The following is a 66368-nucleotide window of genomic DNA, read 5'->3' on the forward strand; positions in this document are numbered from 1 at the left end:
CTTTCTCTCCCCAGGATCATATCCTCATTGAGCTTTCTCAATCAGGCCTAAAGGGCTCAGATCCCACAAGCACAGAGGGAGAAGTGGTTTTGGTCGTCAATCCCAATTACACCCTTGAATAATGAACGGTCCGTATAGCGTTTTCTTTAGTTAATTTATTTTGGACTCTGCCCACCACCAGCTTATGTTGTATTTTTAGGGTAGGGTTATCCCAAAAACTTCATGTTTCATGAACAGGTTTCTGTTCTTTCATATTTGAACATTTAATGTTGGTTATTGTTCTTTGATAAAATAATAAAAACTGCTCCCCAAAATTGCATAGTATATTCCCCCAAAATTACAGTAGCATACATGCATGCACACGCACCCACATACATACTGATCCTTCACAATTTTGTGGCTTCAGTACATCACGTTTTTTTTATCATAAATATAAAAAAAAGTCCACAAAAATGTCAAAATGCACGCTGAAACTGTCAAGCGGGAGACAGGAGATGAAAATGGCGGAAGTCAGGGTGGCATTTTTTCGCCGTGGAAATGGGTGGGACTCCGCACGCACAGAAGAAAAAATAGCAAAATTTTATAGTAGGAGAATGACGCATCTAAAACAAAGTGTTGTGCCTTCTCTTCGGATTACATTACATACATTGTATCGCACACAGAAAGACCACTTTTCCAGCATTGTAAAGATTTTGAGATAGTGTTGAAAATGTATATATTAAATGCCCGCGTAATGTCAAAATTTCACGCTGAAACTCACATGCGAAAGACAGGAGATGAAAAATATTGGTGAATAATAGCAAAAGTCAGGGCGCCGTTTCTTTGGTGCTGAAATGGGTGTTATTCGAGGCTGGGTGCATATCCAGAAAAAGAATGGTGAGCCTAATAAAACAAAGGCTGAAAAACGCTACGTCGAGGAAGTTTCCTCGCATAATTCAATTGTCTTGACACTGTTTTGCTAAATTCAATGGCTCGGTCATCTGTCAATGTTGTCATCAACCTTCGGAGAGGCCCCGTGCAGCGTGTTGACGTCCTCTCGTCATGCCAGCTTCACGGCCGTATCTATTGCGTAAATTCATCATAATGCGGTTTCTTTTTTTTTTCCCTTTCTTTTAAGAGAATATATAATTCCTCAGACTCAGGGTCTTAGTCCACACGAGAATTTGTAATTCTGCACTGTAGGGTGTGTTCCAATTGAGGTCGCATCACACTCCTGACCTTCCTTGGAAAAGTTTATTCACAAGTAAGAGCGCTGGAGATTGAGAGGTCTATCGTCAAAGCTGTGGCCCGTGACTGAAAGAATGAAATTCTGGTTGAGTTTCAAAATGAGATTACTCCGCAGGGTGTCTTTTGGGAGACGGTGAGTAGCTCGGTCATCCAGTGTTGTAGTAGAGCCGCTGCACCTCCGCTTCAGAGTCAGATTAGGTTGATTGGGCATTCGATGAGGATGCCTTCTGGACACCTTACTGTTCTGGGTGCGTTCTAGAAGGGCTGGAGCACATGGGGCCTAGCCAGGACACACTGGGTAGAATATGCCTCCTGGTCGCCCTGGGAATCCTTCCAAAAGATCTGGATATAGTAGCTGGGAAGAGGGAAGTCCTTCCCTGGTTAAGTACTGCACCTGCGACCTGACATCGAATAAGCACGAGAAAATCGATGGATGGGACCCTGCACAGTTTTGACTGTTTGAATCATGTTTGGGTGTCCAATTTTTTATTATGATTTTTAAGTTTCCAAGGGCCTGTTTTAAAATAAAAATCATAGAAATCAAGGGTCAATGTGAAATCCTTGCAACTTTAATTTGCCTAATAGATGATCGGAATCAGGTGAAAACAAAATCACATTTTCAAATATTTCAAGTAATGACGCATTAATTTGGATTTGATGTTTTTGTTGCTCTCAAAGTTTCGATGTGATAAATCAATACCAGGTTTACATGTTCAAATGGATATGATGTATATAACTGTCAACAAAAGTCAATTACTTAGTTACGGGCTACAACAAGCTCCAGAGGAATAAGGATAATATACTCATTTACACTGCAGATAAAATCATAGTTTTCTACATTTGTTTCAGCATATCACATTTTGATAAAATGCTGATGGCCAAATGTATAGGATTTGCTTAACATTTACACCTGAGAAGTGCATTTTGGGCTACCTAGATTCTTCTGAGGACTTTACGTATGCAATGAAATTTCATTTGCTGGGGACGGATTGATGGTTTTATGACGCATTACGTATTGTTTTGACACTAACACTGCGGGAAGCAGTTGACAGACAACTTTATACACTGATGACCTATTGCAGGGGTGGCCAATCCGCGGCTCGCGAGCCGCATGCGGCTCTTTGCCCGGTTTCATGCGGCTCTTACGTCCATATCAAAGTTTGTATTTGTGTTTTATTTTTATTTGCGTGTGCGCTTCGCTTGAGTTCAATACGGTATTTTCGTCCAATGCGCATGTGCTCGGGATGAAAATACCTCAAAGTTTCCCAGTAGGAGCAAGGTCATTTAAGTAAACGTTTTTAACAGAGTGGGAGAGCTCCCGTGAACCAGAAGCGACAATGAACAGCGTCGCGCACACAAAAAATATCCCAAAGATCGAGCGTCGGCTGAAAAAGCCATACCCCCTGCGAGGCAGACCAAGGCGAGAGTGCTCAGCCGGGAGCAGCCAATAGGAGAGTGAGGCGTACACCACGTGGTGGGCGCGCTACTTAAAAGCCATTCATAATAAATGACAGCTCACAAGGAGTGAATGTTGCGCAAAAATAGGCTCTGATTTTATGCCAGAAGTCCCACTAAGTAACATGCATAGCAAAAGAAAAACGCTATTGTAAATTATTATATTTTTGTTTGTGGACTTGGTTGAACTGAGAGTTTGTCTGTGTGAGACAGTGCACACAATGTTCATTGTTGATAATGACTGGCCTGTGCTGTTAGTACTGTAGGAGTCAATTTATGTCATTACTATGCTGGTGTGTGACATTTACAATAAATCTGGCTGAGCAAAGGTATGTGTATGATGTGGCTCTTTGCGGTAACACAGTAAAAAATGTGGCTCTTTGCGGTACCACAGTAAAAAATGTGGCTCTTGGTCTCTGACTGGTTGGCCACCCCTGACCTATTGTATCTAATATAAGTGTGTCTGACTCGGGTTGGGTTGGGGCTGCGTTAACGTCAACTCGATTTCATGTGGGCTGGTCCTTTTTAGATATAATATTCAGATTTTTTTTAATAACTGGATTAAAAGAACTGGATACAAAAACCCTGAATATTCAGTTTTTATAGTTCTAAAATAATGTTGACTTAAGATTTTATTTTTGATTTTACAAAATTTTTGAACTAAAACTGAAAAAATGATTAAAAGATTACAATTATTGATTTACAAGGGAAAATCAGGAAATCTAATATACATCTAAACTCTTGATTTTAATTTTATCCTGAAACAGTCGGCACTCATGATTTACTTTCCTGGGCCACACAAAATGAGGTGGGCCAGATTTGGCCCCTGGGCCGCCACATTGACAAAGCGATCTAATAAAATCATTTACGTAGTTGTGTTCACATTTTCTTGCTCTGTATATGTCATGTAATTTAAAATGATTTTTGATACTTCAGACACTTTAAGTGAATGTCCGGTCCACTATGAAGTCACAAGGTCGAACTCAAGTAAAGCACACTAAGACAGAGATTTTGAAGCTCCTGGAGAAAGAGAGTACAGAGGTGTTGGGCCAGGCAACTCTGCTTCTACAATAACAATTTTAATTAGGCCAAGATTTTGTGACATACAAGTTCTCTATGACAAGGAACATACAAATTCCCTATTAAAAGATGCATGGCTCTATTACAAAGGTGCAGCCGGACAGTGACACTGATGATTGTGATATGGATCGAAGGTCTCTATGACATGACCGTGACACCGATTCAAGGTGATATCTTAAATGGAAACAATATTTGTTTACTTTTAAGATTATTTCACAGTGAACATCTGTCATAATGTCAAATGGGAAGTGAATGATGTTAATGACAAAAACAATGGACTGGTTTAAAGATATTTTTTAAAAAGTGTCTCCGGGGTTTTGCAATTCGTTTCTTAGTCACAATTTCTCCTGCTTTGAGGAATGCGTTCGCACGGAACAGAATACACTGCTGTGTTTAAGAACTGGTTCGCTAATAAAAATACGTTTTCCATGCATGTCGTCGCCATCTTTCACCGCAATATACTTCAAGCAATTAACGGGTCAATAACGCGATGCTCGCTTTGCACCTCTATCCTAGTAATGTAAATTGACAGATGCGCTATTTTACAAACAGTTTGGCGCCTCTGGGTCGATGCAGCTCTGTTACTGGTCACGTGACTTTCTTAAAGCGGTACGCGCACTGACACCGAGTTTGCCGAGGGAGCTTGATGCCCTCATCGCATCTGGGTCGCCCGACCCATCACTACTGCGAACCAATTAATATTAGGCAGCAGCCGGGAATATGCCCTCGGGCCGTAGTTTGCATGCCCCTAATCTAAGACACCTCCAGGTGCTGGCAGACGGGTAAGAAATGCATTCTAATAATAACTGTTTAACTTCTGAATATTGGCATCATTCAGACATTTACCGTGCGACACTGTCTCAAAAGTTAAACTACAATTGTATGTATAATGGCTAAGTGGTCATTATGATCTTCATTGTCCACTAGATGACGCACCCGTCTTTCTGTTAGGTATTTGCGCATGTGCAAAACATCGCATAACAACAAACATGGCAGCCTCCTGCACCGTCGTTAGTTCAGCTTACAAAGGTAAACTGTAGTTTGCATGTTTTAACTTATCTCTGCAACATCACTTTCAGACACGTATATTCATACATTTCTTCCTTTGGCTAATGAACAATATCAATTTTGTTCTCTATCCAATTGGAAACCCCTTTCTCTACTGATATAACTTTACAGACAGGATACATACTGCAAAATTAGAATGTACTAGGTTTTTAATTTAAATTTACAGCTAAAAAACAGCGTTCAAAAAAGAAATGAAATAACAGAAAACATAATAACCAAAACATTGACCACTGGTTTAACTAGACAAGATAAAGGAAAAGGTAAAGGAACACGGGGTTCAGTGTGTCCTCCGCCTTTGGCCCGGAGACAGCTGGGATTGGCTCCATTATCTTGGCCACCTTGCATTTTCATCACCACAAGAGCCAAATGTCCATTTTCATACCTGTCAACCTCGAACCATTTGTGATCTTACCAAATTTTGTTTTCGCCCTTACATATATGTATAAATACATGGAAAATCTTACCACTTTACTTTTTTGTAAAAAATCACGAACAACAAGTGAAAATGAAAGTAAACATAAACAAGGGAACAGGAAACGGAAATCACATGGTGAAAGTGTTACAAAACGAAATGTTTATCATGATCTTTTTTTTTTAGCCAATCAGAGGCGCCGGTACATATATCACTTGGCAGACATGCGTTTTTTAGCCAATCAGAGGCGCCGGTACATATATCACTTGGCAGACATGCGTTTCCGGGAAGAAACAATGGCGGATGGTGAAAAATGGCTAGAAAGTGCCTTAATTTATTTTTTTTTCTCAAAATCACCGTTTAGCGTACCATTTTCATGTGTACAGCGTACCAATATAAAAATGGGCTTTCAGTTGTACCAATTACGGCGAGAACGTACCAGTTGACAGGTATGCATTTTCAATGAAAAAAAAATGCTTTACATTGGTTAAAAGAATTTATTTATGGTCTATGGAAGAGAAATTGACTGAAAATATTTGATATTGCTAAAAATATGATGTGTTGCCAAATAAATAATATAATAATTGTACTGTCATTTATAAATTCTTCAAATGTGTTGCATGCTCCGGTATACCTACTATTTTATTTTTTTTAAATAAAAAAACTACCATTGGAACAGCGTCATGCTGACTCATTGTGAAAACTCAACATTTAGTAGCAATGTTGTTCAAGTTACTTTTAAAAAGTAAATACTAATTGTTACTTCTATGAAAAAGTAATCAAATTGCATTGTTACAATTAAGAAAGTTACTACATTACTTAACATAAGAAAAACAAAAAATATGAAACATTAATTGGCATGCTACCAATAGTACTTGAGTATAACACATAACTAGTTACTTTAAAAGTCACACTAGTAATGTAAAAAACAATACTAGTAATGCATAGTTGTTCGTTTCTTGCTCTTTATTCTACTAATGCGCAAAATTGTCATCAATTTACAATCAAGGATGTCAAATACATTCAAAATGACTTACAATAAAATTCATGTAAGGCATGTAAAGTCAAACATTTATAGGGAAGTGTCCTCCTTATTTTCCATTCACCAGGTACAGCTCTTGTTCCCCGTGGTCAGTGGTTTGTTACGAGTTTCCTTTCACCGATTCAGCCCCAGTGTTTGAGGTCGCAGACCACATCTTTTTGCAGTCCTGCAACAGAGGCACAGCAGAAGAACAAGGGCAGCAGTGGGGTGGCGGACAAAGAAAGTGATATCGAGGGTCCGGAGTACATTCCTCTTAAAAAGGCCAAGAATCCCATGATGAAAATTGGCTATGCATGGTAAGTTCATATACCAAGGAAGTCCATGTAACTGAGTCCTATTGTCATTTGATACCCAACTAAAAAACTCCCGCCCACTCACTGTACATGGTGGCTCTATTGTTTACCAGTTTCTGTTTTGCCCCAAAAACTACTAAGAAATGGTAACCCGATACGCCTAATTGATTATTTCATACATCCACCGTGAATATGTTAAATATATTGATGCATGTTTTTGAGATGTGGGAGGAAACCGGAGTACAGTCACACCTTGTGATACGAGCTTAATGCATTCCGGGGCTGAGTTTGTATTTTGATTTACTCGTATCTCAAATCAATGTTTCCCCTAGAAATGAACTAAATACATATTAATTTGTTCCCACCCTCTGGAAAAACATCAAAAACAGGATATTACAATGGAAAAAACATTTTTGTTGGTTATAATTCAACATCTACTAGCAGACTATAACTAGTGGTTAGGATGTTTAATCATAAAATGAGACATTATTCAATACAATGCAGAGTTAGCGGCTGGGAAAGAGATAGACTTCACGGATACGCTCGTAACCCAACAAACTTTAAATTTAACTTAAATGAACTTCAATTCGTAAACACACACAATTAAAGAAAGTTTTAATCTTACATTACACTAAATATAAACCTTGCGCAATAATCAAGGCAATGAGGTTAATATATTCCACAGTGGCTTTCGAGGCGAACGTTCTGCTTCTTCATACGTATTAATGATCCAGCTCAGTGCTTAATATCGATTGTCATCATATGCCTTTTCTTCGCAGTATCCGTCATTGCACTGGCTGGCTTTACACCCATTGTGTTTCCCTTAATTCTGCACTGACTAACGCAAAAAAACACGGATAAAATCCAACGCCCCGCTAAGTGCTTGTAGAGATTTTTGCACGAGGGAGATGCGGCGATAAAGACTGAACTGAAATCATAAGCAGCCACTCGCGTCTGCTCGTACCTCAAAATTTGTCTCGTATGTCAAGTGTTAGATTTGTCAATAATTATACTTTAGTATAATTATAAAACAATGCAGGCAGACATCTGATTCAATTATTGACATTTAATTAAATTGGCATTTCTGATGATCAACTTGCAAGTGAGAATACATTCCGACATCGTCTCTGCCACGAATAATTCTACCGTGCGGTAATTTCTCCTGCCACTTTAATGCCATAAATCAAAGCAATTACAAGGTTATTAATTAATCCAAATGTGAATGCTAAAACAACACCTGCAACAATCATAGCATATCAGGTATTCAATAATAACAATTAAGCATGTACTATTGACGGTCAATCATCACAAAATGGATGTGACTGGTAAAATTCTAGGCTCAAAATGCTTCAGCATTCCTCTCAAAGTAATCATCACCATGTAGTTACACACATTGGGCAGCCACCATGATAGCATTAGGCTGTGCTGGTAAAATAGATCGAGTGACAAATAAAGACAGGAATAGGTTTTTGGGACAAATGTATTGTATTATTCTACAATATGTATGCATTTATACACTGAACATCGTTAATTAGGACATGGCTATCAATTGGTGCTTAGATTGCTTTTGCTATGCTTCTGAATTGACCCACACCAAATCGCAAACTATTGTAGCTGAATACATGCTGGTGTGCTGTATTTATTGTATGTTGGGTGAGGTATTTCCTCTGGTAACATGGTTGTCCTTATCACACTGCTGCATGCATTTTCTCTCCCTTGCCTCCGACCAGGATGATTGGCCTCCCTACTGGTATTATTGGCTTCCTGCTGGCCAAGAGACAAGTGGACAAGAACCGTTTAAAGCAACTGAAAATTCGACAGAGGATGCGACGGTCAAATGAGGGAGATTACGAAGGAAGCCGCTACTGCCAAACTGCAGAGACTGTTAAACTTGATCAGTAATGCATTTAACCTCTTGTACTACTGTTCAAGATGGGATGTAAATAAGAGGGACTGTTCCTCCCTAAACATGGGAGTCACACTACTCAATCACTCTCTTACATTGTCATGCAGGGAAAAAAAACAGGAATAGAAAAATATACTGTGTAAATTAATTTTTGAGTGCAAAGAAAATTCTATGCTAATTTAACTACCATAGAATATTTGTGATACACAAAGCTCACAATGACACTACTATTTATTGTGTATGAAAAGCCAGAAAACAATTGTTTCCAGAACTTTTTTCACCTGAAACTTTAGTAGAGCAGTACTTTATATGTAAATTGACTAATTCGTTTCACCGTCCTAACACAACTACCAACTAAACTAAAAAAAATTGAGAAAATTGTAAAAAAAATATTTATCAATGCCCTTAAATGAATGAAGCATTTGAAAATGTGCCTTGCACCACTGAAATAGTTCCCCCACGGCCGTTATACCGGAAGACGTAATACCCGTGTTTGTCTGCCATATGGCGGGAAGAGTCCGATCCACAATGGTGGAAAGCCGTATACTTTGTAGTACATTTTAGACTTTCACGTGTGCCCTGTGTGCGTGTCTCTGTTTGACAATGTGCCGCGTTACATTCGTATGGGTATTAACCACTTAAGGGGAATTGCAATACTTAATAAAGGGGAGAATTTAGGTGGACAAGTATATAACAGAATCTTGAAACATGGATAGTGATTGTTATGAGACAGCCAATTGAATTGATTTGAAAGCTTTTATTGTCATTATATCAGATAGAATGAGTCATGAAATGAGAGCCCAGTAGAGGGTAGAGAGGGCTAAAGTGAGAATCAATGCATGCGCAACAATATTTTCAAAATAAAATAGCGGATGAGAAAATGCATTTACTTTTTGGGGGATTTCGTAACTTGGATCTTTTTCGTATCTCGAACCACTCATTTGCATATAAAAAAATCCTAACCTGAAAATGTCATACTTAGAGGCATGACTATAATAATCGAGAGTTCACCAACTTCAGCTCAGCCTACATTCGGATGGAGGTAGTCATTTGAACAGAGCTTCTTAATTCGATCAGAGTTCAAAACCTTAAGTGTTGAAATCAAGGTATGAAACGCAAATTTCAGTTTATGAACGAGACCAGTGGTCAGAGTAGTCCTCATGAGTCTTATTTTCATGTGATTTAAATATTAAGGTTATCTTAAAAACTAATGAAGAGCTTGATCAAATCAAAATTTTTACTTAATTTTACAAAGGTTGCTGTTATTGTAAAGATGTACAAAATCTGTAGTTATATTCTCCACACAAACATGCAAAAAAGCAATTGAGACCTCGGTGTTAAAAATTTTCATAGGATGTAACAAATAAATTTGATTTCAGAGCATTTTTGGTTGCTGAACAAAAATTTACCTTTGGTGAATGTGACAAAATATGATACATAATGTATTGGATCAAGGCAACATCGAAAAATGTGTGTTTACAAGTATATATTTATTTTAGGTCTTACATACAATAATACTTTGAGATACGAGCTTAATGTGTTCCGGGACAGAGCTTGTATGTCAATTCACTCAGATCTCACATCAATTTTCCCCATTTAAAATAACTAAAGATAAGAACACCTAAAAATAGGATACCATAACAGAAAAACATGTTTTTAATTGTTCAAATTCACATTCGGTTCGCGACACTTGTGACACTATGTAACATATACTTTTAATTTAACGTAAATGATCTTAAATTACTATACACTTAAAAAAATTTAATCTTATGTTGGCGAGCCAGCTCAGTCACGGTTACACAACTCATGTTTTTCTATTGTTTAAATGCTTTATATCGATTGTCGATTATAATCATACATTTTTTTTTTACCCCTCATTAAACCGGCTTGCTTCGGACCCAATGGTTTTTCACCTAATTCTGCACTGATTAATGCAAAAAATGCCAGTGCTCATAGATATCTTTACGCAACGAAGATCTGGCGAGAAAGACAGAGCGGTGCTGTTCTAATAAGCAGCCTGTCAAATACTTGGCCACCTGGCGGCCGCTTTGGAAACCATCTCATGTTCTCACATCTCTAATTAGTTTTGTTTCGCAGGGCAAAAATTTGCTTGGAATTTTTCGTATGTTGGAACATTTGTATGTCAAGGTATTACTGTCCATATCCAGAGCTGCCAACGTCTCCGGAATTTTCTGAGTTTACCTGTACAAGTAAGACAAACTCTGGGACTCCTGACAACCTCCCTCTGGAAACCCCAAAAAACGTGTCACTTTTTTTGAAGCAACCATTTCAGAGATGTATCAAATTTCCAATTTAAATGCCTGGAAATTCACACCATCGCGACAGTTTCTACGTCTTACTTCTGCATTTGATTCAACTGCACCGTAAACCGGATTAATTTGGTAACATGGGGGCATTTTGACTCATTTGAGAGTTAAATGTTCTGACAAATTATTCGTCTTGTGCGACTTCAGCGTAGCAATCGATTCGGAATTGCTATCGCTTTAACATTTTCATTTTTGTTTTTTTTCGTAAGGGAAGTATTGGCTAAACTACCAGTCTTTTGTTTTGAAACAAATCCTATCATTAGTTTGTTCATCAGTTGTTCTAAACTTCTAAAGTAAACAGGAGTACTACTCGGCACTGGTCATTCTTATCAATAAGCCGTCTCCAATAGGACCAACATTTGCACATTGCACAACTTGAAAGTGCGACTAAAGTGACACATGGTGGAATTACTGACTGTAAAATGCACGTAGAAGGACTGAAACACAAAGATAAGCTTACTTTATTCGAGTATAACGCACAAAACACTAAAGCAAAATTCGGGTGCACGTTATACAGGAATCCCGGTGAAACACTGCCATCCGCCAGTGAAAAAGTCCCCAACCATCCGTTATAATGGGAGACGTACAAACTGTCTCTAGCCACCAGAAGGGGTGCAAGAGCCCGTTCTATTGGCCGGTGCACACCGAATAACTCAAGAAGAATGGAATCCATTGTTTGGTGAGTCTGATGATGATGACAAATCAGACTTTTAAAATGTTTAAATATTATGACGATGTATTACACTAAGAATTTCTGTGAATAAATGTTTTGTCATGGCGATGTGTTCAGGATTTGCTATTTACCAGTACCCTTGGAATCCTTGGTGTGAGCTGCGAAAAAGAAAAAAAAATGTATACCAATTTTTAGTCACAAATTGTGTGCACTTTATCCTTGAGTAAATATGGTATTTTAATTATGCTGTACTTTTTCAATAGTTTGCAAAAACAATATTTCAAGTAGCGTAAAAGCATAAGAAGTTTGAATTAAATTGTCCTATGTATTTTTTTTTTACATTTTATATCGATTTTGCGTGAATCTCATTCACTCCGGAAAAACTCTAGAAATGATACCCCTGGAATGTGATGGGAGGTTGGCAGCTCTGCAAATGGTTGCCTTTACAAATGAAAGTGTAAGTATTGAATTGAAAATGGCTAATGTAGGCTGCAATTTTTCAGAAAGCTGCCATCATTGAAAATCGTTTGGTTACCCCTGTTCTATCTAATGGCGCAACCTCATTAATTACTGAGTGTAGTTTACAAAGGTTTTAAAAAAAGGGAAATCAACATGAATATTTACATATTTCTATAAATACATTTTCCATTTCCACAACATTAGTGGAAACATTCAATATACAATGCAAATTTTTAAGCCCTGGGCTTTTTTTTTTGTCCATGGGAAACATGTCGGTGCAAATTGCAGACGACGAGGGGAAATAAGTTGAATACTTTAAGATTTTATATTACAACTGGAGAAGACCGGCTGGCAAAAATGCACGTATCCCCAGAAAATATCTAGTAGTTAATGGATCTAACTATGTAACTATTCTGGTCAACCAACACCCATGAAAACACAGTTCAAAGTCCCGTAGAACAGTACAAGTAAAACCAAATCAACAACAGACATATTGGAGATTTTTGACCAGTAAAAGTGCATTTAGGTAAAATACATATAAATGTAGTCTGCTTTTACTCTAAGCCAGAAAGAATGGCAACATTTGGATACTGCAATACCTTTTTGTATAAATGTAGAAACAAATTTCTAGCCGATTGTCTGGCAGAGTGACAACATTTCAAGTTCAGCCTTTTACGTAACAGCAATTTAGTGCAGCATGATTAAGATGATCTACATTCTAAAGTTATATGGAGTGGTGTGGCAAGGCATAAAACAGCATGATATATACATTTTCTGGAGCTCTGTTGACATGACTGTTCATGTGCCCCAACAGTGTTATTTGCTTGAACCAAAAATTTGCAACAGGAAAAGGAAGATCTGCACAATGTCGACATAAAGGGAAAGCGCACCGAACACATATTCCTCTGAACTAATGGAGTACTTCCTGTTGCCAATGAGGAGTTGCGTGTCATAAGCCAGAAACTGCAAAGAGAAGACAAAACGGTTCCAGAATGTTTTGGTGCTCGTCTCCAAATGATATCAAAATACTCACCAAAGTGAATGCTATGGCTCCGATAGCAGCATAGAGCATGTGAAGCCAGTAGATCTGCAAGAGTGAAACCATTCAAATGACACCAAAATATATGTTGGTCCCAAGACTTTGTTTCACAGAAGTTACAACTTACATATTGGAACGACAGCACGATGCATGTGATGATTCCGGTCACAAAGACGACAATCCCGAGCACACAGAAGAAGCCCCGGCATTTGGTGAAGTCCACCTTGATGCACAATCAATGTGGTATTAAAGGGACAGACAGCTTTATCAAGTACATCCAAGTGGAAACTAGCCTTGCATGAAAGATGGTCCTTCCCGAATCATATATTCATCATACAGTATACTGTCTTGATAAACTCAAGCTTCTAACCACTTCTTTGACATATGATGAGCGAGCCAATCTAGAGAAAGAGGCAGGAGCTGCAAACGTGACCAAGAAGCAACTATCTATAACAGCGGTGTGCTAACCGGTCCTCAAGGGCCACTGTGGATTCAGGTTTTTGTTCCAACCGATCCAGCAGAGAAACTAGCCAATGAGATTTCTACAAAAAAAGGACCTGACTGCAATCCACTGATTGCACTTGTAGGAAACCAAGTTTGAGAAAAGGTGCCCTCTTTTTAGGTTGGAATAAAAACCCGCACAAACGCCCCTTTGTAGAATAATAGTTTGCCCACCCCTGATCTATAAGGTTGGAGTGCAAAGCGTTTTTGTGGTGAGGTTTTGACAACTAATAAACAAAATTAAATTATCAAAAAAAAGAGCAAAGTGACTCCAGAAAAGCTTTTTTTTATGGGAACCAGTGTTTTTGTTCTTCTGCGAACAGCTACTGTAGCAGGGGAAGAGATAGGTGAACTTCTCAAATTAGCAGTGAAATTTCCCCATTATGGAGGAACACAGAACATCAGTAAACTTTTTTTGATGGGAAATAATGATTTTGCACGAAAGGGAACAATCAATCTGGCCTGTCGGGTTCATTGAAAACAATCTTGTTCATTATATTATATATCATTTTATATCTATCTATATATATATATATATATATATATATATATATAAATATCTATATATGTATATATATAAATATCTATTGATGTATATATATATATATATATATATATATATATATATATATATATATATATATATATATATATATATATATATATATATATATATATATATATATATATATATATATATATATATATATATATATATATATATATATATATATATATTTCTATCCCTCTATTTCTATCTGTATATTTATACACACATATACATACATGTATACATATATATGTATATATATATATGTGTGTATATATATATATATATACGTACGTATTCACGTACACACGTACGTACACACGTACGTACACGCGTACGTACACGCGTACGTACACGCGTACGTACACGCGTACGTACACGCGTACGTACACGCGTACGTACACGCGTACGTACACGCGTACGTACACATATATATATATATATATATATATATATATATATATATATATATATATATATATATATATATATATATATATATATATATATATATATATATATATATATATATATATATATATATATATATATATATATATATATATATATATATATATATATATATATATATATATATATATATATATATATATATATATATATATATATATATATATATATATATATATATATATATATATATATATATATATATATATATATATATATATATATATATATATATATATATATATATATATATATATATATATATATATATATATATATATATATATATATATATATATATATATATATATATATATATATATATATATATATATATATATATATATATATATATATATATATATATATATATATATATATATATATATATATATATATATATATATATATATATATATATATATATATATATATATATATATATATATATATATATATATATATATATATATATATATATATATATATATATATATATATATATATATATATATATATATATATATATATATATATATATATATATATATATATATATATATATATATATATATATATATATATATATATATATATATATATATATATATATATATATATATATATATATATATATATATATATATATATATATATATATATATATATATATATATATATATATATATATATATATATATATATATATATATATATATATATATATATATATATATATATATATATATATATATATATATATATATATATATATATATATATATATATATATATATATATATATATATATATATATATATATATATATATATATATATATATATATATATATATATATATATATATATATATATATATATATATATATATATATATATATATATATATATATATATATATATATATATATATATATATATATATATATATATATATATATATATATATATATATATATATATATATATAATATATATATATATATATATATATATATATATATATATATATATATATATATATATATATATATATATATATATATATATATATATATATATATATATATATATATATATATATATATATATATATATATATATATATATATATATATATATATATATATATATATATATATATATATATATATATATATATATATATATATATATATATATATATATATATATATATATATATATATATATATATATATATATATATATATATATATATATATATATATATATATATATATATATATATATATATATATATATATATATATATATATATATATATATATATATATATATATATATATATATATATATATATATATAATATATATATATATATATATATATATATATATATCGCTACTTCGCGGTTCAGCTATCGCGGATTAAAAAAAATACAAATATTACATTGAAACAACATATTTTACAGTTTTTTTTGTTATAACATGAATTTCACTCTCTCTACCTGTATCCTATATGTTGTACTGTATACAGGGGGGTAATTTTTTTTAAAATAAAAAAATAAATAAAATAAATTAAATTCAAATTAAGCATTTTTGAAAGGGAATCCCTACTTCGCAGAAACTCATTATCGCGGGTGGTCCCGGTCCCCATTAACCGCGATAAGCGAGGGAACACATGCATATATATAAATATCTATATATGTGTATATGTATATATATATATATATATATATATATATATATATATATATATATATATATATATATATATATATATATATATATATATATATATATATATATATATATATATATATATATATATATATATATATATATATATATATATATATATATATATATATATATATATATATATATATATATATATATATATATATATATATATATATATATATATATATATATATATATATATATATATATATATATATATATATATATATATATATATATATATATATATATATATATATATATATATATATATATATATATATATATATATATATATATATATATATATATATATATATATATATATATATATATATATATATATATATATATATATATATATATATATATATATATATATATATATATATATATATATATTATATATATATATATATATATATATATATATATATATATATATATATATATATATATATATATATATATATATATATATATATATATATATATATATATATATATATATATATATATATATATATATATATATATATATATATATATATATATATATATATATATATATATATATATATATATATATATATATATATATATATATATATATATATATATATATATATATATATATATATATATATATATATATATATATATATATATATATATATATATATATATATATATATATATATATATATATATATATATATATATATATATATATATATATATATATATATATATATATATATATATATATATATATATATATATATATATATATATATATATATATATATATATATATATATATATATATATATATATATATATATATATATATATATATATATATATATATATATATATATATATATATATATATATATATATATATATATATATATATATATATATATATATATATATATATATATATATATATATATATATATATATATATATATATATATATATATATATATATATATATATATATATATATATATATATATATATATATATATATATATATATATATATATATATATATATATATATATATATATATATATATATATATATATATATATATATATATATATATATATATATATATATATATATATATATATATATATATATATATATATATATATATATATATATATATATATATATATATATATATATATATATATATATATATATATATATATATATATATATATATATATATATATATATATATATATATATATATATATATATATATATATATATATATATATATATATATATATATATATATATATATATATATATATATATATATATATATATATATATATATATATATATATATATATATATATATATATATATATATATATATATATATATATATATATATATATATATATATATATATATATATATATATATATATATATATATATATATATATATATATATATAAATATCTATATATGTATATATATAAATATCTATTGATGTATATATATATATATATATATGTATCTACCTTGGTCTGGAAGCAGAAGACTGTGACAGCAATGCAGACGACAACAGTGATGGACAATGCAAGAAACACTGCTGATGTGTCATAGTAACTGAAAGCACATTGAGCACTGTTATAGAACCACCACCACTATCATATCCTATCCATTTTCTTGACTTTTTATTTGTTCTTTACCTTGATATGGAACCAGCCATATATGAAAGAGCCAGGGTCTGAACAAATGAAAAAATACATTATTATTAGGGTTTCTATTTCTGGCACTGACAAATAACTGGAAGAAAAAAAATCAAGCATAAATCAATTCAGGGAGATGGCATGATAAACGGAGCAGAAAGAAAGTTCAAAAGCTATTCAAGCAAGAAAGGGGAAGGAAAAGGTGCTTGAATTATTTTTGACAAAAGCATGTCAAGACAGACCCAGAAAATCTTTTAAATTGTAGATAATTATCCGTCAGTAAAATCCTCTCTGTCTCGTTTGCGGAGACGCTGATGGTAACCAGATTTTTGCGGCAGTGTAAATAAGAATAGTTTAAATAGTGTTGCTTTCGGTATAGGGAACCTTTCAAAACCACCAAAGTAATTTTCCGATTTTTAATATAACGCTGCTACTTAACCACACTACATTGACGATTAACAATTATTTCCCTTTTCTCATATGGAAATTGAAGCAACAACACTTTTTTGGCCTGGCAAATTCTTCACTGATGTTGACATCCATTTATCGTTAAAAGCTTATATGATTTTTATTTCCCTTTTGGCTCAAATTAAATTAGGCGAGTACAGTAATCCCTCGATTATTGCTGTTAATGTCGACCAGACATGGCCGCGAGTAACGGAAAACAACGAAGTAGGGTCACCCCTATTTGAAAATATATATATATATTTTTTTACTTCAGCGCTGAGTTATAGTAGCAAGCGCCGATCAGGGGAGTGGCTTCCTCTTGCGAATTCCACCGTGGATTTTCCCTTTTTTAAGAAATTCCAAAAATAAATGTATTACAAAATATTCCCCCAGAAAAAATTCTGTAATGTAGTGAAGCCGCGATATTCGAGGGATGTACAGCTGCGTTGACTTTAAGTGTTACGTGACGTGGGAAAAAAAATCGAATGCTCTTTTCTCAACAACTGTCATAAGCAAAGGGAAGCGATGCATTCTTTCGTAGCCAAAACCAACAGACACAAAGAAAATGAGAGATTGTGTCATTGAGGGCTTTGTTCCAAAGTGTGCTGACTCAGTCCTGAGCTGTTGGCACACCCAAAAATCAACTTTCCCGAGTATAGCACCTTGCATAAAACGGCATATGTCTTATTACTAGTTGAAAATAGCATTAGCTTCCAACTCACAAAGATGGAGAGTAATATCATATTCCATGGAAACTTCCTCCTAAAGAGAGCGTGATATAACAAAATATATGCAGATTAATTTCAATGGGCAGTTTTTTTAGATTGTTATGCTTAAAATATTCACATTTACCGTGGGCCTTTGCAGCAAACCAAAACAAGGTGGGTGATAAAGTATACAGCACTGGAAAAATCAAGCATTAAAAGATTAGTACACTGTTCAGAAAGTTAGCCCTTGTTTTATTTCACATGAAATGTGTTTCAACTTACTATGATGCCCAGTAGACAGCCTGGTTCTGCTGTACAAAATTCCTGACCGGGTGCCTGATTTAAAAAATAATAATAAAAAAAAAATAAAAAAACATCAACCATGTAGGTTGCATACAGATCATAGATGGAAAGAATAACAACTGACACAATACTCACACAAAGGTGAAAACGGCCACTATGGCTGTTGTTACAAGGAGTTGCAGAGCCAGGATCATATACACCTGAACAATATAAATAAAACAGAACACGATAGTTGTGCAACTAAATAGTCAAGACACTGAACAACATTATTACCATGTACAATAAACAGGGATGTTTTAGGCATTTGAGTTGAACTTCTCAACACTACCTTTCTGATGAAAGCATGGCGAACACTCAGACTATCCCAGTCACTTCCCCTCGCAGCAAATTCGTCATCTGTCATTATAAGAGCAGCAATATGCAGTTAACCAGTAATGAAACAATTTACATTTACTTTAGTTTTGACATTGCCATTTCTTAGTGACACTACTGTGAAAACGTGACGACCAACAATCTTTGTGCTGCCTTACTTCCTAGAAATCAAATAATTTTGTAAAGTAAATTTGTTTTAGTTAGGGAACACTGCGGAAGAGAATAAGCATGACCCATTAAATGCAAGAATGATGTTAGAATCCTGAAACATTGTGGTAATAAATGAATGAATATGAATACTTTTTTGCAGCACAGGTGAGGTGAGTGGTTAGCGTGTAGGCCTCACAGTTCTGGGGCCAATGGTTTGATTCCATGTTGATCCTTACTGTGTGGTTTGTATATTCTCTTGGGTGGGTTTTCTCAGGATACATCCCAAAAACATACATGGTAGGTGGTTTGAACACTCTAAATTAGTGATTGACCAATATTGGTCTTTCTAATACTAATTATTAGTAAAGTAATACATTGAGATACGAGCTTAGTGTGTTCCGGGACCGAGCTTGTATGTTAATGTACTCGTATCTCAAATACATTTTTCTCAATATGAAATCACAAAATACAAATTAATCTCTTCCCACCCTCTGAAAAAAGCACCTAAAAATAGGATATAACAATTGAAAAATATGATTTTCATTTTAATTTGACGACCTATGCTCAAATCAACAAATACCTACAGTTAAGGTCAAATGTTTACATACACTTGTGAAGAACATATGGCTCTCTTGAGTTTTCAGTTATTCCTACAACTCTGTTTTTCTCTGATGGAGTGATTGGAAGAGATACTTCTTTGTCACAAAAACATTCATGAAGTTTGGTTCTTTTATGACTTTGTTATGGGTGAACAGAAAAAAAAGTAATCAAATCTGCTGGGTCAATAATATACATGCAACAGGACTAATATTTGGTAACATGTCCCTTGGCCATTTTCACTTCAATTAGGCACTTTTTGTAGCCATCCACAAGCTTTTGGTTGAATCTTTGACCACTCTTCTTGACAGAATTGATGCAGTTAAGTTAAATTTGATGGCTTTCTGACATGGACTTGTTTCTTCAACGTTGTCCACAAGTTCTCAATGGGGTTTAAGTTGGGACTTGGGCAAGGCCATTTGAAAATCTCAATTCTAGCCTGATTTAGCCATTCCATTACCACTTTTGATGTGTGTTTGGGGTCATTGTCCTGTTGGAACACCCAACTGCGCCCAAGACCCAATCTTTGGGCTGATGACTTTAGGTTATCTTGAAGAATTTGAAGGTAATCCTCCTTCATTATCCCATTTACTCTCAGTAGAGCACCAGTTCAATTGGCAGCAAAACAGCCCCACAGCATAATACTACCACCACCGTGCTTGACGGTAGACATGGTGTACTTGGGATTAAAGGCCTCACATTTTCTCTTCCAAACATATTGCAGGGCATTGTGGCCAAAAAGCTCGATTTATGTTTCGTCTGACCACAGGACTTTCCTCCAGAAGGTCTTATCTTTGTCCATGTGATCAGCAGCAAACTTAAGTCGAGCCTTAAGGTGCTGCTTTTGGAGCAAGGGCTTACTTCTTGCACGGCAGCCTCTCAGTTCATGGAGATGCAAAACACGCTTGACTGTGGACACTGACACCTGTGTTCAGGCAGCTTCTAATTCTATGCAGATCTGCTTTTTGGTGATTCACGGTTGAATCTTCACCCTCATGACCAATTTTTTTTCTCAGCAGCAGGTGATAGCTTCAGTTTTCTTCCTGATCGTGGCAGTGACAAAACAGTGCCATGCACTTTATACTTACATACAATTGTTTGCACTGTAGCTCTTGGGACCTGCAGCTGCTTTGAAATGGCTCCAAGTGACTTTCCTGACTTGTTCAAGTCAATGATTCGCTTTTTCTGATCGATGCTTAGCTCCTTTGGCTTTCCCATTGTAGCGTTTGCAACCAATTCGTCCTATTCAAATGGCTTCAGAGAAGTCACCCGCTGTAGTCACAATCACTCACAAGAAGTTAGGAGGCCATGCTATGAAGCTCATTCAAGGGTTAGGGTTTGGGACTTTCCCATTGTAGCGTTTGTGGGCGTTTGCATCCAATGAGCCCTATTTAAATGGCCTCAAAAAAGTCACCAGCTGTAGTCACTCATAATCACTCACTCAGAAGAACTTAAGAGGCCGTGAAGCTCATTTAACTGACAACTTTCTAAGTCACCAAAATGGCAAATTCGTGCTGCGGTATGTATATTTTTGACCCAGCAGTTTTGATCACTTTTTCTGTTAACACATAATAAAGTCATAAAAGAACCAAACCTTATGAATGTTTTTTTGTGACAAAGAAGTATCTGTTCCAATCCCCATCAGAGAAAATATAGTTGTAGAAATAACTGGAAACTCAAGAGAGCCATGTCATTATGTTGTTCACAAGTGTGTGTAAAATTTTGACCACAACTGTATCTAGTGGTTATGAACTGCAATAAAATGCGACATTATTGTGTTACTTTCGAGACAGACGGTAGCAGCTAACGACTGTGTGTGTGCGGAGGAGAGAGACTTGACGGGAAACCCTTTACTTCACTACACTTTTGTGACACTATGTAACGTAACATAAACTTTAAATTTAACTTAAATGAATTTAGTTTAGGAAACACATTTATTTAATGCTTAAATATGAAAACACATCTGGAAGCAGCACAACCAGGGTAAAAGCATTGAAAGGAAGCTGACAATCAATTTGGAATAAAGTATTCATGGACAAAATATAATTAACATCAGGTTGTGATTCAGATATCTTTGTTACGCCAGCAGAGAAGGCCTTGCAGGCCCTGACGGTCCAACCCTGATTAAACATCATAACCACTAGTTATTTGTTACTCTGTTAATAGATGGTTAATTAGAACAAATAAAAATGTTTTTCCATTCCAATATCCTGTTTTTTTGGAGTTTTTTTTCAGAGGGTTGTAACAAATTAATTAGTTTTTAGTTCATTTCTATGGGAAACATTGATTTGAGATACAAGTAAATCGACATACAAGCTCAGTCCCGGAACGCATTAAGCTCATATTTCAAGGTACCACTGTATATGCAAATGAGTGCCCCGAGATACGAAAAATATCCAAGTTACAAAATGCCCCAAAAGTAAATTCATTTCCTTATCCTCTTATTTTAGTTTTTTTTAATTGTCACGGATTGATTTGATTGTCATTGATTATCACGTTAGAACCGAGGCTGGGCAAACCGATCAGTCCTCGAGGGCCGCTGTGGGTCCGGGATCTTGTTCCAACTTATTCAACACAAATAGTTTTACCAATTAGGTTTCTGTAAAAACAAGAAGCACTTGATAGCAATACCCTCACTGCACTTCTAAGATACCAGATTGGTGGAAAGGTTTCCTCTTATAGGTTGGAACAAAAAATCCCGCCCCCACTTCACGGCCATTTCTGGAATAGTTTGCAAACAACACACCCACTCTCTGTTGCCGACCGTTAGCTTCCTCTTATTCCCCTGCGTTTTAACACGGATAGATTTTGTATGATTGTTATTCATTTTAATACATTAATAAATCATGTTCTTAACATTTTCTCTCATTTTTTATTTTCCTCACGTCTTTCATACAAAATTGGGATACTTTCACCAATTTTAAAGAGTTTAGTTGGTACTCGTTTTGAGGACCGTAGAACGAATTAGAGAATTTACAAATAAAGTAGTTATCTACTTGCTAAATTTTAGGAAAAAAGTTCTGGGAACAATTAATTTCACAAGTAGAGGTACGACTGCATATATGTACAAAAAAGTTATGTTCGGATAGCTTTCACTGGAAGTTAACGCTAAAATAGAAATATGCAAGAGTTGATAATCTTTTCTATTATGAAATTATTTGTTCAAAAATATGTGATCGAGAGGAACTAAGTCACAGTCCGAAAAATTTAACATATATCAGATTTAGAACCGCACACATTTGTTTTAATTCACTGCTTACCCACTTGAAAAGCTACAGTCTTACCAGAGCTCAAAACATCTGAAGGCATGGTAGGTGGCATGATGGGAGGCATGATGGGAGGCATTGGAGGCTGACCAGGATAGCCAGCTCCTGGGGGCCCAGCGGGATTTGGCTGTCCTGGGTATGGGCCAGGAGGATAACCCGGTGGCTGACCTAGGTAGAGAGGAGTGTTTGGACCAGTGGGGTAAGGAGCAGGAGGTTGTCCTGAATGAGGTCCAGCAAAATTTGGGAAGCCATATGCCGGGGGTGCTAAGTAATCACCACCCTGTGGTGCATATGGTGGGGCATGGGATTCATCATAACCTGGAGGGTAATCTGATCTGGACATTTTGCCTGAAAGAAAAAAGTGATTTGTTTTAAAACACATTGATGAAAGATCAAGTTTGAGTCTGACAAGTCTATTTATTGTGTGTTACAGTATTCTGTTGGTTTGTTCTAAAATGCACAATTCAGAAAGGGAACATAACCGCAAACAGAAAATGTTTTTTTTTAGATCAGAATAAAGGATTTTGGAAACCCTCCAAACTTTTGTCATATTGGGGAATCCATTCAATCTATCATTTTCTGGACCGCTTTATCCTCACCAGGGTCACGGAGGGTGCTGGAGCCTATCCCAGCTGACTTCGGGCCAGACGCGGTGGGCACCCTGTGGTCAGTCGATCGCAAGGCACAAGGAGACGGACAACCATGCACACTCACACCCATACCTAGGGGTAATTTATAATGTTCAATCAGCCTACCAAGCATGATTATGGAACGTAGGAGGAAATCAGAGTTCGCAGAAGAAACCCACGCAGTGAACGTGCAAACTCCACAGGTGCAGCGACTGGGATCTGTGTGCCTAAAGCTGCGAGGCCGACGCGCTAACCATTCAATCGCCAGGTTAAATTTAATCCAAAAATATAGATACAAATGTTTACTACTAAAAATAATAATAATGATATAATTATAACAGGGGCGGCCCGCGGGCTGAGTGATTAGAGCAGACATTGGCAAACTATGGCCCGCGGGCCAGATCCGGCCCACGAGGCGTTTTAATCCGACCCGCCGACGTTGTCCAAATAATGTTTATTTTATTTTAATTTTGTATTTTCCCCAAGATGGCGGCGTCACGCGGAAGCTAGTAGCAGTAACTTTGTCCACTCTTATTTGTTTTTTGTGTTTTACAGGCCCTCTATCTTTTTTAAAATGACATTTCAATATTTCTTAATACATTCCTTTTTACTTTACTTTGTACTTTATACTTTTTACTTTAATGATGAGTATGTTAATACTCTACTCCTTTTTTTCCTGTTTGTGTTTCATATATACTATTAACGAGTGCAGTTTTTTATATGTATTGTGTCTTGTACTGACCCCGCCCATCTGTCAAATTTTTAAAGTCAATGTGGCCCCCGGGCTGAAAAGTTTGGCCACCCCTGGGTTAGAGCGTCGGCTCCACAGTGGAAGTCCTGGGTTCAAATTCAGGTCGGTCTGCGTGAGTTTTCTCCGGGTACTCCAGCTTCCTCCCACATTCCAAAGACATGCATGGTCGGCTGATTGGACACTAAATTGCCTCTAAGTACGTGTGTGGCGTGAATGGTTGTTTGTCTCCCTGTGCCCTGCGATTGGCTGGCCATCAATTCAGGGTCTCCCTGGCCCGTAGTCAGCTGGGATAGGCTCCAACCGTAATGATGATGAAGCGGTTCAGAAAATGAGATGAGCTAATTATAACTGAGAACGGGCATCCACATCCAGCAGGTCTTTATTGTGTTGCTGTTAGATGACCAAAAATTGTCACTTTCTCTATTAAAGTTTTAAATATGATCACGATTCCTGATTAAGTTAGGTCAGTAGTGAAGATCTTGCTGGTTCTAAATCTTTTCGGTTGACGACCATTTTACTGGAAAGACGCACACATTCACACACCCGCATCAGGAGTACGCTTGTATTCCCTCTTAATGGGGCCATTCAGTATTTCAAATGCAAGTCCACATAGATCTCCACACGCTCACAGAAATGACGTATTAAAAATGAAATTCACAAACTTCATAAGCATCTTCCACGCAGTTTGTATTTTTTTTCCTCGTCAAACAAGTGGAAATGGAAAATTTGCTCTACCAAGTCCACTTTCAAAAAAGTTGTCGTAAAACAAAGACGACTAATAAGGAAGTTGAGATATAAACCTGAGCTAAAATACCCTCACGCAAACGGTCGCTGTGAAGCAGTACATTACTAAGTAATTTGGGGGAAAGAAAACAAAAGAACGACATACCAAGATTGTCCTACTGGTAGTTGGGAACTGGAAGTGGATCTTTCGTGTCGTAGAAAAGGGAATAGTAAGTGGGACTTTAGACTGGTTATTGGACCCCGAGAGACTCCGCGTTGTTGAAGAACATTTCCCGGAACATAGCCGAGAAAATGGGTGGAGTCCACTGGAATCTGTCTCCCACACCCGCGCCATGACGTGTAGCCTAGCTGTCTCGTTTGGATAGTGTGAATATGGGGACGGTATTATGTTTTGTGTCTCTCGAATAGCAATAAAAGGCAAAAAAATAAAGGACGCGTAGAAACTTTGTTCGTTCCTTTTTCTTCCGTAAACATGCATTGCGTTCATGAAAACCTGTTGTCACTGTATGAAGTCACATTACATCAGGCTCCTTTATCATTTTACATTTAAATGAAAAAAGAGTCTCTCAGTTTCAAGTCGTTTAGCAGTTGGCCAGTCCCTGCCGGATGAAGAGATATTTCATCAATGCGACCATGTCATAATATCTCTCCTGCATTTGTCAGGTTACGCCCATTTCTTCCACGACTTTTTCACTCAACAGTGGATTGGGTGTGTCCATAGCTGGCTCGTATAAGAATATTATTTAATCAGAGTTATATAATGTATTAAAATAAAGTGTAGTATAACAAATATAGTATATTACAACTGTTTTAACACGTAGTTAAACAACCCATCCCCGTCAAACTCGATTGGACGTCTCTCGTCGTCAATCTGAAAATGGATTTCATATTATTGAGGTGAACATTAATTACGTTAGCACGATAGTATTAAAACGAATAATTGTAATAATCTCACAATGACAGGAAGTGTTATTGTATTGAATTTAATTTGAATTAAATTGAATGTTTTTATTGTCATTATACAAGTATAAGTCTTGAGATTTAAAGCTTTCACTACTTAGTGGCGTGCACCGGCCTCACAGCTCTGGGGTCATGGGTTCAAACCCAGGGTCAGTACACCTATGTGGATTTTGCATGTTCTCCCCTGACCTGCGTTGGTTTCCTCGGGTACTCTGGTTACCTCCCACATTCCAAAAACATGCATGGTAGGCTGATTGGTCACTCTTAATTGCCAGTTGGTATGGGTTTGAATGTGAATGGTTGTCCGTTTCCTTGTACCCTGCGATCGGCTGGCTGCCAATTCAAGGTGTCCACCGCTTATGGCCTGGAGGCAGCTGAGATTGGTTCCAGCGCGAGCGTAATGAGGATAAACCGGTTCAGAAAATGAGATGAGAATACATTTCTATCCACTTCACAACTGTGTCTCACTTGTTTCTTGACACAAAAAAAAATCAATTTTATATTTTTGTTTGAAGCCTGAAATGTGGCGAATGTTTGAAAAGTTTAAGGGGGCCCGAATATTCCCCCAAGGTACTATATATGCCCGCTACGCATTGCATATATGTCAAACTTAAAACTAGGTTACACTTGTTTTACTTTCTTGTTATGCATTTGACACTTGAGGGAGTTTTGTGCCATGAGACTTTAAATGCTATTTGTTTGGAACGAATCATGACCATTCAGCCATTTCACATACATGTGTACACAGGAACTATATCTTCCTGTGTGAATTTATGTGAAATAATTGCATTCACAAACATTAACAGCACATTATACCAAATATTCTGAAGTAAGTGGCAGAATAGTGGCATTAGATTACAGTAAATTTTCAAATGTATGTAATTATCTCATTTTTCTCATCTCCTTTTCTAAACCGCTTGATCCTTATTAGGGTCGCGGGGGTACCAGAGCCTATCCAGCTGATCGCAGGGCACAAAGAGATGGACAACCATGGACACACACCCATACCTAGGGGCAGTTAAGAGTGTCCAATCATCCTACCAATATCAGAATATTTATTGTTAATATGTAGTCAGCTAATAATACATGTAGAATTTTTCTATAATGGATATTTAAGAGATACTTTAAAATGGCTCGAGGAAAGTTAAATACACTAGATACATTTTTTATTAAACATTTTTTCTCCACGAGATTTAGTGACAGACACACGACAAAAATCACATTTTCAAATCGCACCAGTATGATTTTTAAGATCTTAAAAGAACATTTCAGCTGAACTATTCATATTTTTGTAAACATCAGCATACTGTTTCATGACTGCATTGATGAACATATATGGCACTTAGGAGTTGCATTTAGTTGCTATCGACAAACTTTAGAACAAGTCTCTTGGTGAGGGTATAATTGGGCTGTGGCATTTGTTTGTGCGCAAGAAAGTCTCTTTTGCTGACTTCTCTGTTAACGCGTGTCAAAACAGTGAGTATATCTTCCTTTTCTTGGCTGCAAATAAAAAAACATCACACAGTATCACATAGAATCCCTTTGTAATATCACAATAACAATATTTAAAATCAACAAAAGCACATCAAGTAGTGAATTGTTTTTAGAGCTCTATCATTTTTGTATTAACATAAATGTCACGGTCTGACGTCAAGTACTGCATACATCAGTAAAATTATTTCAGTATGGAAGAAATTCACAATATAAAGTTTTGGGGACATTTATGGTGATTGTGTACAGAAAAGAGCTGTCAACTTATCCGGAATTTCCGGAGTTTATCTGGACAAACAACGCAAACTGTGATTTTTTCACAAGGGAAGTATTATTAAGGGTGATTAAATCATCAATCTTATTTTGAAACAAATCCTATCATTACCAAGATTGTTCTCGAGGAAGTAGGCGTAGAGAGCACTGGTAGGTATGCCCAGGTTATTCAATGAAATATCCCATGTTGAAGCCATCTCCAAAAGGACAAACACGTGCACATTGCACAACATTCATGTGCGACTACAGCTTGACACGGGAGAATTACTGACTGTAAAACACAGTTTATTTGACTATTTAGAGCAGGGGTGTCAATCATACGGCCCCCGGGCCGAATCCGGGCCGTCTGGTGGTTTGGTACGGCCGGGGAAGAAAGCTGCATTGTATAAAAAAAATATGAATTTTCTTTAATATTTGTAGTTTTTGTATTATCCGCTAGGGGGCGCAGTGTTTTAGTACGTGCAGACAACATGAATTGACATTTATTTATGTTCTTATGTTATTCTCTTGTTCATAATATAATGTTCATAATGTAAAAGGAAAATTCTGGTAATAAACATTTTGATAATTTACTCATTCTTTGCACTATTTATTAGTATTAGTGACTAATACAAAGGAAAGAAGTGGGCTTATTGTTAGTTATATGTAATTTTGCAATGAGTTTACTGGTCCGGCCCGCTTGATCCCAAATTAAGCTCTATTCAGCCCGCAGACCAAAGGGAGTTTGACACCCCTGATTTAGAGTGTTTTTGACGAGCATATGGGAAGTCAACTGCCTCCCCACTCGCCTGGGATTTTTTGACTAGATTCACCGTAAAGCTTGGAGTAGGGAGTCAGGGTATTTTTAAGGTCTGCTCATTTGAGCACAAGAACACGAAAGTCCGCTGGGTTGACCGCAGAAAATAGCGTGACAGCAAGAAATGAAACCGGTTAGTCAAGTGATCAGTGATACAAAAATGTGAATTTAGTGCACATACAAGTCACACCGATCGAAACTTTTAAGTGCCCTATAGGTGTGAAAATATGGTATTCAAGTTGGCCAGTTGCAAGTTGTTCTCCTCTTTGTAGCTTCTCTGAAGAGTGGCAACATGGGAGCTACCACTCAACTGTAAAATGAACTGAGAACAAAGATTTTTCAACATCATGTTTAAAGGAAAGGATAGAAAAAGGTATCTCAGAGATTTCAGCTGTCAGTTTCCACTGCAGTTCCCACAGACCAGCTTTACAGACCTACAACATAATCTTGCTGCAGATAGTGTCACTGTGCACCATTAAACTACCATATTTTCACAACTATTCGGCGCATCGTATTTTTAGCTGGTGTCAATAATGAGTGCTATTTCTGTATTTTACACACACAAAGGACACACCATTCTTTTAGACCAGGCATGGAGAAACTACGGCCCGCGGGCCACATGGGCTTTTTAATTCGGCCCGCCGACGTCGCCCATATAATGTTTTTTTTTTTTTTCCAGGATGGCGCAGTCACGCGGAAGCCAGTGGCAGTAGCTCTGTCCACTTATTTGTTTTTCGTGTTTTACAGCCCCTCTATCTTTTTTTAAATTACATTTTAATATTTCTTAATACATTCCTTTTTACTTTACTTTGTACTTTATACTTTTTACTTGTATGATGAGTGATGAGTATGTTAATACTCATATGTACTGTTAACGGATGCAGTTATGCATATCTTGTGCTGACCCGGCCCATCTGTCAAATTTTTAAAGTCAATGTGGCCCCAACGGTGCTTTCCATGCTTCGTCAAGGTGTATTGATGTGTATACAGGCCACAATCCATTGGGTGTATTGACAAAAGAACTACTACATATCCCGGCAATCACTGCGCAGTACTTTGTCTACGGAAAAATAGTAGAGTCGGTGTACCCTATCGACTGATTTATTTTATTTCATCGTGATAATAATTTTAGTATTGATCTGATATATAAAGCGCACTGGATTATAAGACACCCCGTCTATTTTGGAGAAAATTTAAGACTTTTATATGCGCTTTATAGTCGTGAAATTACGATATTTAGCACACTTAGCACAAATAGATGTTGGGAGAGTAATCCGACAAAAGCCTTTTCTGTGTACATGTCACAAACAGAGTTGCTTGAGGTATGCTGAAGCACATTTGTACAAGCTAGCTTCATTTTGGAATAGGCTGTTGTGGACTGATGAAATTATTTGGACATAAAAAGGGTAGAACACAGCATTTGAAGACAAACACTTGCTACCCACAGTGAAATTTGGTGGGGATTCCATCAATCTGTGGGGCTGTGTGACCAGTGTAGGAATTTGCCTATTTCTTTTTCATTACCTAACTATGGTGTATGCTTCATCCACTTTTCTCTCCATTGGTCGTTTTCTCTCATTCTTCCCAATTCTGATTGCGTAAAATCTCTTATTCAAAACAGCCCCGAACCCCCCGCCATTTATTAGCTTACTTATTACTTATCTATTTATGTCTAAAATGCCTTTCCTTTATCTGTATTCTCCCCCTCTTGATACTGTGACAACGAAATATCCCGAAAACGGGATGAATAGTTATACAATCCAATCCAATTTTACGATTTCCACATGTCAAGATAGTTATGACACACAAACCCAAGTACTGTGATCCTTCACCACTTTGTGGCCTCAACATTCCTCAGCACATCGTATTTATTTCTGATTACCGTATTCACTCCCATATAAGGTGCTTTTATCAGACAAAAGTAAATATGAACGAATCAAGGGTACGGCTTATATGCACATAAAAACAAGACCTGCTAAAAAACTAATTTGACGGTGCAGTGACACGATGACGTCACGACATAATGGCGCCATTGCGGGCGCCATGACGTCATGACACAAGCGAAGGCCGAGCTTCTTCGCCTGGCAGACTGTGAGGCAGCAAAATGCTACATTGAGGAAGAGTTCACATAATTCAAGAGAATGGTTGGTTATCTTCCGGAGCAAGTTGGCCTTTTTGGAAGGGGATGCCTGGACTTTCTTATTCAAAGATGAACTAAAAGATAACGCAGATCGCACGACGTTCATCATGTGTGAGGGTACTGCTGGCTGGCGTAATCTAAATGTCTGACCGTCCCCATGGTTTAAAAAAACAAGAACAAAGCCTTGCTGCCTGTCTACTGGACAAGAAACTGGAAAGCCTGGATCACTAAGGGCCTCACAAACTGTTTCATCCCACACGCAAAGCTGTACATCACTAAGAGGGGGCTTCCCTTCAAGATTTGAACTGTGCAGGAGGAATTGGACTAAACTGACTGATTTCATTTTCATTAAACAAATGTAATGAGATTTAAACATTAGTTTTTAAATGGAATGTTTGCCCTCAATGGCACTCCGATTAAGCTCATTCATTCATTCATCTTCCATCCTCGAAAAATTTGGGGGGTTACCGGGGCCTAACCCAGCTGTCTTCGGGCGAAAGGCCGACTACACCCTAGACTGGTCACCAGTCGGTCTTGGGGCACACTGAGACAGATGACCATCCTCAATCCCAATCATACTGCCACAAGCGGGAATTGAGCCCACGTCTGCCAGCACCGTAGTCAGGCAAGTGAACCTCTATCCCATTAAGCGGTTTTGTTGAATTTATATCAAGTGAAAAGGAACTATTTTTGCTGAAAACAGCATTTAAAGTATTTAGAATTTTGTATATGTAGATAACAAAAATTTAGTCTTTTCATATACTTATAACTGTAGTATTTGATAAATTCACTTAAACATAATTGCGCTTATGCACTTGTATTTTTGTAAAAGAACAAAAGCATGTAGTATGGTTAGTAATAATGGGGGCTTTCCCACTTCACGGTTTTGCAATTATTGCAGCCATGTCTGGTCTACATTATCCGCAATATTCGAGGGATTACTGTAATAATTTAATTATCAAAAACACTCAAATGTTTCAATCTCACCTCTCAGCCGATTGTTGGAGCTGCTTGCAAAGCTCTTGAATATAGATGGAGCCTGTGAGCCTGTGTCGGAATGACTTGCATTCTGGCACAGTGGCCATGCCGAGCAAAAAGTCAGCATCTGAAGGGACTGTTTCGGAGTGGATGGGACCCGCATCGGTTTCAAGGTTACTGTGTCTGTCCTCACTTCTTTGACTTAGGTTTGGGGAGCACAGCAGGGATCCGGTTTGATAGCCTCCTCCCTGACAAGCTTGGATGAAGAACAATTTAGGTTTCCCTGCCAAAGTGGGAGCATTTTCACTTGTGAAGGGCTGAGTCAATTCTCGAAGGAACACCTTTTTCTCATCACTCCCGAAGACACAACCACTTTCTCCATGGGAGAGCACACAAACAACCTAAACGCAAATGTAAATGCAGTTTGTTTTATTGCAGTGAAAATTACACGAGTCAAAAAAAACATTAAGAAATAAGGGTTATGTAAAATTAATCCAAATATACATAGAGTATATACAGCTGTGGTCAAAAGTTTACATACACTTGTGAAGAACATAATGTCATGGCTCTCTTGAGTTTACAGTTATTTCAACAACTCTGATTTTTCTCTGCTAAAGTGATTGGAACAGATACAGACGCTCCCCTACTTACGAACGAGTTACGAGCGCTTGTTCATAAGTTGAATTAGTTCGTAAGTTGATTCAGTGCTATATTTTGTTTCATAATTTATGTTTAAGGCCTATATAAGTATATTGAAGGTTTATATAAGTGCATTTGTATGTTTAAGACTTGTCTAAGTAGCCAGCATTGTTTTGTACTGAAAAAACATTTAATAAAATGGAGAATACATACAGTACTGTATACATACATTAGAGAGATGGAGAGAGAGATTTACTAGAAACTGTCCGAAAGAAGCTATCTAATGACGATTGCACAGTCTTCTTTTTTTTCATCATAAATGCGGTAGCACTATATGGCATCATTCAATTGATTTGCAACTTTTGTGCAACGTTCAATATTTGGGTCCTGCTACTCGATCTTTCTGTTTATAAATGGTACTTACTGATGGTGTCAAGTTGTATTCCCGTGCAACGCTCACCACTTTCTCACGCGCATCAAACTTCTTTATCATTGCCACTTTTGTTTCAAATGAAATGGCTTGCCTCTTCCATGCACCTCCCTCACTAGAAGCCTTTCCCCTTTCACCAACTATATTGAATAATGAATGCAGAAGATATTTAATGATAAAAATGAAAAAGGTTCTTTGCGCACTGGAGATACGTCACGCACTTCCACAACTTCCGCATTGCAACGAACTGGGCAGCGGAAGGTGGATATTGGGTGAGCGGAGTTCTCACAGCGCCAGGTGTCGGTATTAGCAGTGGAAAAAAGAACGACTCGAAAAAAGGCGCGCAACACAAAATCAAACTTACGAACACTTTTCGACATAAAAGCAATTTGCAGACATGTTCGTGTCTTGAATGTCCGTAAGTAGGGGAGCGTCTGTACTTCTTTGTCACAAAAACATTCATGAAGTTTTGTTCTTTTATGACCCTTACGGGTGAAGAGAAAAAGGTGATCAAATCTGCTGGGACGAAAATATACATACAGCAGCGCTAATATTTGTTGTCTCTTGGCCATTTTCACTTCAAATGGGCGCTTTTGGTAGCCATCCACAAGCTTCTGGCAAGCATCCGGTTGAATCCTTGACCACTCCTCTTGACAGAATTGGTGCAGTTCAGTTAAATTTGATGGCTTTCTGACATGGACTTGTTTCTTCAACATTGTCCACAAGTTCTCAATGGGGTTTAAGTCAGGACTTTGGCAAGGCCATTTGAAAATCTTAATTCTAGCTTGATTTAGCTATTTCATTACCACTTTTGATGTGTGTTTGGGGTCATTGTCCTATTTGAATACCCAACTGCGCCCAAGACCCAATCTTTGGGCTGATGACTATAGGTTATCTTGAAGAATTTGAAGGTAATCCTCCTTCTTCATTATCTCATTTACTCTCAGTAAAGCACCAGTTCGATTGGTAACAAAACAGCCCCACAGCATAATACTACCACCACCGTGCTTGACGGTAGACATGGTGTTGTTGGGGTTAAAGGCCTCACATTTTCTCTTCCAAACATATTACAGGGCATTGTTGCCAAAAAGCTCGATTTGTGTTTCGTCTGACCACAGGACTTTCCTTCAGAAGGTCTTATCTTTGTCCATGTGATCAGCAACAAACTTAAGTCGAGCCTTATGGTGCTGCTTTTGGAGCAAGGGCTTACTTCTTGCACGGCAGCCTCTCAGTCCATGGAGATACAACACACTTGACTGTGGAAACTGACACCTGTGTCCAGGCAACGTCTAAATCTTGGCGGATCTGCTTTTTGGTGATTCTCGGTTGAATCTTCACCCTCCTGACCAATGTTATCTCAGCAGCAGGTGATAGCTTTCGTTTTCTTCCTGATCATGGTAGTGACAAAACAGTGCCATGCACTTTATACTTAGAAACAATTGTTTGCACTGTTGCTTTTGGGACTTCGCAGCTACTTTGAAATGGCTCCAAGTGACTTTCCTGACTTGTTCAAGTCAAGGATTTTCCCATTGTAGCGTTTGTATCCAATTCGTCCTATTCAAATGGCTTCAGAGAAGTCACCTGCTGTAGTCACACAATCACTCACAAGAAGTTAAGAGGCCATGCTATGAAGCTCATTTCACTGACAACTTTCTAAGTCAACAAAATTGCTAATTCGTATTGCTGTATGTATATTTTTTACCTAGCAGTTTTGATCACTTTTTCTGTTAATCCATAATAAAGTCATAAAAGAACCAAACTACATGAAAGTTTTTGTGACAAAGAAGCATTTGTTTCAATCATTATCAGAGAAAAATCAGAGTTGTAGAAATAACTGGAAACTCAAGAGCCATGACATTATGTTCTTCACAAGTGTACGTAAACTTTTGACCACAACTGTACATTTGATCTTTCTCACCAGAGCATCATCCATTGAAAAAATTCGTGAAGCATGGGTTTTTAGTTGAGTCCTAATATCTTCTCCTGTCAAGTTCTTATGCACAATCACGGTGAAGCCAAATCTTGAGAACAGCGATTCAAGAGTTTCTATAGAATACAGAAGAAAAGGTTTTGACTTGTGTGGCCATTGTTGACTTATCCATTAAATATATATTTGAATGACACCCATTAGGAGAATATTGAAAAATCAAATATTTGGCTTTAAATATCCAACATGCAAAGTCTGTACGTCATAATGTCAGCCATTTTTATGAAATGCACACTTTTCATGGGCTTTTATTGGCAAAGAACAAAACGAGCACTGGGTTTCTCACCTATTTCATATTCTGAATTAAGGCAGCTTTCAAATGACATGCTATGCATGACTATTCAAACAAAAATATTAGTTTAATATAGTTTGTGTGTTTCATCAAAGAATTCACTTTTTTGCCTGCGATTTTGTGGAAAACGGTGCAGGGTGTACCCCACCTCCTGCTAACAGAGGAAATGCCTGATGTGAATGACAACAGAATCTGGCTGTGAACGCTTGGAAAATGGACTAAAGCCATGGATCGAACGCAATTTAACACCTTTGCTAACGACTTGGGAGCGTGAATGCCGGTGGCCAACATAGTAGTTCAGGCGTCGCACAAGTTACGTGACAATATGGAACGAATTGTCGATGCCGATATAACAGCGAAGAATATCAAAAGGCGTGGGAGTGATACATGTAGCGAGTTACAATGGATTGTGGATGACTGGGTTCAAGTGTCGGCCAGCACTGTTGTTTGAGCTTTCACCAAAGATGGAATGAAGTTTCCGGAATGCACAACTCTTAGTGTCAGTTGAGCCTAGGATGTTGAACACTAAACTCTTTATATCATAGTGTGGCTTTTACCGCTATAAAGCATTATCAAACTTAGTTTTGCTCGTAATGTCTTTAAAAAAACACGCTAGCGGCTAGCCTAACATACGTTAGCAGCTACCATAACATATTAGGACAATTCACCGAAAGACGTTTTGCCGTTCGCCAAATAGACGTTTCGCCAACGGACAGTTCGCCAAATGGACATAAAGCCAACGGACATAAAGCCAACGGACAGTTCGCCGAATGGACATAAAGCCGACGGACAGTTCCCCGAATGGACATAAAGCCGACGGACAGTTCGCCGAATGGACATAAAGCCGACGGACAGTTCGCCGAATGGACATAAAGCCGACGGACAGTTCGCCGAATGGACATAAAGCCGACGGACAGTTCACCGAATGGTCATAAAGCCGACGGACAGTTCGCCGAATGGACATAAAGCCGACAGACAGTTCGCCGAATGGACATAAAGCCGACGGACAGTTCAAGAATGGACATAAAGCCGACGGACAGTTCACCGAATGGTCATAAAGCCGACGGACAGTTCACCAAATAGACAAAGCCGACGGACAGTTCGCTGAATGGACAAAGTCGACGGACAGCTAGCCGAATGGACATAAAGCCGACGGACAGTTTGCCGAATGGACATAAAGCCGACAGACAGTTCGCCGAATGGACGTTTCGCCGAACTGACATTTCGCCGGACAGACGTTTCGCCGAAAAAAATAGATTTTATTATTTTGTTCAACATATAAAAGTGGGGATGTTTCTCATTGTTGTTTTTTGTGCCGAGTTTGAAAAACTTATATACACGCGATCCGGGGGCGGGGCGAGCGCGCAAATCCCGTTTCGGCGAAACGTCCGTTTGGCAAACCGTCTTTCGTCAAATCGTCCGCTCACTTAACATAGGTATGATAGCAGATAGCATAAGCCTAGTGTCAAGCTAGCGCCTTTTCAAAACGAGGTGCCCTATGTATTGACAAAAAACAAAAAATATACCCGCAACTGAGACTGCCGCCTATCAGGCTATTTATAGGTGTGAAAATACGATATACAGATTTTTAATAGAAATGTAAATTAAACAATTCAAATTCATCAATTCGAATCGTATTGTGTTTTCCAAACTATAAGTTGCCTTCTTTTCCCAATACAGTCATACTTCTACTTATGAATGCCTCTATGTGTGAAATTTCCAGTTTAGGAAAGCATTTTCCATGCAAATGAGTGCCTCGAAATTAGAAACAAATCCAAGTTACAAAAAAACCCAAAACGTAAAAGCATTAATTATTCGTTATTTCATTTGAAAATATTGTCACGGATGCATTGAAGCTAACTTTAAAACCTCCCTACTCTATCTTGAGCTCTCATTGGCTGTCTCACAACAACCACTGTTTCAAGATTCTCTCTTTCGTTCTGACTGTTTTTTTGTTGAGTTTTTTCAAGTGTGGATAAAGAAGTGGTCAGCGTGGGACCCAATAGTCTATCACACAACTGTGAAGTTGATTTGCCAAACAAGTAGTCGAGGGCATAAAATCAAACGTTCTAGTTGAAATAATGAAACTCTCAACAATACGGGGGAATAAACGATAAGGCATTCGAGAAAGAGGCAGCGAGCATTGCAATAGCAATAATAATAAAAAAATCAAAGAAATGCTGGAGATGTTTAATAAACTTTATCTCTGTGGAAGAAAGTGTTCACGATCGCCCACTTTGACGAAATTTGTCTGTTGCATTATAGAAGCAATATTAAAAAATCACCAAAGGGAATCGTTTTTTCAAAATGTCCGTCAACCAGCACGGCAAAGGGTTAAATCCAAAAAAGGAAGAACCAGTAGCGACTGATAAAACGGGTGAAAAATTACATTCGCAAGAAATCATAAAAGGTTAATGTTGGTTGTTGATTAATGTAGTTTACCGTATTTATTCGAATAAAAGCCGCCTACGAGGATATGATGCATCCCTAAAATTGTCTTAAAATTGTTGAATTCGACATTTTTCCGTGCATAAGCCGCCCCGTTTCTCAATTTTCACCTCCATATTTATTATTTTAATAGGGAGTACACGTGTTACTTTGAAGGGAAAATCTTAAGAAAAATCACCACGTGGAATTTCTGAGATACTGTATGAATCAAAAGAATATTATTAGGGCCAGTATCATAAGTTAATATGGCTTATTCAATTTGAAAAAGGACAAAGGTTTATCTCAATGAAAACCCGGTGCTTTTTAAGGACATAAAGTACAATTTTCTTACCAGAAGTTTAAGATGTGAAGGCCAAAATATCTCGATGTTTTTCCATTATATAGATATTCATATTACCCGTTTTATTTCATAATCACAAATGTACAATTCTTGGTTCAAATACAGGTCACGTCCCACCTATGTGGAGTTTGTATGTTGATTTGAATTGAATGCTTTCATTGTCATTATAGAAGTAAATTGAGATTTCAAAGCTTTCACCACATAGGTTTATATTTTAATGATCGACCGCAAGATCTTCGATCAGCCTTAACTATTGTGATGTGCAGAGCACGTTTAATTACGGTAAGAGGAGGGCCCCCGAGCGAGCAATAGCAGACACAATATCATGTCTGGCCAATCTGAGCACGTGTACCTTTGGTAAGATGGCAGTGCCCCGAGCGAACAGTGACGGGAACATACGTTTTTTCACGTTTATGCAAGATACCGTTGATTATTTCCTTGAATTTATTCATAGACGTCAAAATACCTTTTGTTTAGCGTTTCAATCTTTTTCTCTTTTCTTTATTTTGAAATAATCGGCCGCATTGTCTTGCATCATAACGTCACGGCAGCATTTTGTTGTGACGTCACCGTGTCATCGTCAGTAACTTGCAGTTTCATGCATGTCGGGTAAAAGCCATACCCTCATTTGAATCATGATTTTTGTGTCCGACAAAACTGGCTTATATGTGAGAAAATACGGTATGTTGTTGTTTGAATTCTTAATGTTGCGTTTATAAGACGTGCTTAAGTGTCCGTGTGGATTGGATTGGATTCGATAACTTTATTCATCCCGTATTCGGGATATTTTGTTGTCACCGTAGAAAGAGGGTGAGGATGCAGAAATAAGAAAGCCATTTTAGACATAAATAGATAACAAGTTAATTAATAAATACATGAATAAATATATAAATAAAGAACCGTGTTGCTGAATCTGTTGCAAGTATCTGTATCATATTTGAAGTCTGATGTGTAGAGGGAGAAGAGTGGGGAAAGCACTGTGCCTTGTGGGGCCCCCGTGTTGCAAGCTACCACATCAGACGTACAGTCCTGGAGTCTCACATATTGTGGTCTGTCAGTGAGGAAGTCGATGATCCATGCGGCAAGGTGATTCCTTACTCCAGCCTCTTCCAGTTTCCCTCTCAGTAGGATCGGCTCAATGGTGTTGGAGGTCAAAAAACATCATTCTCACCGTGCTTCCTGTGTTCTCCAAGTGTGAAAGAGACCTGTGCATCAGGTAGGTGGTAGCATCTTACACACCAATGCCTGGACGATAGGCAAACTGCAGAGGGTCCAGCTCTGCATTCATCAGGGGGCTGAGGTGGTTGAGGATGATCCTCTCCAATGTCTTGTGGGAGGTTAATGCTAGCGGCCTGAAGTGGTTTGGCTCCCTGGGGTTTGCAGTCTTTGGAACTGGGACCACGCAGGAAGTTTTCCACAAGGTGGGGACCTTCTGCAGACTGAGGCTGAGGTTGAAAATGTGCACAATCACTTTTCCAAGCTGATCCGCACACTCTCTCAGTAGTCTGGAGCTGAGGCCGCCTGGACCGACCGGTAGCCTTCCTTGCCTCGATCTTCTTTAGATGTTTTATCACCTGATCGACAGTGATGCAGAGACCGGTGGAAGAGGGGGAGGAAGAGGAGAACGAGGGGGAAAGAGTTGCTTCTGGTCTGGGGAGTCACGGGAGTGGGGGCAGGGCTGAATCTGTTAAAGAACTGATTCAGTTCATTGGGCCACTCCCTGTCTCCGGGTCTCTCTCACTGTTGCCTCCAGGGCCCAAGATGGTCCTTAAGCTCCTCCAGACCTCTTTGGTGTTGCCTCTTTGGAGTTGCTTCTCTAGCTTCCTCCGATAGATGGTCTTTCCCTTCCTTATCTCTCTCTCTCTTCAGCTCCTTCTGGACCATTTTAAGATTCTCCTCCCCAGACCTAAAAGCCCTTTTCTTCTTGTTCAGGAGGGCCCTTAGATCCCTGGTGACCCATGGCTTATTGTTGGAGTAACAACGGACCTTCTTTGGGGTGCAATGTTCTCAACACAGAAGCTAATATCAGTGATGCAGTGGGTCAAGCTGTCGATGTCATCCCCATGTGAATTGCACAGCATCTCCCAGTCGATCATCTCGAAACAGTCCCTCAGTACCATGCTGGTCTCCTCAGTCCATCTTTGTATGATCCTCGTGGTAGGTTTTATTTTCCTCACCTTAGAGATGTAGGTGGGGATCAGATGGACCAGGTTGTGGTCTGAGCGGCCCAGTGGGGGCAGGGGGACTGAGCTGTATGCCTCCTTTGTGTTGGCATACAGCAGGTCCAGAGTTTTTCGTTCCCTGGTATGGCACTTCACATACTGAGTAAGGTGGGGAGAGTCGAAGTCAACGGAGCATGGTTAAAATCACCAGAGATAAGGAGAGCGTGGGGTGTGACGTCTGTAGTCGGGAAACAGTAGCGTGGAGCAGCTCGCGAGCATCGGCCGAAGGAGGTATATACGCAGTTATTACGATAATATGCGAGAACTCCCGGGGGATGTAAAACGGCCTAATGCTAACAGCTACTAGCTCGATATCTCGAGTGCAGTTGCTCCTTCACAGTAATATGCCCAGGACTGCACCATCTACTATTAATAAAAACAGCTCGTCCCCCACCTTTCTTTACCGCTCTCCTCAGCATCTCTGTCCTCACTCACCAGCTGAAAGCCACCCAGGGAGATGAGAGTCTGGTATTCGCTCATCCAGCCAGGTCTCCGTGAAGCACATAATGCAGATTCTCCGATATTGTTGTTGTTGTATGGTAAGCTATGTTAGCTCTTCCATCTAATTGGGGAGAGATCTTACGTTCCCCATAATAATAGATGGAATGCTGGGTCTGAAGCGTCGCTTTCTCTCCTGACATTTTCGCCCAGCTCTGCATCCTCTTACTCTTTAACTCCGCGGGGAAGTCCAGGGGAGTCATGTAGCCTCAAGAAGGTTAAGGGTTAGGATTCTATCCCATCTAACTATAGGCAATATGATGCGTTAAGACGAGCTGCATTATGTCACACGAAAGGTGCCAAAAGTTGCCCCCCCCCTGTCAAGATAAGCAATATTGAAAATGAATGAATATTTTGGTACTTTATGCTAGCTTTGGCTGGCAGAATATGCTTACCAAACTCATTAACAAGTGCAAAATGTGTAACGACAAAAGAGCTACCTGGCTCTAATATGTGATGATGCTTCAATCAATTTTCATTGAAAATAAAACATTTAATTGTCACGTTTAGATTAATAACTTGAAAATACACACTCTCATCCTCCTGCGTTCCAGGCCTTTTGTTCAGCTCCGGTCCCAAAAAATCCTCATTGTTGATGATTACACACAGGCCACGAGGGATGTGAGTCATTGAGTAGTACTCTGTCTGAGACACAAGCACACATAAATCAATAAGGTGATCATAACTGTCAGTGTATGAATAATCTCTGAGCTGTTGGATGTGTGTAGAAACCTGATCAGAAAGTGAGGTTCGTTGGGTGTTTGTTTCTGCATCTGAGGATAGAAGGCTACGATCTAAGGATAAACAAAACAGTCAGCACTCACTAGCACGTATACAAGAAATAACTCCTGACAAGTGCATTTTAAAGAGACGTACAGTTGGGTGGAGCCGGAGATGAGGACATACTACTGGAGATAGTTACGTCCTGCCAAAAGAAATCACAAGATATGAAACCTTTTCCTGTTGGTGTTACCCATTGAACAGATGGATACACACCTGGAATTTCACATTAAGATTAGTAGAAGGTTGACTCAATGGCTGAAGAGATGCACCTGTAAGTGAATTTTTTTGACAAATAAAAAAAAAAAAGTAATTGCAGTATTTTGAATTTATAGGGAGCAAAATTTGAGAGGCGAAAAATCCTGACTGGGTAAGAGTAATTAATGCTTAATCCTACCGTCCGCCAACAATTTTGTAGTTTATTAGCACCCCCCCTCTCATACACACATACATACAGGGAATGTCAACTGTATATGTATATATGTATGTGTATGTGTCTCTGTGTGCCTGTGTATATGTGTACGTGTGTATATGTGTGTGTATGTGTGTATATGTTCATGTGTGTGTGTATGTATGTGTATGTTTACGTGTAAGTGTGTATGTGTGTGTATGTGTATGTGTGTAAGTGTGTGTGTGTAAATGTGTGTGTGTAAGTGTGTGTGTGTAAATGTGTGTGTGTAAGTGTGTGTGTGTAAGTGTGTGTGTATGTAAGCGTGTGTGTGTAAGTGTGTGTGTGTAAGTGTGTGTGTGTAAGTGTGTATGTAAGTGTGTGTAAGTGTGTGTGTGTAAGTGTGTGTGTGTAAGTGTGTGTGTGTAAGTGTGTGTGTATGTAAGCGTGTGTGTGTAAGTGTGTGTGTGTAAGTGTGTGTGTATGTAAGTGTGTGTGTGTATGTGTACGTGTATGTGTGTACGTGTACGTGTATGTGTGTACGTGTATGTGTGTATGTGTATGTGCGTATGTGCGTATGTGCGTATGTGTGTATGTGTGTATGTGTGTAAGTGTGTAAGTGTGTGTGTATGTAAGTGTGTGTGTATGCGTGTGTGTATGTATGTAAGTGTGTGTGTGTGTGTGTAAGTGTGTGTGTATGTAAGTGTGTGTGTATGTTAGTGTGTGTGTATATGCATGTGCGCATATGTGCGTACATGTATATATATATATATATATATATATATATATATATATATATATATATATATATATATATATATATATATATATATATATATATATATATATATATATATATATATATATATATATATATATATATATATATATATATATATATATATATATATATATATATATATATATATATATATATATATATATATATATATATATATATATATATATATATATATATATATATATATATATATATATATATATATAAATAAATAAAATGAAAGGGGGGCACTAATAAGCTACAACATTGTTGGCGGACGGTAGGATTTAGCAATACATACACACACACACACACATACACACACACACACACACATACACACACACACACACACACACACACACACACACACACACACACACACACACACATACAAACACAGTGAAACAGAAAGACATTAAATATTCCATACTTTGCTTGTATTTTTCGACAATTGAGGCCAGCTGTGGATTCACATTCATCAGTGTTGACTGCAGCTCTTGTAGAGATGATTGCGAGAGAAATCCCACTTTTTCCAATTCAACAAACACATCCAGCACAGTCTACAATTGACAGAAAAAAAATTAGCTTGTATAAAGAGGGTGTGGAACGGAAAGAATGGTAAACACGCAAATATGTGGTCAGCAAGCATGTAATAAGTATTTTAGCCTGAAGCATACCGGAGGGTTTTTAGAGATTTATTTATTTTCAAGTACTTTTTTAAAGCACTGTAGTTGAATGATGCACAGTGACACCATTTGAAGCAAGATAATGTTGAAGGTCTTAGAAGCTGGTCTGTAGTTGACTGTTCCCACCATCGTTCAAATCTGCTTATCTTAGAAACTGACAGCTGAAATCTCTGAGTTACCTTTTTGTAACCTCCCCCTAAACCATGATGTTGAACAATCTTTGTTTTCAGGTAATTTAGCTGTTGTTTTGAGGCCCCCCCATGTTGTCACTATTCAGTGAAGATGCAAAGAGGAGAACAACTTGCAACTGGCCACCTTAAATACCTGTTCTCATGATTGGCTTCACCAATAATTTGTGCTATAGGTATTCATATTAATAAAACAACTAGGGTGCCCAAATGTATGCACCTGCCCACCTTCAAGTCATTATTGCACACTAGGTAAATCCTATAAACTTAATTTCACTTCTGAAATATCAGTTTGTCTGCCACATGTTATATTTAGAAATGAAAATCTTGAAAATTATAAGGTTTGCCTTTTAATACGACTGCATGTGCCTTCAACTGGTGATCGTTGTTGAATTCTAAAAACTGTTTCCAAGTGTTTAGTTGGTTTCAGTATAAAATATCCAATCAATTTCATTCCCCTTAACGATTGTGTCCCACTTGTTGAATTTTGGCATTTAAAAAAAATGTATATCTTTATGTTTGAAGCCTGAAATGTTTGAAGGTTGAAAAGTTCAAGGGGTCTTAATAATTTTTCAGAGCACTGTATATTGAAGACCTTGGAATTAATTCGTTGTTGAATTCTAAAAACTGTTTCCAAGTGTTTAGTTGGTTTCAGTATAAAATATCCAATCAATTTCATTCCCCTTAACGATTGTGTCCCACTTGTTGAATTTTGGCATTTAAAAAAAATGTATATCTTTATGTTTGAAGCCTGAAATGTTTGAAGGTTGAAAAGTTCAAGGGGTTTTAATAATTTTTCAGAGCACTGTATATTGAAGACCTTGGAATTAATTAGACAAGCTTCATGTAAAAATATGAACCCCTTTTGAAATGAATTTTGGAAATAGACATGCCACTATAAGAAGAAAAAATGCACAGCGTCATTTGAAAGTTGGTTTAGTGTAGGGGTGGCCAAGTCCAGTCCTCGAGAGCCCCTATCCGGTCTGTTTTCCACATTTCCCTCCACCAATGCAGCTGAATCAATTAATCTGGATCGGTACCCAGCTTCTGGAGAGCTTCCTGGGCTGATTGGACAGATAACCCCAAAGTATGGGTGTGAGTGCATGGTTGTCCGTCTCCTTGTGGCCTGCGATTGGCTGGCCACCGATTCAGGGTGTCCCCCCTCTCTGGCCGGGAATCAACTGGGATAGGCTCCAGCACCCCATGCAACCCTGAAAAATGAGATGAGATTGGTTCTAAAATACGAAAAAAATAACAAAGAAGTTATGAAATCTAGAGGGCCAAAATAAATTTCCTGTATCTGTTTTTTTATTTTGAAATTGTCGCAGCAGCGTTTCGACTCGCTTGAGCGTGCTCCTTGACCTGGCCTCCCAATAACTTTTTTGTTTTTCCGAGTGAGGTTATAGAAACGTTGTTCTTTATTTAAAAGTACTGGTGCGGATTAAATGAAGAAGCGAACCCTATTATTCATCAATGACTAATAATACAAGTTCAATTTAATGATAAGTTGTTTTGGATTCATAGGGTTAGCTTTCTCCTTACAATTACGTTCTTTAGTTTTATGATTATGGTTTTATGATGGTGAATTAATGACCATTAAACATCTGTTAAAAGGAGTGGAGTCTCATAGGCAAGTTTTGACGTGCAAGTGTGCCAAAGGCATGCATAAGATGATAAACTGCACACCGGAAAATATTCACATTTTATCGACCTTGTGAATAATTGACTTGTAACACAAGCCAGACAAGGATCACAGGTGTTGTGTTGAAAATATAGAAATGACTCGAATAATTGACTCATCGTGAAGAGTTAACAGTACAGTGATACCTCTACATAAGAGCAGCTCTACCTACGAGATGCTCGATACGAGGAAAATTTAGAGCAAATAATTCTTTCTAGATACGAGAAAAATTTCAAGATGCGAGAAAGCCAGGTGGCCATGACATGAGAGGCTGTTTATTATTGTAGCGCACTGTCTTTTTTTGTCGCATCTCTTTCGTGTGTAACAGATATCTACGAGCACTGAACAATTTCTTCACACGAGTTTCTCCTACACATGGAACAGAAAACGCACATGTGCGGGCAAAAAGAGGGCTTTCCGGGTAATAAAATATACTCGTGCACACAACACCAATAGCCAATGGTTTTATTCTCCGAATAAAACTTCATTACCTACAATCAATACGTGGTTAGGCTGAGCTGTTGCATTTCCTGTGATTCCTTACTTAGCCTGTTAGCTCTCGCGATCACTCATTCAAGACTACTTCTCGTTGGCAAGTGGTGGTGCGTTGTACTATTGTGAGGACATTTGTGTGCATCATTTTTGGAATATTTTGAAGGGAATACAACAGCAAACAGCCCATCGATTGGGAACGTGAGCTTACCCGGCCAGAAAGTAAAAAAATAAAAATAAATAAACAATTAGAATTCCGTTATGTGAAAAGTTACATTAAACGTATGTTTGAGTGTGTCTGTATGTATTAATCCAAGTTAATTTAAATTTGTTTGCTCGGTTATAAGTGCGTTGTCGTGGAAAGTAAACCCCACCAAATAGCTGTATGTCTGTATTCTAAGCAGACGATACATCTTAAAGAATATAAACATCACATTTTAAAGGCGGTAGCAAGTCTGATTTTGAAGATTATGATGAATCTTGATCGGGTTTTCTTACTTTGCACTCATCCATTTTTCTCTGTTTAATCACATGGCTCAAGAGAAACTTCATACTTTGGAGATTTTCCTTAGTGGTTTCATCATATATACGGTACAGCATTTCCCTGTTCAAAAAGTACATGCATTGGAAAACGAAATTAGCCGCAGGCACAAGGTAATTCAGAAAAGAAACTAAGAACATTCTTGCTGCTTTTACCTGTAATTTGACAGCATAGGAGATGCATCTGTTTCCACTGCGTCCTCTCTGTTTGTCCTTAAGTGCTGGAGGAGATCAGGCCTATTGATTGTGCGAAGTAACTGACCAAGAAATTGAGTGGTCTCCATGAGATTTCTTTCTTCCAGTTTATTCAGCAAAACTTTTGCATCTGTGACCTGATGCAAATTGATATAATAATTGGAAATTTATTCCACTTTGATAAATATTTGAAACATTTTACAAAGTAACAACTACTCTAATCTCATTCCTATCGGGGAATTTTGGGCTAATTGTAGAATCAAACTCTATCCTAGTGTTTCCCAACAAGCGTGCCGTGAGCAATGCTCAGGTGTGCCGAAGGAAATTACAAGGAGTCATACAGCGTAATAATCCAAGACTCCTTACTCAGAGATTAAAATTGAACTATTACAAGGTTAAAATTGAAATATGAATTCATAGATTGTACTATAAAAAGATTCAAATTCTTTTTTATGTAAAGTAAACTGGAAGCTCTTTTGTTATCCGGGCGTCAACTTTTTGCAACGTCAAGTCTGTGTGAGCACAAAAGAGCTTTTCTCGTAATGTTAGGTGGTTGAAGTAATATTGGGAAGAAAAAATGTCGTAATATTACGAGATTTTATTCATTCTCCTGTTTTTCCAATACATGAACCGGAAGTTGTTTGGTTTCAGGGGCATTAACTTTTGGCGACGTGAAGTCTATGCGAGTACTTTTTGCGTTATATCGGACGGAGAAGGCAAAAATGAATTAATTCGTGTTAATAAAACAGAACGATTTTATAATGTTAATACAGGTGACAGTTTTAAATTAGAAGATTTTGAGTTAGTGGTGTGCCTTGTGATTTTTTCAATGCAACAAGTGTTCCGCAACTCAAAAAGGTTGGGAAACATTGCTCTATCCTACCTAACTTCAGTTAAAAATACTCTGTAAAACGTATATAGTAGGTGAGGCTCACTCCTTCTATATCTCTATTGTTGAGAACATCACGGCACAAGAAGCAGAGAGCAGCTACTTCAGGAGAAGCCAGGTCTTGTGTGATTTGGATCATTTTCTGCCTGTCCATCTCAATAACACGGTGTATACCTTGAAGACATTTTTAAAAAAATAAGAAAACAGCACATGACAATTTAAGGTAACAAAAAATATGAAAACAAAGGTAAAAAGTTCACATACAAAATTATTTTTAAACAATTAGACCAGGGCGCCAGCATTTAATGACAAAATAGCCATTTGGGCCACATTCACACAGAAAAGCAAACATGGTAAGGAACAAACTACTGTGTTTTCTCGCGTATTAGCCACCTCCACGTATAAGCCGTGCCATGAAAATTGCCTTGAAACCGTTCAATTATACAATTTCTCACGTATAATAGGCCGCCTGACTCAATTTTCACCTCAATATTCATGGTTTTAAACCACCGTTGAAGCAGCTTTTCGGCGGGAGATAGCTTTGAGGAGCTTGGAGAGTAGTCACACTCTCGGGCCTCTGAATGGTCCACTCCCCCACCTCTGCAGACGTGGCCTTTAACTTTCATTGTATCTGCCTCAGTGTGTGTTCCAGTGTTCGAGTTAATTTAAGTGTTGGCACGTAGCCCCAACATCTCCTCAGTAGGTAGAGGCGGCTCTGGCCTCTTTTATACAGGGGATCTATGTTTGTGGACCAGTCTAGTTTGTTGTTGAGGTCAACACCCAGGTACTTAAAATTCTCCACTATTTTAATGCCTGTACCCTGGATGTTCACCCGAATGGTCTATTAAGGATTCCTCCGATAATCGATGACCATTTCCTTTGTCTTACTGATGTTGATGTAGAGGTGGTTTTGCCTACACCAGTCAACAAAGGCTGTGATGACTCCCCTGTACTCTAGGTCATTCCTGTCCATCAGTCATCCAACAATAGCGGTGTCATCAGAGAACTTCTGGAGGTGGCAGGTATCTGTATTATGTTTGAAGTCAGGTGTGTGTAGAGGGAGAAGAGGAGTGGGGCGATCACTGTGCCTTGTGGGGCCTCCCGTGCAGCAAGTTATCACACCAGACGTACAGTCCCGGAATCTCACATAATGTGGTCAGTCAGTGAGGAAGTCTATGATCCATGCGGCTAGGTGGTTCCTTACTCCAGTCCTTCAGTACCATGCTGGTCTCCTCGGTCCATCTTTGTATGAACCTCTTGGTAGGTTTTATTTTCCTCACCATAGGGATGTAGGTGGGGATCAGATGGACCAGGTTGTGGTCTGAACGGCCCAGAAAGACTATGCCGAACCTATTCCAGCTTTGTTTGGATTTTAAATCGCCTCTGAAAATGCCTGCGATGCATCCAGCATCGTCAAAAGCAGTGGTTCCCAACCTTTTTCTCGCCGCGGACCGGTAAAGCTCTTTCTATTTTCTCGCAGACCGGCTAATGGGCAGGGCGACAACTTAAGACAAAATTGTGGGGGAGTGGGGTCGGTGCACGAAGGACATCAAAAACGGCAAAAAAAGTCCCAAGCACAATAGCAAGTATTTCCTGTGTATACGATTCCCAATTTTCACCTCCATATTCATGGTTTAATAAGGAGTACAAATATGTTACTTTGAAGGGAAAAAGAAAAATTATCACATGGTATTTCTGAGATTCTGTATGAATCAAAAGCACATTATTCGGGTCCATATCATGAAGAAGTTAATATGCCTTTGTAAATGCAAGATATCAAACTATTCAATTTGAAAAAAGAAAGAATTCTATTTTGATGGGAACCTGATGCTTTTAATGACAGAAATTTTACGAAGGCTTAGGTCCTGACGAAGACAATGAAGATGAACCTCAGCCTTGTTCCTGTGCCGCAAATGAGCCTCATGGTTTTATTGCAAGCAAGGGCTGGTTTGAAAATTTTCTCTCAATGGGGAAGCCTCCTCGACAGACCAAGAGTCAGCCAAAGGCTATTTCTTGGAAGAGTTTCCTTACATAATTCAATAGAATAGTTGATTATCATCCAGAGGAAGTTTATAACAAAGATGAGACTGGCCTATTTTGGAAGAGGATACCTTCACGAACATTCTTAATCAAAGATGAACTGAAAATGCGGATCATCATCATGTGTGGGAATGATGCTGGCTTCGTTAGATTTGATTACATTGGATAACTTTATTCATCCCGTATCTGGGAAAGTTCACTGACACAGTAGCAAGAGGTTGAGAATAAGGAAGTGTGGTAATGCCAGCCTGAGTCTACGAGTTTGACTGTCCTCAAGCTTTAAAAAAACAATAACAAAACCTTGCTGCCTGTCTCCTGGATGAGCAACCGGAAGGCCTGGATCACGACAGCCTTCACAATGGACTGGTTTTTGAACTGTCTGGACTGTGCAGGAGGACTGGGACTACAACTCACATTACACTGTTATTTTTGGATTTACAGTGGTACCCCGAGATACAAGCTAAATGCGTTCTGGGACTGAGCTCATATTTCGATCTACTCATATCTCAAATAAACGTTTATCGTAGAAATGAACTAAAAACAAATTAATTTGTTTCAACCTCCTGAAAAAAGACTAAAAACAGGAAATTGGATTGGAAAAACATTTTTATTTGTTCTAATTCGCCATTTATTAATAGAGTAACAAATAACTGGTGATTACGATGTTTAATAGAACTGAAATTAGACAGATTTCACGGAGGGTAGAGAGAGGGACAGAGAGAGACTTTTTGCCCGGCAAAGCGCTTGTAGCATAACAAATACATTTAAATGAACTTGGATTACGATACAGACACACTAAAAAAATCTAACCTTACACTAACCTTAATTCTAATTTTGTTTTACATTTTTATACCTTTCATGTCTGTTTGACCCGCCTTCACCCTGACTTTCAGATGGAGTTTTTAAAAAGAACCTATTGAGGGTTGTTTGGTTTTGTCTTCCCTTCAAAATAGTCCCAAAATGATCCACAAAAATGTCCTCACAATAGGATAACGCACGACCACTTGCCAAGGAGACGTAGTAAATATAAGACCATAAGGCACAATATAAATATAAGACCATAAGGCACACTAAAAAGTCTTACTTTTTCTCCAAAATAGTCAGGGCGCCCAAAACCTGACAGAGCACGTCTGGCCGAAACACTTGTTATATAGAGAAAAGACAGACGTGGGTGGCCTCAGGCATGTGGAGTGGGGGGTGTGGGGGTGAGAAGACGCTAAAGGCACGCCCCTACCAGGTACCCGAATATAGTGTGGGCATGTTCTTTATTGCAAAACAATTTTGGTTTGGTTTCAAAGGCCCCCCGAACATGAATAATACAAATAGACACGCTTACGAAGCTCAGTTCAAAGTTCAAGACACCAATTATGTAGGGCAGTGGTCTCAAACCGGTCCTCAAAAGGGCCGCAGTGGGTGCAGGTTTTCATTCCAACTCAACAAGGATACATTTTGCAAGTGCAATCAGTTAATTAGATTCAGGTGCTACTTATTTTAAAGACACCTGATTGGTTAAAATATCAGCACTGGATCAGTTGGAACAAAAACCAGGACCCCCTGCGGCCCTATGTGGAACCGGTTTAAGACCACTGATGTAGGGGAACATGGGAATAGAGAGCCACAAGGGAATTTTAGATCAACTAATCCAGGGTTGGCAAATGGAGGAAGCAGGAGAACGAGCTTCGCCAAGTGAAGAAGAAGCTGAGTTGCGTGCCCATCTCACAGCAGCGGTGAAAAACCAAGTCACGAAAATGAAGCCTGAGCTTGTCGTCATTCCCGGAGGCTTAACTAAAGCACTCCAACTGCTGGACATCAGCATCAACCGGGCGTTCAAAGCAACGTTGCGAGCGGCATGAGAACAATGGATGATAGGTGACGAACACAGCTTTACGCAGGGTGGCAGGCAGCCCCGGGCTAGTTACGCCACTATTTGCGAATGGATTGTGGCCGCTTGGACTGCACTGTTGTTCGAGCTTTTGCCAAAGCCGGCATAATTTCTGTCGAGCCACATGGCAATGTGAGTGACTCTGACAACGAAGAGAAGGAACATGGCGTTTATAATGAATCATTTTTACAATTGTTCAATTCGGACACAGAAAATTAGGACTTTGATGGTTTTGTGGGTGATGATTGATCAAAACATGAGTACATTTAAAATGTATTTCCTTCAAAATATTACGAAAAGGATACACACAAATCTCCTTACAATAGAATAACGCACAACCACGTGCAAACAAGAAAGTATATATAATTATCGTTTTAGCGATCGCCTCGCCATTTGCAATGACTAACGGAAAAAAAACACTGAAAAAATAACATGCGGCGCCCAGTGCTCGCAAAGACACTAGACGAGGGAGTTGCGGGGAGAGATATTGCCCATGATGTTCTAATAAGCAGCCTCTCGCGTCCGCTCGATGCTCGTATCTCAAGATAAATATTTTCCCGAAATTTTACTTGTATCTCAAATTGCTCGTATGCCGAGGTATTGCTGTAGAGTGGTACCTCGACATATGAGCGCCCCGACACACGAGCAATTTGAGATACAAGTAAAATTTTGGGCAAATATTTATCTTGAAATATGAGACAAATTTTGATATACGAACACCCAGCGGACGCGAGAGGCTGCTGAAAAGAACATCATGGGCACTGTCTTTCTTCTGGTCGCCACTCCCTCGTGTAATGTTTCTACAAGCACTAGGCAGAGCGTTGCATTTTTTTCAGTGTTTTTTATCCCCGTTAGTCAGTGAGACTAATACGAGGAGTATACTACGGCTCGTTGGCAAGGGGTCGTGCGTTATCCTATTAATATCCTATCCTGTTCAGGGGGACTTTATCTACGGCAATGCACTCGTAAACAAACAAAATTTTAATTAACTTGGATTAATATATACAGACACACTCAAACATACTTCCCCTACTTATGAACATTCAAGTTACGAACAACGGTACATACTTACATGTCTGCAAATTGAGTTTTGTTGAAAAATGTTCGTAAGTTTGATTTTGTATTGCGCACGCTAATACCGACGCCTGGCGCTGTGAGAGCTCAGGCATCCACCTTCCTCTGCCCAGTTTGTTGCAGTACGGAAGTTGCGTAAGTGAGTGACGTATCTACAGTTCACAAAGAACCTTTTTCAATTTTATCATTAAATATCTCTTGCATCCATTATTCAATATGGTTGGTGAAAAGCGAAAGGCTTCTAGTGAGGGAGGTGCAAGGAAGAGGCAAGCCATTTCCTTTGAAACGAAAGTGGCAATAATAAAGAAGCTTGATGCGGGTGAGAAAGTGGTGAGCGTTGCACGGGAATACAACTTGAAACCATCAGTAAATACCATTTATAAACAGAAAGATCGAGTAGCAGGACCCAAATATTGAACGTTGCACAAAAGTTGCAAATCAATTGAATGATGCCATATAGTGCTACTGCATTTATGATGAAAAAAAAGAAGACTGTGCAATCGTCATTAGATAGCTTCTTTCGGACAGTTTCTAGTAAATCTCTCTCTCCATCTCTCTAATGTATGTGTACAGTACTGTGTGTATTGTCTTCATTTTATTAAATGTTTTTTTCAGTACAAAACAATGCTGGTTACTTATACAAGCTTTAAACTTACAAATGCACTTGTATAACCCGTGAATATACTTGTATAACCCTTAAACATGAATTATAATGAAAAATATAGCACTGAATGAACTTAAATTTGAACAATTTCAACTTATGAACAATTTCAACTTTTGAACAATTTAAACTTATGAACAGGTGGTCGGAACGTAACTCGTTCGTAAGTCGGGGAGCATCTGTATTCCGAAAACGATGCACACAAATGTTCTTACAATAGGATAATGCACGACCACTTGCCAACAAGAAGTAGTCTTGAATGAGTGATCGCGGGAGCTAACAAGCTAAGGAAGGAAAACCAGGAAATTCAACAGCTCAGCCTACCCAAGTATTGATTGTGGGTAATGAAGTTTTATTCTGAGAAAGGGTGCTATTGGCTATCGGTGTTGTGTGCACGGGTATACTTCACTACCCAGAAAGCCCTCTTTTTGCCCCCACATGCGTGTTGTGCGTTTTCTGGTCCATGTGACGGAGAAACTCGTGTGAAGAAATCGTTCAGTGCTCGTAGATATCTATTACACACGAAAGAGATGCGACAAAAAAAGACTACAATGATAAACAGCCTCTAATGTCATGGCCACCTGGCTTTCGCGCATCTCAATTTTTTTTTGCGTATATTGAGCTGATTATTTGCTCGAACTTTTCCTCGTATCTCGAAATTCTCGTATGTCGGAAGTCACAGTACCACTGTATTTTGAAAGGAAGATAAAAGCAAACAAGCCTCGATAGGTTGAATCTGAAAGTCAGGGTGGAGGTGGGGTAAAATTTCTAATAAAATTATAATTCAGTTTACTGTAAGGTTACATTAAACTTATTTTTGAGTGTGTCTGCATTGTAATCCAAGTTCATTTGAATTTGTTTGTAATGTACGTGTGTGTTGCCGTGCAAAAAGTTACCCCACTCGCTCTCTGTTCCTTTCTCTCTCTCCTCCACAAAATCTGTCTTATTTTAGTACTATTAAACATATTTCAGTAATATTAAACCACTAGTTATTTGTTACTTTGTTAATAGATTGCGAATTAGAACAAATAAAAATGTTTTTCCAATCCAATAACCTGTTTTAATGGGGGTTTTCAGATGGTGGGAACGAATTAGTTTGTTTCTTCGTTCATTCCAATGGGATACGTTCATTTGAGTTACGAGTAACTCACGTATGCGCAAAGCATCACGGGCATAAACGCAAGCTGATTGGCCAGCTGAATACTCGACTCCCCATTGGCCCATTCACTACAGTATCCCAAGCTTCTCTCGATGCCCATTCTCAGTCCACGCTTATCTCGTCCTATACAGTACGCTTCTCGCCAAGTTAAGCGTAAAAGTTTTGTGAAGCCCTTTGTGATGCCTCCCAAACGCTCTCTATCCCTTGGTGCATCTAGTGAACCGAAGAAAAAGCGAAAGATGTTAACAATTAACGAAAAAGTGAGTTTATTGGACAGGTTGAGAGCAGGAAATAGCTACGCGAGCATAGCCCGACAATCTGGCCTTAATGAATCCACGATACGGTACATAAAGAAGGAAGAGAAGAACATCCGCAAAACTGCTGCAATATCTTTCACGAAAGATGCCAAAAGGATTGTGAACACCCAGAATAAGGCCATGGTGTAAACGGAAAATGCACTGGTTATTTGGATGCGTGATTGTAGGGCAAAGAAAGTCAGCCTGGATAGAAACATAATCCGAAGTAAGGCTAAATCATTGTTTGATGCTATGGTGCCTGAGGGCGGTGACGACGACGACAACGTTCAAGATGAAGAAGAAGACGACGACGACGAAGATGATCCTCTGCCTGGTACCTCAAGCCAAACCAACCCACAACCACGTATGACTTTCGCTGCCAGCAAGGGCTGGCTTGATAAGTTTAAACGTCGAGTTGGACTTAAGAGTGTGTCGTTGTATGGAGAGGCAGCCTCTGCAGACGAAGCAGCAGCGAGGCATTATGTTGAGGATGTGTTCCTGGAAATGATAGAAGAAAATGGCTATGTCCCGGAGCAAGTCTTTAATATGGATGAAACGGGACTCTTCTGGAAGAGGATGCAAAAGACAGGTTTCAAAGCTCACAAGGATCGAGGGACTCTGCTCTTGTGTGGCAATGCTGCAGGATTCATGCTGAAGCCCGGCCTTATCTACAGGTCACTGAATCCTCGAGCATTGAAAAACAAGAACAAAGCCTTACTGCCAGTGTACTAGATGTCCAGTAAAAAGGCATGGATCACCAAGGCCCTCACACTTGATTGGTTCTTTAACTCTTTCATACCACAGGTAAAGCTTTACCTGGCTGAAAAGGGAGTGGTTCTCTTCATGGACTGTTCAGGAGGTCACACAACTAATTTGCATCATGAAGGAGTACATGTGGAGTTCCTTCCCCCCAACACCACTTGCCTTATACAGCCCATGGATCAGGGGGTTATTAGGGCCTTCAAAGCCCTCTACACTAAGTCGACAATGGAGGGTCTCATCTCCTCCATTGAAGAGCCCGACGAAACCTTCAGCATCAAATCTTATTGGAAGTACTACAACATAGCTATGTGTCTGACTAATATTCAGAATGACCTAAAGGACATAAAAGAACAGACACTCATCTCCAGCTGGAAGAAATTGTGGCCAAACAAAATCACTCAAGACTATGAGGATTTCATGCCTAACGAAATCCATCACTCTGCCGTTGATAAGGCTGTCAGGCTGGCTTGGTTGGTGCAGACTGAAGGCTTCTCGGATATGACGGCTGATGAAATTCCAAATCTCATCGACTGCCACTCAGAACCACTGACAAAGGAGGACCTACAGGAAATGATCAAGTCGGCGAGTGAGGAGGACGATGAGTCTGCTACCGACGAGGGTTACGAAACTGATGAAGGTGGCCTTACTTTGCATAATTTGCAGAACCTCTTCAATGCTGCCAAAGACCTCCAAAAAAAGGCCAAAGAAATGGACGATAAGGTCGAGTTCAGCAATCGCATTGATGATGTCATGGCTGTTTATAAGCGCATCTTCATCGGCCAAAAAAAAGAACGTTCACAACTCCCAATAACGATGTTTCTTACGGGCAAAAAAACAGCAGAAGATCCTCCATCCGGACTACTATGATGTTTTTGAAAGCTGAATAACAGTTTACATGTATTACATTTACAGTTTTTTAACAGTTTTTTTTACTGTATATACTGTATTTGATTTGTATGTATGCATCAACATAACACCTGCATTCTGATGTGGAATAAAACACCTGAATGAACAGCATATTAGCTTGGTGGCGCTTTTGTGCACGTGTTATACGTTTTTTTTAAGCATTTTTGAAGGGGCACCCCTACTTCACGGATTTTCAGTTATCGCGGGTGGTCTCGGTCCCCATTAACCGCGATAACCGACGTCCCACAGTACTCAGTCCCGGAAGAAAAATTAAGCTCGTATGTCGAGGTACTGCTGTATTCCCAAAAAGTGTAATGAGTGAATCGGATTTTTTGATATATATTTTAAATTCAAAGCATAGATGGTCATGTATTTTTGGTGGGATAATATCGATCTTTGTGGAAGCTGTGTTTTGAGGATACGAAAGCGTGATCTCATTGAAAAAAAAGTAATAAAAATGCCTGCTCCACTTTTATTTCTTCATGAAAGCTGACAAAGACAAATGATTTTCCATCACAAAAAAGTCGTGCCAGTAATGTACAAAAAAAACTTCTTCAAATGCCAAACTTACCTTTGTATCGCGGGCCGGACATAAATTTTTTTCAATGCCAGAGGAGGAACTCAATACTTCACAGTGGGATTGGTTATTGCAAAGAAAATATCAGTTACGTTAAAAAAAAAATTAATTATAAGAGCATCTGAAACATTAGGCTCCAAGACAAATATAAACTTGAAAATCTCCCGAAGTCTCGAGAAAGAACTTATTTGCTTGGTTAATCATTTCTGGACAAATGATGTTTGTAGCTAGATTTCTTAAGGCGCAGTTGGGGCCCCATCTAACAAGCTGCCATCTTGGAACAGACACTTTCTCAGGTGGCTTTATATAGGAAAGTAGGATGACTGTTTCTTTTAGTATATTCCTTATAACTCCCTGATTTTTTTCTGGAAAGACATTTTTTTTCCGCTGATGCTGAGCCCCAGGACAGCTCAGTTGAACCACTTTCCGTGGCCACACGCAAATGCAACATTCTGCGACGAAACGGCACATTGGAGAGGCCTCCAAGATGCCTCTAAACGCCACACGAAGCCCACTAAAAATTTCAAGTATCTTTATATTTATATATTTATATATTTATATATTTATATATTTATATATTTATATATTTATATATTTATATATTTATATATTTATATATTTATATATTTATATATTTATATATTTATATATTTATATATTTATATATATTTATATATTTATATATTTATATATTTATATATTTATATATTTATATATTTATATATTTATATATTTATATATTTATATACTCATATTACTATATTTATATACTTGTCAAGTCATTGATGACAACAATGCCTATGTCTGATAAAAAGGATAAAATAAAACACATGGCAAAACACCTCGGAATAAGTCTGAAAAACCACTGCTCGTACCATCCGCACAGCATGGGACTGGTAGGGAGAACGAATGTACAATAAAAGTAAGGCTTAAGAAAACCATGGAAAAGTTAAAGGAACCACGGCCAGAATGCCTATCACTGGTCAAACCATATATGATGAGAGTACCTACCAGCTCGGGGTTAACACCCTTTGAGATAGTTCATGAAACCCCATTCTAACTTCCCCTATGGGAAGAAGAACAATGGCAAGAGATTAAGGGTGAGGCAGATCCACTCAAATAGTGGATGGTAAAAATGTTTAGAGAGAAACTTTTCCAAAGTATATGTAAGCTGCCGTTATCCCCTTTGTCTCCCTTACAGGAGGTGGTGAAGCCAGGTGACCGGATCCTGATCCGAGTCATAAAAATGAAGTCCTGGTTCTCTCCACGCTGGGAAGGCCCATTCATGGTTCAGCAGTAAAAATCGCTGAAAAGTCGACATGGATTCACCAATCCCAGGTTAAGTTAGTTCGAGACATAGGTGACTGAGTAGACTGTAAATCGGACGTTGCCCAAACCCTTGTCCGTGAACAACTCATCTGACGTCTGCTCACCTGTCACTTGCACCCCTCTTAACCTTGACCTTCCATAGACTTTGCACCCTCACCACACAGAAGCCACAATGAAAGCTGTTGCCACCCTCATCACAGTGACTGTACTGTCAGTGGCAGCCGGGTGTGGCTGTTTGCCCCGCCCATAGAGATTCGAGTTGGAACGAGAGATGGTGCCATGTTCCTGTCACAGAAAAGAGTGAAGTAGTATGAGAAGAAAAGACTTCAAAATTGTCGACCAAATAGGTGAACCAGGCCAGAAAGACAAGCTGACATTCTCCAGCCTTGTTCATCAAATTGAAAATGGACTGAATAGCGGTTACCTAGATGTGGAAATCATTGATGCAGTTATCAGAGCTATCTCCCCCAGTTTGCAGCTATGTAATTACTTGGAATAAAAACCTAACATCACTCTTCCCACACTCAAATGCATCCTACGCGCTCATTTTCAGGAGGAGTGCTACCGACCTCTATAAGCAGTTAGCTTCTGAAGTGCAGCATATCAAAGAGACTACTCAAAGTTTTTTTATGCGAGTCTTGGGTCTTAGGCAGAAGGGACTGTTTGCATCCCGAGAATCATAATGAGGACTCCAGTATGACCCAAGTTTAGTCCAGCATATGTGCTTGCACACGATACTTACTGGGCTTTAGAGTGACAGTGTCCGGGTAGATATGCCGCCTCTCTTGCTGGACTGTAAAACTTCAGATGAGCTGTTACTGGACAGGTTAAATATAGCATGTGCTAATGAAATGGAAAGGAGAAATAAAAAGAAGTTTAGCACCCAACAGACAGCGACACATGTTAGCAAAGTACAGTCAGAAGACCTACGACCTACTAATCGCCCAGTAGAAGAAAAACAAAAAATGCCCCCTGAGGTACAAGCGGAGTTTACTGAACTGAAGACAAGTGTTACTTCTCTTAAAAAAGCCTCAGTCCTACCCCCACCTTCCCTGCTCAACAAAATTACTACAGCCAGCCCCCAGCACCCCACTGGAACACTAGCCGCCCCGGCCTATGTCCCGAGAAGATGTTTTGCCTGTCAGCGAGAAGGGCGAGATGTCCAGTTCACACACTGTTACCGGTGGGGGAGTGGAGAACATTTCCAAGCTGGATGTAAAACCCGACTTGTCAGGCCACTAAGAGAAGCCCCTTTAAATGACTAATGGTGTCCTTGATTGATTGATTGATTGATTGATTAGCCTCTCTGGTACTGAATTCTGGGGGTCAAGCTTCTTTTTGTTCTGTGTTGTGTTGTATGTCGTAGTGATAGAAAAACCGGTTACAAATGTTCTCTTAATCGTCTAGTTTTAAAAATTCTGCGACCAACTTTGGTCTTGTCCAGAGGTCTTGGATGGTTAGATTTGTGGGGTCATTTGTACACGAAAAAAGATGTTCAGTATTGTGGGGGGAAAAGTTGCATTTTGGGCAGGCATCTTGTATTCCTGGATCGATCCTGGACAGGTAGCTGTTTAGTTTCCTGCTGTAGCCTGATCTGAGCCTGGCGAGCTCGGATCTCACCTTCCTGCTCAGCAGTTTTTCTTCTTGGTTTATTAGAGGTGGTAGGGCATTGAGGACTTTGTTGGGTTTTGCCTTGTTGAGGATGTTTTGAACTTCTTTGGTGTGAATGGATTTGACGCATTGTTTGTAGTCTTCTTTGGTAGGATTTGGCTTGTCGTATTCTTTTTCTATTTCCTTGCCATGCTGTGTGATGATGGTCTTTTTCATCTTTCTTGGTTTCTGGTTTGCTTGAAGAAGTCTGCGACCTGGATGGCCTTCAAGATGGCATGCCGCCAGGTACTGCTTTCCGATCATTTCACAGTGCTCCTTCAGAGGCATAACCGCGCACTCAGCATGCAGGTGGTCTATGGCTGACATAGAGAGACATCCGGATGCTATCCTGAGTGCTTGGTTTTGAATTGATTGACGCCGGTTCCAGTGTGTGTCTTTAATTATTGGCGACCATACTGGGCTCGCATATTCAAGGACAGAACGGACGATAGATTTGTATGTTAGGAGTAGTGTTTCTTTTTCACAACCCCAGCTGGAGCCTGCTAGTGATTTAAGCAGGTTCAGCTTTTTCTTTGCCTTTGCAACTGTCTGCTTGATGTGCGGGCCAAAACAAAACATAGTGTCAAATGTGACGCCAAGTAGTTTTGACGTTTTTTCCAGTTTTACTGGTACCCCTTTGATGGTGATCTTGGGATGGAGGTTAGCTTCAGCAGTGGCTGGGGTAAACCAGGTCACTGTGGATTTCTCCGGGGACACAACCAGCTGTCGTTCTTCTAAGAAATCTGCCAGCTTCTCCAAGAAGTTGTTGGCTTTGGCAGAGAGAGATTCGACGTTCGTACCTTTAACGAAGATTGAAATATCGTCCGCATATTGTATTAGAAAGACATCTTCAGGTATTGCAGGAAGGTTAGAGAGGTAGAAGTTGAATAGTATTGGTGAGGTAACCGCTCCTTGCGGCACCCCTGTCCTGACATTGTGCGAGCTGGATGTAGCATTCCTGAAATTTACTCTTGATTGTCTTCCTGACAGGTAGCAGTTGAGCCATCTCTTTATACAGCTCGGTAGGGTGGTCAAATTCAGGTCTTTGAGTAGCTTTTCATGAGAGACCATATCAAATGCCTTGCTAAGGTCGATTTGGACTAGCAGGGTACGGTTTGCCGGTTTATTCTCATTAAAGCCGCCTGCCACTGATTCTGTGAACTCGTGCAGAGCTGTGACAGTGGAGTGGTTTGACCTGAAGCCATGCTGGATGTCAGGGACTGGTAGATGTTCTGTGAGGGTTGGTAGAATAACTCGTTCTAGGATCTTTATGCTGGGACATAGAAGAGAGATGGGACGGTATGATGAGGATTCATTTGCAGGTTTACCAGGTTTGAGAAGAGGAATAATGATTGAGGACTTCCAGATTGCAGGAATCGAACTTGTTTTCAGGGACAGGTTAAAAATGTCGGTTAAATATTGTAGTCCTTTGTCGCCTAAATGTTTAAGGTGAAGAGTAGATATTTTGTCTGGGCCTAAGGCTTTCGAAGCCTTGGCTTTCTTTATTGCTTCCTTTGTCTGGCTTATAGTAATTGGTTCTATGTTGTTGTTGTTTTTCTTCAGGTCTTTTGTAACTCGTCTTGCTGTTCTTGTTGTCTTGTGGGGTATTACTGATGAATATTGTTTGTTGAATTTGTCCGCTATTTTCTTTGGAGTTGTTATGTATTTACCTTTAAATTTTATTGCTTCGTTGTTGCTTGCTTGTTTGCCGCCATTTAAATGTTTTATCAGTCGGAATAGTTTGGTTGTGTCCGATTTTTTGTCTTCAATTGTTTCTTTCCATTTCTCTCTCCTATGTTTGTTTATAATTGATTCTATCTCTCTATTTAGTTCTGTTATACGTTGGGAGTCCGGGTCAGTTTGTCTTAATTCGTCTCTTGTTTTTATCTTGTCTATTGCTTCTGTTGGTACCTCGGGTAGTATCGTTTTTATTCTTCCTGCTGGAATGGTTTTGTTGGCTATCTTATTTATAATTTTCCTAAAATGTTGTTCACCCCTGTAGACATCTGTTGGGGCTGGAAGTCTGGAGAATTTGTTTTCTGTTTCAGTCTGAAAGTCTTGCCAGTTAGCTTTACGAAAGTTGATGAAAATCCTATTTTCGCTGGTTGTTGGTCTGATGTCAGTTTCTATCTTGATTATGATGGGAAGGTGGTCGGAACCAAGGTTGGTTTTGACCTCCCAGGAGGTGTAGGACATCAGGGATAGGCTTGCTAAGGATATGTCTGGTGATGATGGTTGTCCGTTTGTTGGTAGTCTTGTTGGGTTGTCTTCGTTAATAGTTCCAAAATCTGCATTTCCTATTTCGTCAGCAATGTCTCTGCCTCTGTCATTACTTAGTTGTGAATGCCAGAGTGTGTCGTGAGCGTTCAGGTCTCCTAGGATTAGGGTATCTTTCATCTGGAGGAAAGGAAGGATAGATGCAGAGTAGCCTGTGCCGCAACTGCTAGTGGGGGGGATGTACAGATTGATGATGTCGATGTTGTCGACCTTGATGCCCTGGCTTTCCAGGTGATTGTCCTTTGGCAGGTCATGTATTTGCTGGAAATGGATGGCCTTGTGGACAAGGAATGCCAGGCCTCCACCTTTGTCTTTTGCCCTGTCTTCTCTTATAAGGGTAAAATCGGCCGTATTTGGGTCCTTTTGGTTTGGCATTAGTTTTGTTTCCTGGAGGGCAGCAATTTTCACCTTTTGTTCATCCATCCAATGGATGATTTCTGAAATCTTGTTTTTTATTCCATTGCAGTTAAATTGTAGAATTTTCAAGTTAAATTTTCTTTGGTCTTGGTCTGAGGGTGTGGACTGGGGTGGTTGACTTGGTTGACTTGGTTGACTTGATTGGCTTGATTGGCTTGATTGGCTTGATTGGCTTGATTGGCTTGATTGGCTTGGAAGACTTTGGTTGTTCTTGTGACTAATACAGATCAGACAAGTAAAATTGACTGAGTATTCCTTTTCTGACTTGAGGTTGCTGCAGTTGTTCTTCTGACGCAGATGGCACCAGCCGAGGCAATTGCTGCATCTTACCGACTTAGTATGATTATAAACTCTTTTTTGACAAACAGGACAGACGTAGGTTAATGGTCCAGGGATTGGTCCAGGATTAGGATGGATTCCGGCTCTGATTAATAGTATACGGACCAAACAAGCCGGAGTATGTTGGTCCTCAGTTAGAGACACAAAAAAACACAGAAGGTAGAAGCTTGACCCCCTTCCTTGTAGGAGAGGGGGGGTCTGGAGACTTTGCAGCTGCATGGCAGCTGGTAGTTGCACGCGAGGCAGGTGTTGAAGTTGTTGTAGTTCCTGCTCTCTTCTGACACGCTCTCCAATGGCAACCACTAATGGTGTCCTCTGCGGGACTAGTGTCAACCATGAAGAGAGAAAAGTTCCAACGATTTATACATGGTGACCGTTGGGGAACTTCTTCACAGAGACCAAGGCACGCCCTACCGGTCACCCCCGGCAGCAATAGGTCATCAACATAAAATTACCTCTCTAGTTGGAAGGCAATGTCTAGTTCAGTTTTATCTAAAGGGCCACCCACTACAATCATTATGGGACACGGGTTCACAAGTTTCAATTATTGACGAAAGGTGGAAATATGAATATTTACCTGGCGTGCGACTGAGAAATGTGTCAGAAATATTAGAAACATCTGCAGATCTGACATTGATTGCAGCAAATGGTATTGAAATGCCTTATATTGGGTGGGTTGAGACAACATTTCATTTAGTCTCAGGGGTAGACAGAAAAAAAACATTGATAATTATAATGCTTATAACAAGCGGGCATCATCTGTCCCATCCCATTATTGGTTTTTAATGTTATCGAACACATTCTGGCACAGACTGAAGTGCATCAACAGTACCTTACTGTGAGGAGGGCTTTCCCAAGTCTCAAAAGAAACGAGGTGAAGACTTTTATACAGGCCGTCAGTGCGGATCAGATGGACCAATATGTAGTGAGAGCTAAGAAAAACAGGGTTTTAATACCAAAACTTACCATTATTCAGATTGAGTGTCGTATAGGTGCCAAACCTTTTAAAGTGGGCACTCTTGGGCTTTTTCAGCCAGATGTGAATTTCCAGTGGCCAGATGGTTTTGAGTTCAACGACACCTTGGTCAGGGTAAGAAATGTTTTTTTCCCTGTCATCACAATTGATGTCTCGAATCCAACAGACCAGGATATTCTCTTACCCGGGCGCACTGTAATTGGCACAGTAAAAAAATGTTTGACTATACTTACGCCTGAGATTTTTTAACCAACCCCAGCACCAATTGCAGTGAACCATACCAGCACTCACACCCCATTCAATACAGGTGAACAATGGGAGCCACATGTAGATGTAAGTCACCTGACAGAGAAGCAGAGACAGGTAGTCAAAAGAATGCTGAGAGAAGAGTGTCACTTCTTCTCAACCTCAGACATTGACATTGGCTGTATTGACAGATTACAAATGACTATCTCGCTCAAAGATGCTGAGCCAGTCAATATAGTTCATATATGACAGTGCCCTGATCATTGTACCAAGAGATGAAGGGGTATCTCCATGACTTAATAGCACAGGGCTGGGTGAGAAAGTCAAACTCATCATACCCCTCGCCGGTCGTGTGTCAGAAAAAAAGATGGAACTCTTCGGTTATGCGTAGACTACAGAGATTTAAATAGGAAGACATCCCGATCGACAACCGATCCCCGAGTCCAAGACGTCATGGACAGCTTGGGTGGGAACTCCCGGTTTTCCCTCCTAGAATCAGGGGAAGGCCTATCATCAGGGGTTTATGTCTGAGGAATGCTGAGCACTGACTGCTTTTGTTACACCCTGGGGACTGTATGAATGGATCCGTATCCCTTTTGGCCTCATGAACATACCTGCGTTGTTTCAGCGTTGGATGGAAGAATGCCTGGAAGGACTCCGGGATAACATCTGCATCCCTTACTTGGATGATACGCTGGTGTTCAGTAAGACTTTTGAAGGGCATGTAGAAAATGTGAGACAAGTACTTAGTCGGCGCAGAGAGTATGGCATCAAACTAAAACCAAGCAAGTGCAATCTTTTCAAAGCTGAGGTTCGCTATTTGGGCAGGATAGTCTCAGCAGAGGGAAGTAGGGTGGATCCTGAGGATTTTGAAACAGTTCGATCACTGAAAGACATCAAACCACTGTGGGTCAACTCAGAAAGATGCTTGGTCTACTGATTTATTACAGACAATATCTCAAAGACTTTTCTAGAAGAGCGAGTTGTCTGTATGACCTTCTGAAAACAAACCAGAGTGACCCCCGAAACAAAACAAAGAAACCAAGCCATGTCATTCCCGCAAACAAGCCGATCGTATGGACTGACAAGCACCAGCAGGCGCTTGAACACCTGATTGAATGCCACCTCCATCCACCAGTATTAGGATTCCCAGATTTTACCCAGCCATTCATCGTACACACTGATGCCTCACACCAAGGGCTAGGTGCAGTGTTGTGTCAGAAGCATGATGGCAAACTTAGAGTCATTGCCTACGGCTCCCGCACATTGACAGCAGCTGAAGAGAATTATCACTTACACACTGTCTATATGTACTGTCAATTTACAGCAATGTGATGGCTTATTGCAGCTTGGTTTTTGATCCCGTCCGGTAGCGTGAAGATGGTGTTTAAAAAGACAAAAGAATATATACAAAATGATCATTTAAAAGTTTAGCAGGGAATGTCACCTGTGTTTTTATTATGCTTTAGACTTGCCAAATAATGTGTCGACTGCGGGAGAAGCGTTCTGGTGCAGCGGCTGCTGGTTAGATGGGAGTGAAACATGTGGGCCGCGGGGCAGACGATTTAACTGTGTTGGGCTTTCGGGAGTGTTCGGACCGTGTAAACGACTAAAATTTTGTGATCCCTTCCGTGAAGACATTATAATAACAATAATTGGCTTTGGGGGTGCTGAAGCAAACTTGAGGGCAGAAAATGGGTTTTTGCCATTGTGCTTGCAGC

General features: G+C 38.1%; 4 protein-coding genes across 5 annotated transcripts in view; 2 read left to right on the plus strand and 2 right to left on the minus strand.

Annotated features, from left to right (window-relative positions):
- The window catches only part of mcm6 (minichromosome maintenance complex component 6), a 21699-nt gene extending 21385 nt beyond the window's left edge, over positions 1-314 (plus strand). The window contains exon 18 of the mRNA XM_077724882.1: positions 15-314. Coding sequence (XP_077581008.1) covers positions 15-122 — 108 coding nt within the window. The 3' untranslated portion in view covers positions 123-314. The remainder of the gene's footprint in view (positions 1-14) is intronic.
- A 4399-nt stretch (positions 315-4713) lies between these two features.
- LOC144201391 (uncharacterized) lies at positions 4714-9368 on the plus strand. Its single transcript, XM_077723984.1, has 3 exons — positions 4714-4791; positions 6352-6580; positions 8308-9368. The coding sequence occupies exons 1-3, from the start codon at positions 4752-4754 to the stop codon at positions 8477-8479; spliced, it is 441 nt and encodes a 146-aa protein (XP_077580110.1). The 5' UTR covers positions 4714-4751; the 3' UTR covers positions 8480-9368.
- A 1880-nt stretch (positions 9369-11248) lies between these two features.
- On the minus strand, positions 11249-26261 carry tmbim1a (transmembrane BAX inhibitor motif containing 1a). The gene is made up of 12 exons (XM_077723983.1): positions 26085-26261; positions 23834-24163; positions 19759-19826; positions 19566-19630; positions 19410-19463; positions 19273-19323; positions 19143-19182; positions 17974-18011; positions 17803-17890; positions 13109-13204; positions 12976-13029; positions 11249-12905 (listed from the first exon to the last, which is right to left on the minus strand). Exons 2-12 carry the CDS (start codon positions 24156-24158, stop codon positions 12759-12761), a joined length of 1026 nt encoding a protein of 341 aa, XP_077580109.1. The 5' UTR covers positions 24159-24163; positions 26085-26261; the 3' UTR covers positions 11249-12758.
- A 1787-nt stretch (positions 26262-28048) lies between these two features.
- On the minus strand, positions 28049-57867 carry casp8 (caspase 8, apoptosis-related cysteine peptidase). 2 transcript variants are annotated; one of them, XM_077724682.1, is made up of 12 exons: positions 57408-57863; positions 48103-48230; positions 47129-47304; positions 46931-47036; positions 43816-43945; positions 42430-42485; positions 42310-42358; positions 42166-42227; positions 41967-42078; positions 35565-35692; positions 32587-32978; positions 28049-28399 (listed from the first exon to the last, which is right to left on the minus strand). In XM_077724682.1, exons 1-12 carry the CDS (start codon positions 57427-57429, stop codon positions 28255-28257), a joined length of 1506 nt encoding a protein of 501 aa, XP_077580808.1. In that variant the 5' UTR covers positions 57430-57863; the 3' UTR covers positions 28049-28254. The 2 variants fall into 2 exon arrangements, with proteins under 2 accessions (XP_077580808.1, XP_077580810.1); XM_077724684.1 differs by lacking the exon at positions 48103-48230 and having other exon boundaries at positions 57408-57867.
- Positions 57868-66368: the final 8501 nt, after the last annotated feature.

Source organism: Stigmatopora nigra, chromosome 9, assembly GCF_051989575.1.
Source record: "Stigmatopora nigra isolate UIUO_SnigA chromosome 9, RoL_Snig_1.1, whole genome shotgun sequence".
NCBI lineage: Eukaryota > Metazoa > Chordata > Actinopteri > Syngnathiformes > Syngnathidae > Stigmatopora > Stigmatopora nigra.

Excerpts from the sequence above, each read along its gene's own strand:
- LOC144201391 (XM_077723984.1), top strand. The coding sequence starts at position 4,752 with ATGGCAGCCTCCTGCACCGTCGTTAGTTCAGCTTACAAAG. Across the intron at positions 4,792-6,351 it reads CGTTAGTTCAGCTTACAAAG|GTACAGCTCTTGTTCCCCGT; the intron begins GTAAACTGTAGT and ends TCCATTCACCAG. Across the intron at positions 6,581-8,307 it reads ATGAAAATTGGCTATGCATG|GATGATTGGCCTCCCTACTG; the intron begins GTAAGTTCATAT and ends GCCTCCGACCAG.
- tmbim1a (XM_077723983.1), bottom strand. The coding sequence starts at position 24,158 with ATGTCCAGATCAGATTACCCTCCAGGTTATGATGAATCCCATGCCCCA. Across the intron at positions 19,631-19,758 it reads GCCATGCTTTCATCAGAAAG|GTGTATATGATCCTGGCTCT; the intron begins GTAGTGTTGAGA and ends TATATTGTTCAG. Across the intron at positions 19,324-19,409 it reads GCTGTCTACTGGGCATCATA|TGCTGTATACTTTATCACCC; the intron begins GTAAGTTGAAAC and ends TGATTTTTCCAG.
- casp8 (XM_077724682.1), bottom strand. The coding sequence starts at position 57,429 with ATGTCCGGCCCGCGATACAAAG. Across the intron at positions 47,305-48,102 it reads ACAATAGAGATATAGAAGGA|GTCACAGATGCAAAAGTTTT; the intron begins GTGAGCCTCACC and ends AATTTGCATCAG. Across the intron at positions 42,486-43,815 it reads TGTCGAAAAATACAAGCAAA|GTGCATCTCTTCAGCCATTG; the intron begins GTATGGAATATT and ends ATTCACTTACAG.